Consider the following 53,160-nt stretch of genomic DNA (forward strand, 5'->3'; position numbering starts at 1 on the left):
CAAAGCAGGACAAACATAAAGACACTTAAATTTCACATTGGTACCAAAAAGGTTAACTGCCCTGTCTTCTTGGATTAGAAAAACTAAAGCTGAGCAATAAGTAGTTTTGCAGGCGTTTGAACATGCCTAAGCCTTTAAATCATAAAATACTTTCTAAAAATTCTGATTACAAAAGTAACATATACTTACAAAAATTCAAACAAAACAAAATAAAAAAGTAGAAAGTGAAAGGCCCCGGTAAAGCCCCTTTGGGTCCACCCCCCACCCCCCTTAAGAGAAACCATATTTAACAGTTTGGTGCATCTTTCCAAATCCTTTGTTCTATACATATATAAAACGCACACAACCTTCATTTAGCTCATTTGATACACAGTGTTTTGTCACTTGCATTTTAGATTTATAGCTTTGACATCTTTCATGTCAATGCACATAGGCTAGATGGCATGCTATCATTAGATACCCTTTTAACAATGACAAAAATCATCTTTCAAAAATCATCCACCCAAGTATGTATGTATAATTTTAAAATAGACAAAATCTACAATACAAAGACTAACATCTAAAAATAACCTCTATCCACCAGTGTGGAACAGTTCATTCCTTTTTCACACAAAACAAATTATGTGATTGGGGATATTAATATCCACGTTTACACAGAATGTTAAGCCTATTTGAAATTCACTTACACTTAAACGCCAAGTCAGTGCACAACAAATACACATTGTGATCAGTTACAATATGATGCCTCTTAGTCTAGGGTTTCAATTAATAGAAAAAAATAGGTTATAGAGCTAATATTATGAAAGGTCTAGAAATTCGCCGAAGCCGGTTTGGCTCAGTGGTAGAGCGTCGGTCTTCGGACTGAAGGGTCCCAGGTTTGATTCCGGTCCAGGGCATGTACCTTGGTTGTGGGCACATCCCCAGTGGGGGGTGTGCAGGAGGCAGCTGGTCGATGTTTCTCTCTCATCGACGTTTCTAGTTCTCTCTCTCCCTCCCTTCCTCTCTGTAAAAAAAATCAATAAAATATATTTTAAAAAAAAGTCTAGAAATTCAAATTTTAGATTGGCAATTACAACACTGCAGTTTTACATTTTTCTTCTTGGTAGCAAATGCTAAATGGAGTTCAATGCTGATTACTTAAATTTGGTTCACATCACATATTCAATCAGAGTAATAAGAATATAACACAGCTACTGCAGATTAAGACATAAAAATTTTTTGTTTGAAAGTAATGACTGTGTAGCACATAGGACATTTAACAACTGCTTCAGCACATTGTTTACAAGTGACCAGATGTCCACACGGAATAAACGCCATAGCAATATTTCTATCCATACAGATTTTGCAAAGCTTCTCCTCTTGCAGGAGCCTTAGTTGCTCTTCAACACTAATCTCTGCACAAAAAGAAAAGAAATGAGTTTATTATAGACTTTCTTAGTTGTTTAAATTCATTGAGACAATTTGAACTCCTACTATGTGCCAGGTACTAATCATGTGTTAGGAGATAGGATGACTCACACATGGTATCTGCTTGCTCTTAAGTAGCTCAAATGCTAGTAGGAGAGAAGAACATGATCGGAGACAATAAAAGTAAGCATAAAGGACAAAGTGATAAGTCCTATAATAAAGTTATCTACAAAGTGCTCGGGAACAAGATGAGAGAACAAGTTCTATTCAGACTAACTGGGGAAAGCTTCACGGGTTGGCAGCTGCTAGGAGGGGGGAGTGGAAAGTAGAGGAATGACATTTATCATGTCCAGCAATTGCCAGGGTTACACAAAAGAAGTAGTGTATAGAAAGGGCATGGCGCCTGGCCCATGTGGCTCAGTGGTTGAGTGTTGACCTATGAACCAGGAGGTCACGGTTCTCCTCTCTCATCATTGATGTTTCTCTTTCTCCCTCTTGGAGATCAAGAAAACTATATGTGTGTGTGTGTGTATATATATATATATATATATATATATATATATATATATATATATATGAATGAAACGGCATGGCTTATTCCAGAAATGGAAAATGGAGGGACGGATTTGAGGGGCACTTCTGAAGTGGGACAAGTAGGATTTGATGACTGCCTAGAGGTGAGGAATGAGGAAGAAAGAAGAAATATAGTTGATTTCAAGACTTCTTGTGTGGCTGACAAGACGATGGTGATGCCAATAGGAAATATAAAAGAAAGTACAGGTTTGGGATTTTCAAGATATTTTTGAGGTGTCTGTAGGGCATCTATATAAAATGTCTAGTAGGCCAATGTGGATTCAAATCTTGAGGTCAAAAGTCACATTAGAGATAGAAGTTTGGGTGTCATCAGCATATGGGTGGTATTGAAGTTTTTGCTTAATTCAGCCTTTCCCAAACCAGGTTTTGCAAAGTATTAACACATATGCCACAAAAATGTGTTTTGTGGTCTTATAACTACAATTAACAATAACAGCAGCTAACAGTAATACAGCAGTTATTACCATGAGCTAGGCACTATTCCAAATGTATTACATACTTTAACAATCTTTGTAATCACTGTATACCATGGTTTCCAAATCTGGTTTCACATGAGAATCACTTGAAGCATTTGTAACAATAGATTTCTAGGCTCCATTCACTGAATCTAAAATTTTGGGGGTTGAGCCTACTGGCATTTGGAAACCACTACTATCAAGTCCAGGGAAGTATAATATAGTTTTTGTCCTCTTTTAGAAATTCATAATGCATTTCCCTACCTAACAACAATGGGGAACACTATTATAAAATAAGTTTTTGAAATAGTGGTTTAATTTTATTCAACAGATACTGAACTCTTAAATAGGTTCTAGACACTAGAGATACAGCAATTTATTTTTATATATATATATATATATATATATATATATATATATATATATATATATATATATATATAGACAGACTCTGGGTCCCTGATCACTCACAGACAAGGAACCCAAGAAAGCATGAAATTATAGTACAGTGTAATGATAAAAGTAGTTACAATGTGTTATGAAGAACACAGGAAGGGTTTAAGTACATGTTTGAACACATAAAGAGAAGGCCTCCTGGAGGAAAGTATACCTAAAACCGAGTCCTAAAGGATGAGTAGGAATAAACTGGGGAGAGGGAGAGGCCTTGGGGGACAGGGGCAGAGGAAGAAGGGTGTTCTAGGTAGAAGAATGGCATAAGTAGGGTCCAAGGAAGAGACAGAACAGGGCCTACAAGTCCACAGGTAAGGCTTAGGAATAGAATTTGAAGAGGAAATAGCATGAAATAAGGCTATAGAAGTTTAGGAAGAGCCGGATTATGAAATATTTGGCAGTCCATGTAAAGGAGCTTGACCTTGATCCACAGGGAGCCAATGAAGGTTTTAACTTGGAGAGAGATATGTTGAGATTTATGCTTCAAAAAGGTTTCCCTAGGGCAGTGTTTCCCAAACTTTTGACATATGTGTACCCTTCTATAATTTTCGTAACGCTGAGTACCCCTCGTACTCATGAGAACGTAGAATTAGGCGCAGCTAAGCACGGTGCAGTGCATAGCCCCACCAAACTCCGGTGCAACGCGTACCCCCACCAAACTCTTCCCGTACCCCTGGGGGTATGCGTACCACACTTTGGGAAACACTACCCTAGGGGTATAAGGAAGGATTATTTAATCTACTTTTTCTTCAAAGGCAACTATCTGAGCATCATCAAAACTATAGGCTCAAAACAGGGTAATTTTAAAAAACTACATTTTTATTCATTTCAGAAAGAAAGGGAGAGGGAAAGATAGAAACATCAACAATGAGAGAGAACAATTTGATTGTCTGCCTCCCACAAAGCCCCTCCTGGGGATTGAGCCCACAATCTGGGCCTGTGACCTGATCTAAAATCTAATTGTTACCTCCTGGTTCATAGGTCAATGCTTAACCTCTGAGCACCACCGGCTGGGACAAAATAAAGGACTTTATATCATACTATGTAATTATTTTATTTTTTAAAATCTTAAAAAATATATATTTTTTATTGATTTCAGAGAGAGGAAGGGAGAAGACAGAGATAGAAACATCAATGATGAGAATCATTGATCGGCAGCCCCCTGCATGCCCCTACTGGGGATCAAGCCCGAGACCCTTCAGGCCTCAGGCCAAAGCTCTATCCACTGAGAGAAACCAGCTAGGGCTGATACTATTTTTAGAATACTACTTACTGGGGCTTTTTTGGTCATACAACCACTGGGATAAAAGCTAGTATTCAATCTAGGAGTTCCTAGGAAGCAACAGTGACACTGTAGTTTTCTAAAAAAAAAAAAACAAAACCAAAAACCATTTATACCTGTTTTACTTCAATTAGGCCCACCTGCTATTTTGTATAGAATTTAAAAATTCATTTTTAAATGACTGAAAACATTAATGAGAGAGAAACATCATTGATTGGCTGCCTCCTGCATGCCTCCTGCAGCTGATCGAGCCTGCAACCCAGACATGTGCCCTGACCAGGAATTGAACTAGAAACCTCTTGGTTCATGGGTCGACACTCAAACCACTGAGTCACACTGGCCAGGCTAGAATGAAAACATTTTATTTTATTTTATTTTATTTATTTATTTTAAAATATATTTTATTGATATTTTACAGAGAAGAGGAAGGGAGAGAGATAGAGAGCTAGAAATGTCGATGAGAGAAACATCGACCAGCTGCCTCTTGCACACCCCCTACCGGGAATGTGCCCGCAACCAATGTATATGCCCTTGACCGGAATCGAACCCGGGACCTTTCAGTCCAAAGACCAACGCTCTACCACTGAGCCAAACCGGTTTCGGCTAGAATGAAAACATTTTAGTGCCATTTTTCTTCATGAGCCTTTGAGAGGAGAAATAAGCAGCAACCCTAGCATGAGAAGATAGCCAGTATCAATAATCTGTCTCTCTATTTAGTGAGACTAAGGAGAGGTTAACCAATAAATTGCAACCCCTGCCCCTAGGAGCTGCCATTGCTTAGACCTTCCTTCCCTCACTATCCTAGCTTGTAGTCTCTGAGATAATAAGAACCCATTGACTCTCTTCCTATTACAACCTATAAAATCCTTCTGTTGCAGACCACTTGAGGCATAAAAACTAACACCTTACTCTCAAACTTAAATAGCTTGAGTTGTGGTTAAGATACAGAGAAAAACAACACAATCACTTGTATTTCTACTGCAGTACAAAGATAACAAAGTAAATGATTTATTTTACCATGGCTAAGGCAAGTAGAGCTATTACATATTTTAATAAATGCAACTTTAGGAAAAGAATCTTAGGCTTTCTGCTGGATCTTTTACATCAACTGATGTAATTTCAAAAATCATTAATGTTATACTGTTTTATGACTTGTAATTCTTTGAGTAATGTTTCAAAGACATCTGAAATGACAAAGATCACAAGGATCTTTAACATAAAAAATTAAGTAAATATTTAGGTTTATTTAGTACTACAAAAATTCTCATCTTTTGGGAGAAGTGGTCAAGAGCTCAGAGAACAATCCTATATAATAAAAGCCTAATATACAAATTGACCAAACCACCAGTGGGACAATTGATCGCTATTATGTGCAGTGACCACCAGGGGACAGACGCTCAATGCAGAAGCTGCCCCCCAGCCCACAGGCCCCAGGCTGGCCAAGGTGGATGCCAGTGGGACACCCCCATCGTGCCACAAATAGGCCAATTGCCGGCCAGCCCTAGGGACCTTACCCATGCACGACTTTTGCGCACTAGGCATCTAGTAATTATAATAAATGTATTCAGTCTGATACCTTTTCTTTAACCTTCAGTGCAGCTGGCAAGTACCAGAGTAGCAGTCATCCTTAAAGGAGGAACCTGTATTTTTTTTTAATCTAATGTACTTCTATTTTTTTAAATAAATCTTTATTGTTCATATTATTACAGATGTTCCTCTTTCCCCCCCTCCATTGCTCCCCTCCACCAGGTTCCCACCCCACCCTCCGCCCTTTCCCCACCTCCCATTGTCCTCATCCATAGGTGCACAGTTTATGTTCAGTTTCTTCTTATTTTTTTAATTTTTTTTTTTCGTGAAAGGAGTTATATGCTTCTCTTCTACATTATTTAATACACTTTCTATATATGATGCACAGTATTAAGGTGTCATTCATTCAAGCACTATTTAGTAATATGATCCCTTTATATGTTTATCTCATATGAAAAGTTGCAGAACACTCTAAACCCAGTTTCAACTTATTCTACACACAATGATAAAAATTAGCCTTTGTTGTTCTTTATCTAAAATAGAGCATAGTCGAAACTGGTTTGGCTCAGTGGTAGAGCATCGGTCTGTGGACTGAAGGGTCCCAGGTTCAATTCCGGTCAGGGGCATGTACATTGGTTGCGGGCACATCCCTGGTAGGGGGTGTGCAGGAGGCAGCTGGTCGATGTTTCTCTCTCATCGATGTTTCTAGCTATCTCTCTCCTTTCCTCTCTGTAAAATATCAGTAAAAAATAAATAAATAAAATAAAATAAAATAGAGCATAGCCTGGCCAGTGTGGCTCTTTGGTTGAGCATCGACCTATGAACCAGGAGGTCACGGTTAGATTCCTGGTCAGGGCACCTGTCCAGGTTATGGGCTCAATCCCCAATGAGGGGTGTGTAGGAGGTTACTAATCAATTATTCTTATCATTGATGTTTCCATCTTTCTCTCCATCTCCCTTCCTTTTCGCTCTAATAGCAATAAAAATATGTTAAAGAGGAAAATATATAATAAAGAGGAAAAGAAACCAGTAATTCTCTCTCAGCCATGTGAGGACACAGAGAAAAGGCAGCCATTTGTAAGCTTGGAAAAAGTCCTCATCAGGAACCATATCTGCCTGCACCTAGATCTTGGACTTCCCAGGCCCCAGAACTGTGATAAAGGTCTGTTGTCTATCTATAGTATTCTGTTATATCAATCCAAGCAGACTAACACATAGTACTAAGGTTATTTAAAAAATTATTATCTGTTAGATACTTATTGAAGAATTTATAGGTGAATGATATATAGGATGTCTGGGATTAACTATGAAATAATATAGCAAAAAAAACCACACTGGGGGAAGTAATGAAACAAGATTGGAAAAGTGTTGAAAACTACTGAAGCTGGTTGATGGGTACATCAGTGTTCATTATACTGTCCTCTCCACTTTGACTGTGTTTGACATTTAAAATGTATATATATATTTAAAAATATATATAAAATATATATATATATTTCGGCTATGCTCTATTTTATATAATTATTTATATATATATATATATATATATATATATATATATATATATTCAGACAGGAAGGGAGAGGGAGAGAAATATCAATGACAGATAATCATTGATTGGTGGCCTCCTATATACCCCACACTGGGGATTAAGCCTGAAACTAGGGCATGTGCCTTGACCGAGAATCGAATAGTGACCTCCTGGTTCAAAGGTTGATGCTTAATCACTGAGCCACATCAACAGGGCTCCTTGACATTGTTCATAATAAAAAGTAAAAAAATTGTTTATTCTGCCGAAACCGGTTTGGTTCAGTAGATAGAGCATCGGCCTGTGGACTGGAAGGTCTCGGGTTTGATTCCGGTCAAGGGCATGTACCTTGGTTGCGGGCACATCCCCAGTAGGGGGGGTGTGCAGGAGGCAGCTGATCGATGTTTCTCTCTCATCGATGTTTCTAACTCTCTATCCCTCTCTCTTCCCCTCTGTGAAAAATCAATAAAATATATTTTTTAAAAATTGTTTATTCTAAGGGGGAATGTGAGGAGGGAAATGAATGGGTCACAAAACCAAATAAAATACTACCCATAATGAAGTACTATTAGGTGTAACTTTTTAAAAACTAACCAAGCATACCTTTCTGCAATGAAGTCTGACTTGATTCATGTTGTGTACTGTCTTTCTGAGCGCTCACTAAATCTGCAACCAGAACTTCCAGTGATTTATAGTTGCTCCCAGATGTCTGAATTTTTTCCTCCATTTTTTGCTTAATGTCTCGGAAACTGAATCCCATTCGTATAGCTTCATGTATCATAGGACTTTGAAAGATGTTATCATCTGAAATAAAAATTGGTGAGCAAAAAGAACAGTTTAAACAATTATTTTCATTAACAGAACTCAACACAAAGTATAGTTAAAAAGAAAAATTTAAGGAAGAAAATATACCAAAAACAAACCAGCAAACCCAAACTACTCTAAGATATTTAGGCACTGATGGATCAATTTCAGAATTTTATAATAAATGAAAATGCAGTGAGTATTTTAGATCACTGTGAGGTGAGATTAGGTTGTTTAAAGACTTGATGAACCCTAACAAGTTTGGCTCAGTGGATGGAGCGTTGGCCTGTAGACTGAAGGGTCCTAGGTTCGATTCCGGTCAAGGGCATGTACCTTGGTTGTGGCACATCCCCAGTGGGGGGTGTGCAGGAGACAGCTGATTGATGTTTCTAACTCTCTATCCCTCTCCCTTCCTCTCTGTAAAAAGTCAATAAATAAATATATTTGTTAAAGAATTTATAAAATAGTGCCAGATAAAGTAAAACAGGTAAGGGCTAAGCGCTTAAAAAATCTGAACATTTTCCAAATCAGATATACACACCGACAACTACGTTAAGGCACTTAAAGAACAAATGTCTTTACTGTGTCCCTAGCAATTAATTTGAAAAAATAATGGGAAACGGGGAAGTCTATAACCTTTAAAGTATGAATTTCCTATTTCTTAGACTTAGTTTTTATAGCTAAAGGGCATGAACTAGGTAAAAACAAGGAAGCAAACAGAAATTCACTTTAACAGTACTCAGAATAGGAATACCAGTTATGTAAGAAAGTGCTAAAGAGAATATTAATACCCTCTGATTCATCAATTCCACTCTGGGGTATTAAAAATGATGCACATATCTACCGAAGACATACAAAAGATTATTCACAGCAGCATTATTTATAACAGCCCCAAACTGAAAACAACTCAAATATCCATCATCAGGTGAGAATGGCTAAGTACACTGTGGTATATTCAAATATCACACAGCAAAAAAGGACAAACTACTGCCATAGGCAACATGGATGAATCTCATAGACAGGAGTAAAACATCATGGTTTTTAAATATATATATTTTATTGATTTTTTTACAGAGAGGAAGGGAGAGACATAGTTAGAAACATCGATGAGAGAGAAACATTTATCAGCGGGCTCCTGCACATCCCCTCTCCCTCCACTGGGGATGTGCCCACAACCAAGGTTTGCTTTAAAGGACACCAACAAGAATGAAAAGACAATGCACAGAAAAGGAGAAAATATGTGCAAATCATGTATCTGATAAGGAACTTGCATATAAAAAGAATTAGAACATATATATCAAGAACTCTTGAAACCAAGATGGTGGCCTAGGTAAACACCTAAACTGATGCCTTGCACAACAATTTCAAAACTACAACTAAAAGACAAAACAGACATCATCCAGAACCATAGCAAAGTTGGCTGAGTGGCAACTGATTACATGGCTGGCTTTCTCAATTGGGAAGAAGACAAAAGCTCCCAATTGCTCTGAACTCCATTTCAGGTGAGACTCTGGGGACCCAGACTCATAAGGGGAGAAACTGGATGGTCTGGCAGCAGACTAAACTCGAGGGCGGCTTTCTCTCAGAGGTGCTTGCAGCAATTACTTAGGACACTGAGACCCAGGGGACTCTTAGATCAGGGCTGACAGGAAGCCATTTCTGTCTGCTCTGCCCTGCGATCCCACCCCACAAAGCCATTGCTGATTGATCCGCCCTGTAACTCCGCCCCATCCACGCTGAGTGCAGATGCTTTTGTATATGAATGGCCTGGTCCTCTGAATTCTAAACTTACCTAACAAACTTCAGCTGAGTCAGAGAGCCCCAGAACACCAAAAAAAAAAAAAAAAAAAAAAAAAAAAAAAAGGCCCAAAGCCCCACAGCAGCTTGCATTACTTCACAACTGAGCCTCATCTGGGCACTTCCAAAATCCAAAAAACAAGAAAAGGAATCTGCAGATCTCTCCATAGATCCTGCTGGGTGGCCCCAGGCAGAGGCTAAATTAGCACCTCCTTGGAGACGCAAGAGCCAGTGTACCCAGGGGTCAGAGTGGGACCATTCAGATTATAACTCCTCAGATCCATAAGGGACAAACTCAGGGGGAAGACTCAGTGAGCACCAAAGCCCCACTGAAGCAAGTCTTGCCTCATAAGGGTGTCTTCAGCACAGAAGTTCTCACAGCATAAACACAGCTGATCCTCACAGCCAATTGGCCTGAAGGTCAATTCCTCCCAGCAAGACCAACAACAATCAAGGCTTAACTACAACAAGACTGTGCACACAGCCCACAAAGGGGTGCACCAAGAGTGTCCACCTCAGGTAACTGTTGAGTCCAACCCACCGGGCCCTATAGGATACCTAGCACACAAAGCCACTCTATCAACTCAGGGAAGCAGCGAAAATGCAGAGACAAAGAAACAGGTCACAAATGACAGAAATGAAGGAAAACAAATGACTAGCTATAGTGTTCAAGACCACGGTTATAAGGTTTTTCAAGACTTTTCTAGAAAAGGCTGAAAAATTTAGCAAGACCCTCGAGGATATGAAAAAGGACCAGCTAGAAATTAAGCATACACTGACTGAAATAAAAAATAATATACAGAGATCCAACAGCAGACTAGAGGATTGCAAGAATCAAGTCAAATATTTGAAATACAAAGAAGCAAAAAATACCCAATTGAAAGAGAAAAAAGAAAAACGAATCCAAAAATATGAAGATAGTGTAAGGAGCCTCTGGGACAACTTCAAGCATACCAACATCAGAATTATGGTGGTGCCAGAATTAGAGAGAGAGAGCAAGATATTGAAAACCTATTTGAAGAAATAATGACAGAAAACTTCCCCCACCTGGTGAAAGAAATAGACTTACAAGTCTAGGAAGCGCACAGAATCCCAAACAAAAGGAATCCAAAGTGGACCACACCAAGACACATCATAATTAAAATGCCAAGAACAAAAGACAAAGAGAGAATCTTGAAAGCAGCCAGTTACCTACAAGGGAGCACACATACGATTGTCAGCTGATTTCTCAACAGAAAGTATGCAGGCCAGAAGGGAGTGGCAAGAAATATTCAAAGTGATGACTAGCAAGAACCTACAACCAAGATTACTATACCAAAGCTATCATTCAGATTGGAAGGTCGATAAAGAGCTTCATAGATAAGAAAAAGCTAAAGGAGTTCATCACCAGCAAACCAGTATTATATGAAATGCTGAAAGGTATTTTTTAAGAAGAGGAAGAAGAAAAAGGTAAAAATAAAAACTATGAACAGCAAACACAGACCTATCAACAAGTGAATCTAAAAAATCAAGTGAATAAAAAAATCTGATGAACAGAATAATCTGGTGAATATAACAGAATCAGGGGCATATAAAGGGAGTGGACTGACAATTCTCAGAGGGAAAGGGAAGTGGGGAGTATGGGAAGAGACTGGACAAAAATTGTACACCTATGGATGAGGACTGTGTGTGTGTGTGTGGGGGGGGAGTAAGGGCAGAGGGTTGGAATGGAAACCAGGTTGAAGGGAGCTATGGGGGAGGGGAGGGAGGAACAAATGTAATAATCTGAACAATAAAGATTTATTTAAAAACAAAAGAACTCTTACAATCCTATCCAATAAAGACAGAATATGCAAATTGACCGTCTCACCACCACAACGATGTTGATGCCCAGTCCCCTCAGCCCTGATGAAGATTACTATGAGAAGTGGACTGAGGTTTTCAGCAAGTGTAAGAAGCAAGCCTTGGCGGGATCAGGGAGAGCTGGCAGGCTCAGGGCCTCTGCTGCCTAGGGAGGCCCGTGGAGTTTGGTTCTAAAACCACAGGGACCCACTCCAGAGTGGGTTGGGGAGGAAGCAACACTGCCACCTGCCTAGTGCCAGGTCCCTGGTTAAGGAATTGGGTCTTAGTCGCAGCCATGGGGCCGGTGAGCACCTCTGGGATCACTGTCTGCCCCCAGATTGCCTGCAGATACCAATGTAGCGGGTGTGGGTTGAACATTTTAATGAAAATGGTCCTGGGGGACCCCGTTAGGAGGCACCGGTGCTCAGGAGGGGCTTGAAGCAGAGGGCCCCAGTTGGTGGGCTGACAGCAGGATGGACCAGAGGTGCCTCTAGTCGCTGTCACCCACCTATCGCTGGGCCACAGGCCCTCACTCTGGAACTCAGCTATAGGAAGCGCTGGCCCTGGGATGTTTTTCCTGTTATCTGGCTGGAAGTACAGGAAGCAGCTGAATTAGAGTCATGATTGTAATTTAATTTTTCCAAACTCAGAGCTATTTTATTCCCAAATACACCAGGGACCAGGAAACGTTCAAAGAGCTGGGCAACCATTCCCAAATCAGTTAGTCACAGGGTGTATACTATTGCTATGAATACAGTATCTCCTACTACTTACAACATATACGATGTAATGTATTAGGTGCCTTCCTATCACATGAAGTACGTATTCTCATGGAGTAATACTGGTAGATATGTTATACTTATGGTGGTATGTCATATCCAACCTATACTAATAAAAGGGCAATATGCTAATTAGACTGGATTAGGTAAAAATAAAATCTATGAACAGCAAATACATATCTATCAACAAGTGAATCTAAAAATCAAGTGAATAAAAAAATCTGATGAACAGAATGGACAAAGCCATGGTGGGGTAGTTGGGGGCGAGCAGGCTGGCAGGGGGGACCAGTTGGGGGTGAGTAGGCCGGCAAGGGGGGGGGAGTTTGGGGTGAGAAGGCCGGTGTGTGTGGGGGCAGTTGGGATGAGCAGGTTGGCAAGCAGAGTGGTTAGGAGCCAGCGGTCCAGGATTATAAGAGGGATGTTCAACCCTGTGGAATTGGGCCTAAACCAGCAGTCGGACATACCCTGAGGGGTCCCAGATTGGAGAGGGTACAGGCTGGGCTGAGGGACACCCCCTTCCCGTGCATGAATTTCACACAACAGGCCACTAGTTAAATAATAAGAACACAATTAACCCAACTATAAACTGTCAAAGGAGATGAACATTTTTTCCAAAGACATACAAATGGCCAATTGGCACATGAAAATTGCCCAACATCATTAGCAATCAGGGAAATACAAATCAAAACCTCGATAAGGGCCTGGCCAGTGTGGCTCAGTGGTTGAGTGTTTGCCCATGCACCAAGAGATTGTTGGTTGATTCCTGGTCAGGGTACATGCCCAATTTGTGGGCTCAACCCCCTGTAGGGGTGTGCAATAGGCAGCCGATCTGTTTCTCTCTCTCTCCCAATCCCTTCCTGTCTCTCTAAAACCAATAAAAACATTTTTAAAAGTTCCCCCCTAAAAAAAACCCGTGATGATACACTTTACACCTACTAGGATGGTTGTAATAAAAAGACAAAGAATAAATGTTAACAAGGATGTGGAAAAACAAACTGGAACCCTCATACACTGGTGGTGGGAATGTGAAATGGTGCAGCCACTTTGGAACACTGGCAGTTTACCGAAAATGCGAAACATAAGAGTTACCATATGACCCAGCAACTCTCCCTAAATATATACCCAAGAGAATTAAAATCATGCCCACAAAAAAAATTGTACATAAATGTTGATAGCAGTATCAGCTATATCTACCAACTGACAAATGAATAAATAAGATATATTGTCCATACAAAAACAGTTTTCCACCACAATAAATACACATATATGAGTACAACATAAGTGATCCTTGAGGCCATTATAATTCCATTTAATATGAAATGTCCAGAATAGGCAAATTCATAGAGACAGAGTAGATTAGTGGTTGTCTGGGGCTGGATGTGGGGGGCAGCAAGGGGAAGTGATTGCTAATGGGTATGGGGTTTATTGTTGGTTATGGTGATATTCTGTAATTAATAGTGATGGTTGCACAACCTTGTAAATACACTAAAAACCACCAAAATATATTTACTTTATAATGGTAAATATTTTTAAATAAATCATCTCAATTTATTAGGATGAACTTGGTGTTTTGGTTTAGGATTAAAAACCAAAACACCAAGTTCATCCTAATATATAAAAACCCTGGGTCTGTCACATCCACAATGACTGGAGGCTCAACCAACCGGAAATCAGTCCCTGCAGTCAGCCCTGAGTTGCCGTGGCGACCCAGCACTGACTGGAGGGCTGCCAGGTGTCTCAGCCTCAGCGCCTCAGCACTGCCTGCTGAGGGAGCTGCAATCAAGCCCAGACAGACTAGGAGAGAAAAACAGGGTCTGATCGCAGTCCCTGTAGCAGTCAGTATTGGGCCCATGTGGCAGAAGTCAGTCTTGCAGTCACTGGGCCTCTAGTTAATCATAAAAAGAATAGTATGCATTGTAAGGATGGTTATCAAGAAGTGTTACAGAATGTTTGTTTCTACATAATTTAAAAAATATAGGCTGGAATGAATGATTTCTTAAACTGTATTATTTAATTCCCATTACAAAACTTACATAAAAGTGGATCTCTTTCTCAAGCATATTTATAAATATAAATATTCTCTTGCCTTGAAATCCTTAAGATACTAAATAGGTGATGCTATGAGTATAGGGAGTGGGGAATCACCAGACATATTCTAAATTAAACTTTCTACTATTTTTGAAACATGATGCCTCAGTTGAGAATGAGATCTGTAGTGATGTAGAATTCAGAATATCTTGCTTATAGCCCTAGATCCACGAAAGATTTGTAATGTATCTGTAAACAGGTCACTTAACCTTTCTGACTCTTTCTCCTCATCTGAAATATGGGGATAACAATATTTTCCTTGCTTATCATATTACATTTCTGATTTTAAAGATGTCTATGATAAATAAATAACCTTTGTGATAAAAACTTTTACCTCTGTGAGGTAATATGAAACAAATTAACCATACTCCTCTGCGAAGATGGGAAAGGCACAAAGATAGCATGAAATACTTAGGTAAGTTAAGGTTAATTATGGTGAGGGCACATTAGTAAAGCACTGGATTCATGATCCTAGCTAACTAAAAAAGCCCCAGGGACAAAAATATATCTAACCCTTCCTTTTGTGATTTTAACAGAAGTGGTGATGGACAACCTATAGTTAGCTGCTCCTTCCAAACTTGGAAAGGTAACTGTCCAACCTCCACAGGAGTGTTCTGAAAACATAAATAGCCTACTGATATTTATAGGTACATTGTTACTTCTTAAGTTTATAGCAATCTCATCTCAAATAAATACACCTTGGTGAACCTGAAAAATATGTTTACCTTTTTACCCTATAAAGTTGGCAATGAAATTGAAAGTATATTTATTATAATAAGCATATTTACCAATTCTTTTAGTTAGTGATGGTGTTTTTTCAGAAGTTCTTCCCTAAAATAGAAATATGAATTATAAGTTAAAATTCTTCTTGGTAGAAGGCAATAACCTCAATTTGAAAAGTTACATTAATCATGAACTTAACCTGTTAACCGGGGAGTTCCCTTTTTAATTACGCAACATACAACGGGCGCATACTCTTTCACTAGGATTTGCCAGTATGTCACACCCAGCGGACATAATTTTTTTTAAAATATATTTTATTGATTTTGTACAGAGAGGAAGGGAGAGAGATAGAGAGTTAGAAACATCGATGAGAGAGTCATCGATCAGCTGCCTCTTGCACACCCCCTACTAGGGATATGCCTGCAACCAAGGTACATGCCCTTGATCAGAATCGAACCTGGGACCCGTCAGTCCCCAAGCTAACGCTCTATCCATTGAGCCAAACCGGTTTCGGCAGCGGACGTAATTTTATATTATTATTTTTTTTTATTTATACTTAATTAAAAGAAATGAAATATATATTTTTTTCGTTTATTTATATATAAAGCACAAAGGAAAATACAAAATTACAAACAAATAGAAAAGAATACCAACAAAAAAATGGAAACATCGAATTAAAAATTTATAAATTTTACAAACAATTATAAAGATTACAGCCGAAGCCATTTGGCTCAGCGGTAGAGCGTCGGTCTGCAGACTGAAAGGTCCCAGGTTCGATTCCGGCCAAGGGCATGTACATTGGTTGCGGGCACATCCCCGGTAGGGGGTGTGCAAGAGGCAGCTGGTCGATGTTTCTCTCTCATCGATGTTTCTAGCTCTCTATCTCTCTCCCTTCCTCTCTGTAAGAAAATCAATATATTAAAAAAAAAGTTTACAAAAAATATATACCATCCCTCTCAGGGCGCAACATATATTTCAAGGACGTATTCATATGTCCTACCCGTTCCCGATAGTGCTTATGTTTGATGTATTTATAGGTCCCGCTCGGTTAACAGGTTAAAATTGGCTTTATTCCAATTCAACATATGAATATTCACAAGAGGCATAGCCTGATGAAGCTAGAAGGAAGTTAAAAGATCATCTAACCCAAGCCATTCACTTTACAGACAAGAAGCTGGCAATCAGGAAGATTCAACTTGATTGAGGCAATATAGCTCACGGCAAAACAATAATGGCAATTCTGGTCTTCCATTCTACTCCAGGCCTCTTTTCACATGGTACTAATTGATACCTTGGCCCCCCTAGGTGACAATATCAATTTAGATATCTTTTGGAGATTTTATTGTCTGTGGAAAGTTTAAAACTATGAGTACAAAACACAGTACAAATTTCAAAAGATTGAGAGATGCAAGTATTTCAGTTCAAGACCATTTTTGCCTATAGTGATATTAAATTCAGTTAATCATAATCCCCTTTTCACAAATTTGCTTCAGATTAAGAATAACAGAGAGCCTGGCCAGTGTGGCTCAGTAGCTGAATGTTGACCTATGAACCAAGAGGTCATGGTTCGATTCCTGGTCAGGACACATGCCTGGGTTTCAGGCTCAATCCTCAGGAGTGCAGGAGGCAGCCGATCAATGATTCTCTCTGATCACTGATGCTTCTATCTATCTTTCTCTCTCCCTTCCACTCTGAAATCAACAAAAATATTTAACAAAAAGAAAAACACTTTTCAAGATCTCTCCTTTAAAGTTCACCATACATTAATTTAAAGCACTACACTGCAAATTTTACACCAAGAATCATTGCAAAACAAAGTATATAATACCTGAAAATATATATTCTACAATATTTGACTTACCACAGACTCCTCGAGTGAATGAGTTAAATGAATGTTGTTTATATATTCTTGTCCCTTCTCTTCTAACAGATATTTACACCTAAACAAGAAGGTTAAACTTTAGTAACTGAAAAATTAGTAAAGGGTATGATATAATATCCACCATCTTAATTCCATTAACTTGCTTTTCAGTATTTCTAAGGAGCCACAAAACAAAATGTTACTTGCCCTGCTGGCATGGCTCAATGTTTGAGCATCAACCAATGAACCAGGAGGTCACAGTCAGGTAAATGCCAGAGTTGTAGGCTCAATCCCCAGTGTGGGACATGCAGGAGGCAGCTTATCAATGATTCACTCTCATCACTGACATTTCCATCTCTTTCCCTCCCTTCCCCTACCTCTTTGAAATCAATAAAAAAAAAAAAATTAAATCAATTTGAAAACTTACAACTTTTAAGCAAATTATTAAATTATCACTTTAACATTTTTTCTAAGTTTTAAATAGTTAATCTTAACAAATGTTATTTAGAGGATTAACCAATTGTGCATTCCAAAAGAATTCTTTAGGCTTTCAACATTCCCTGTTAAAGCTTTTTAAGGTTAAGATTTATTTTCAAATGATTACTCTCAAGTTGTACTATTTTGTAGATAAAAAAAACGCATACCACTTCTGTATATGTTATTTTATTTTAAAGAGGCAAATGGGGAAAAATGAATGAATTTAAAAAATAAAGAGACAAAAATGGCAGACACATTTAGAGTATGTCATCATCACTCTAAGATGCCATTGACTGTACAAAGCATGATTGCTTTATGTACCATTGTTGCTAATTAACTTATGGCCCACCACCAGATGTATGGCCCACCACCAGATGTATCCAATTTCAATGATTGGAAAATGTACACAATTTTGTATCTTAAAATCAGTGAGAAACAATAATGTTTGCTAAAGGGTGTGATGAGTTCTTTAGGAATCTCCTTGGCAATGGGTTCCCTTGTGCCCAGTGTAAAAGAGCCTACTTCCAACAGCTAAAGTATACATTCCTCCTATGCATACTTTATGTTTAGAAATGGAACCATCTGAATGTCATAAATATAATATACAAGCAATACTGTTTTCATCACCAGAGAAGTCTTTGGTGTTTTTCTCCTATAAAGTAGGTGACCCCATTTTTAGAAACCAGGTGTAAATTTCAAGCCATGGGAAGGCAAAAATAGTTGAGGTGAAAAGTTATTCAAGTCTTCCCACTGCATACTGTCCAATTTGGCTTTTACTTAATAAATATTGAAATACCTTACCCTGGATACCACTTAGCATGTTCTTCCCAAGGGTCTTCATTGGGCTTCCAATTAGTTAGCCCTCCTCCACATTGAAAGCACTTTACTTTATCACCTTCACCTAAGAAAACACACAAGTGAAAATACATGTATTTTGTACAATCAGAAGCTTACACAAAAATACCCTGGCCCCATGTGGGAGGCAACCAATCAATGAGCTACCTGGCCGGGGTAGCTCAGTTGGTTAGAGCATCATCCCGATACACAAAGGTTGCGGGTTTGATCCCCGGTCAGGGCACATACAGGTATCAACCATTGAATACATAAATAAGTGGAACAACACATTGATGTTTCTCTCTCTCTCCCCCCCTCTCTAAAATGAATTTAAAAAAAAACATTTTAACACCATGAAATTAAGCATTTCTAAATTTACATAAAAATCTCAGAGCTTAAAAGAAGACATTCAAATTCACATCTAAGTAACAGATATGACCATTTAAGAGGAAATACACATTAAATTCACTAATTCAACTTGAGGTATTTTACAGATTACAAAAGTAAAATAGCCCAATTTTTATATAGAAAATTAAAATTGTTATTCTTTTTTTTTTTATCCTCATCGAGGAGCAAAGATATTTTTTCCATGGATTTTCAGAGTGGAAGAGAGCGTGAGGGAGGGATGGGGGGAGGGAGGTAAAGAGGGGTGGGGGGAGAAAGACACGTTGATTGGTTGCCTCCCACATGGGGCCAGGGATCAGACCTGTAACCCAGGTTCATGCCCTTTGACAAGGAATCAAAACCTTGACCCACTGGTGCAAAGACTGATGCTCTAATCATTGAGCACACCAGCCAGGGCTAGTACATTCTTTTTTAAACATGACATTTGAGGCCATCAATACTATACCTTTTCAAACTGTGAAACTTTAATAATAAAGTTTAATGTATAATGAAGTTAGAAGATAAGTTTCTCTAAGGTTGTAGCTACATGACAATAACTTTCAAGATTGCTATGTGAGATTATATAAATAAAATATTGAAATACTTGGTATTTTCGCACTATTCAATCCTAAAGTATTATAAATGGATCAGATACATAACGGTGTAAATTTTTCTGAAAATCCCTTGAAGCCATCACACTAATGGCTCTTCCTGACATGTCTAAGGTAGTCCATTTGAAATAATAAAGTATCATACAGGGCAGCTTTCAAATATAATCTCTGTACAAAAGGCAGATACTAATTTTAATATCAATTTTACTATCAGCCAAACTAAACTCTCTAATATTAGCTCTTCTTGAGAGGTTCAGAGAAAATGTATATAATATATATATATTGAGCACATAGAGTACGCATTCAATAAATTAGTTTTATGCATAATGTATTAGTATTGCTATCAGACCCATTGTTTTATCAGGGATACCTATAATCTTTTACATGTCATCCTTCTCCAAAAAACAATTACACGAATATAAACATGACTCATAATACAGTAGTCTTTCACATAAATTCAGTGGTTGCATTACATATTCAACGTAAGGGTTAACAGAATAATGTCATAATCATGCCAGACCATACCTAAATATTTACCAGTTCAAGGGGCTAAAGAAATCTATTTACTTTTTAGAAGCCCTGGGATAGTTGGGAAGTTATCTATTAGCCTGGTTTTATAGTAAAGTTTACCTAAAGCATAAAATCCAGCTCTTGCAAGCTGCTCCTTGTTAACAGAGTACATCCACGTCCCAAAAGTAATGATCCGTGCTTCATAATCTGCCATGGATGGGTTTCTTGGAGAATTTGTTGAATTTGGGAAATTCCTATCAGAACCCAGGACATCAGATTCATTTCGAATATTAACATTCCGTCCCAAAACAAAGAAGCAATTGGGAAAGTGTCGCCTGTGTTCTGACCATGCACGATCACAAGGTTCCCAATTTTTCAGTTTTCCACCACAACAAAAGCACTGCACTTGGTCATCAACACCTGTATAGTAGAGCCCAGCACTAGCTAACTCTCTTGGGGTTAAGTGGGCATAGTCTGGCCAGTTCTGAAATGACTTTAATCGAGCTTCTTCACTACACATGGCAGGGTTCCTCGGGTATACAGTGTCGGACATATCTACAACCTGTCCAGTTCTCAAAAGATAGTCTGCATGAGTCTCAGATGACCTGTCTAAAGCAAAATGATTTCTGTCTCCCAGGTAGTTTTCAGCTTTGTACTGACAATTCTGGATGCCAGAATTGGTAGGTTGCGCGGTATTATTTTCAAAATAATAGCCATTGATAAATCTGCAATTTGGGGATACTTTCCTGTGTCTTCCAACTGCTGAGTCTCCATACTGCCATCTATCTACTGCTGCGTGACAACTAAAGCACTGCACGGTGTCTCCTTCACCAGTATATAGAAAACCAGCTCGTGCTAGCGTTGATGCTGAAACAGGACTACTACTTGGAAAATTAGCAAAAGTTTTTATTCTATTAAACTCTTCTACAAATTCTTCATCCTTATCGATGGCTGCAGGTACACAAGTTTTAGATCCTCCAAAACAGTTAAAAGTCATCTTCTCTTGAAAATAGGACTTGTCCACCTTTTCTAAAAAGAGAACATTACATTAGGAAATCACTTTTGATATTAGGAACTAACAAATTATCCACTTATAAAATTACACAAGCTCTAAAAACCATTCTAATTCTAAATACTAGAGTTCTACATTACCACATGTTTTAAGTCATAAAGTAAAATCTAGCATTTTTGTTTTCTCTTTTAGAGGAAATACTTAAGCAAGTAGAACAAAACTATTCATTTTTAAGTGCTTATTTTCACACAAATATAGAAACTGTGATGCAGAATATATTAAAATTAACCATGTGAAATCATTAATTAGGGAAAACATGAAAGCATAAAATATGCAGATTCTTAAAGTCTATGCATAATTGTTATAATGGATTATTATATATTCGAGGCATCAAAGTTCAGTTTCTACAATTTAAAAAAAAGAATGTTCAGAATGCTAATGAATTAATTTTAATATTTTTTTTGCTTAACAAAAGAGAAAGTATTCACAATAATGATTCCAATGGGTTCTTTAAGTACATCAAGTTTCTGATTTTCATGCATAAACGAGGGCATTTTTCATTGAAATTGGATCATTTTAGATGTATATACTACTGCCCTCTAGAGGGTGGCTCAGGAGGAATACTAAGTACAGTATGTGTAGTTCCTTTTGCTGTCAACTTCCCATGGTCAAGGAAGTTTAAATATAAGAAGTACCACTGCAGCTCTAACTGGTTTGGCTCAGTGGGTAGAGCGTCGGCCTGTGGACTCAAGGGCCTCAGGTTCGATTCTGGTCAAGGGCATGTACCTTGGTTACGGGCACATACCCAGTAGGGAATGTGCAGGAGTGTGACAGATGTTTCGCTCTCATTGATGTTTCTAACTCTCTATCCCTCTCCCTTCCTCTCAGTAAAAAAATCAATAAAACACATTAAAAAAAGAAGTACCATTGCAGCCTCATTACATCTGCCAAATCATAAGTGTGTAATCTTTAACCCAGGTTAAAAAAACAAAAACAAAAACAAGAGGAACTAGTTGGATTATGAGAAGGATGGTCAGTTACTTATCCTCAAAACCTAGATACTTTTTGAAACTGAAAGCTGATGCTACTAACAATTACCTTGGGACAATAGGCTGAAATTGGAGTTGCCTCAGGCAAATCTGATTTTCCAGAATTTCACACAGTTCCGAACACTACTCTATGCTTTCAATGCAAAATAAAAGAACAGTCACAATGTCTCTGTCTCTACTTCATAAGTGCATTAATTGATTTCTTAGGAAGAATAACCAGCTCTTTTGACATTATGTCGGCACAGTATGACTTGGAACATCATCCCTCTTAATATTCAACAAGGCTTCTGTCTTGTGGGCTGGCAATGGACATCAGTCCTTCTTGACTATGTCAGTTTACAATGGTATTAATCCACATATACCTCAAAAGCTGAGTTATAGCTGCATACAATTTTTGGAAGAATCTCCATGACTTTTAAAAAATATATATTTTATTGATTTTTTACAAAGAGGAAGGGAGAGGGATAGAAGGTTAGAAACATCAATGAGAGAATCATCCATCAGCTGCCTCTTGCACACCCCCTACTGGGGATGTGCCCGCAACCAAGGTACATGCCCTTGACCAGAATCGAACCTGGGACCTTTCAGTCTGCAGGCTGACGCTCTATCCACTGAGCCAAACCGGTTTCGGCTCCATGGCTTTTGATTGTTTCTCAGATATCTGAAAATATTCTGATACCAGTTTCAAGGTCCTTTGTTCAATCAGCATAAACTGGATGTCAAAAATCAAGATTCAAAGAAACCAAGGCTAGCTGATAGGCTAATGAGATAAATTAACAAGGATATGTGTAAAGTTTTACAATCTGACTTGAAAAATATGCTGTACAACTAAAGGAAGATGGAAACTTGATTTGGAAAGAAGTCACGTTAAGGCAAAGCAGAATAAAATCTAGGGATTTTAGTTAATTACAAATTCATTATGAGCCAACATTACATGGCTGATAAAAAACTTAAAGCAACTTCAGGCTGCATTAATGTCCAGATGTGCAACATCCAGAGCCAATTCAGCTATACTCTGAATATTATTTTAAATTCTGAACAAATTTTAGAAGGGACATTACACACATTAACAAAGTGTAATGGCCCTAAAGAGCAATCAGGATGATGAAAATGGTGTCCTATGAGAAATAGTTGTAAGAGCTAAGTGTGTTTATCACAAAGGAAAAAAAATTGTGAGGAGAGGGATATGGAGGATAGAATAACTGCCTTTAGATATTTAAGATGCTTTCACATAGAAGAGGGATCCAGATTCTGTGAAACGTGAGGGCAGAATTAAAATCAAGAAATTAACTAGGCCTAGGGGGTTTGGCTTTGTAGATAAGAGTATCGGCCTATGAACTGAAGGGTCCCAGATTCAATTCTGGTCAAGGGCATAAGCCCAGGTTGTGTGCTTGATCCCCAGTAGGGCGCGTGCAGGAGGCAGCCAATCAATGATTCTCTCTCATCATTGATGTTTCTCTCTCTCTCTCCCTCTACTTTCCTCTCTGAAATCAATAAAAATATTTTAAAAAAAGAAACATAACTACTATAGATTTTAAAACCAATACAAGGATGAGCGGTTACAATAATTAATAGCAGTACAAAATGGGTTGTAATGCCTTGTGGAATATGAGTTCCTTACATCATTGGAAGGTATTTCAACATTTGACTATGAGAGAGTACTACGTAAACATTTCTAAGTCCTAATTACCCTGAAGAATTAATGCTCAATATAACCCATATAAAATTACTTTCTCTAAGATGTTTTATTTCTCAGATCAATCAAAATAGAAGTGTAAAATCAATGATTCATTGTCATTTCACAATAGTGTACATTTTGTGTGGTTTAAGCAACCACCTTATTTCAGATGTTATATAGAACTCCACCATTCAATATTATTAGCAGGAAAATCTATATTTGAAGCTTTCAAGTGGAGACCTCATTGTCCCAGGGGTCATTTCTGTGCTACTAGTTTAGATTTCACTTTTTTAAAAAGCAGATATTTTTTGTCCTGGCCGGTTTGGCTCAGTGGATAGAGCGTTGGCCTGCGGACCCAAGGGTCCCAGGTTTGATTCTGGTCAAGGGCACATACTGTTGCAGGCTCAATCCCCAGTGGGAGGCATGCAGAAGGCAGCCAATTAATGATTCTCTTTCATCACTGATGTTTCTATCTAACTCTCCCTCTCCCTTCCTCGCTGAAATCAATAAAATATTTTTCTAAAAAAGCAGATATTTATTGAGAAGCACTCAACACTACATATACAATATCAGAGTGAGAGCTTCTGGAGAAGGGTGAGAAAATGAAATTACCAGAGAGGTTAAAAGTGAAAGGTAGAATGATGACTGACAAAAGACAGAAAACTTTGCTTTGGAAGAAGACTCCAAAAGAAAGGGAGAATTTTTTTTTAAAGCATTTAAGTGAAATGAAGATGTGGAAGAGGATATTTAGAAAATAAGTATACACAGAGCACAGGAACTGTAAATACAGAATGAAATAGGTATTGGAGAAGGGTGATAAAATGCTTTTTGAGTATAAAAAGGTCTGAATGCATTAAAGTATGCTAAGCCCGGCCAGTATGGCTCAGTGGTTGAGTGTTGAACCATGCACAAAGAAGTCTACTGGTTTGATTCCCAGTCAGGGCACGTGCCTGGTTTCAGGCTATATTCCCCAGCAGAAGGCATGCTGATTGATGTTGATGCATTGATGTTTCTCTCCCTTTCCTTTCTATGAAAATCAATAAAAACATATTTTAAAAAAGATTCACTGCTAGTTAAAAAAAGTTGAGATAATTTAAGGTTTCTTTGTAAAAGTATATTCGGTCTTTGTACTGGGTAAGCAGAAAGGTAAAAAGGCACAGAAAAAAATCTTCAGGGGAACAGTGCTTGAAAAAATGGCATTATGGAAGCAAACACTGGCAAAAAAGACTCAGCAAGTAGAGGTACATGGTTATATGGGGGGTATGAAAGACTTTAAGATGTGAGATGTGTTTAAAATATACATACACACACAGTATATGTATATATAGCCTAGTCAACTAGGTAAAGATAGCCACTGGCAGGTGCCGAAGAGAAGAGGCTGACTGCCAATTTATGATAATGTGGGAATATGGACTTTTGAAGGAGAGAGAAAAATGCACACAAAAGACCCACCTACTTGGTATTTGCATATATTACAAAAGTTTCTATTCCCTGGGTTTTTATTATTAAATATACAAAATAAAAGTGATTTTAATGGGGGAGAGGAATATAAAATAGGAGGTACATCAGACTGATGCTATATGAAAATATATACTCATAGACAAGACCTAGAAGGCAATTAAATTACAAAATTAAAAACAATTATGTCGTCCAGCTGTCAAGGGTGTGGTGAAAATGGGCATGCTCACTCATGCTGAAAAAAATGTAAATTGTAGAACCTTTTGGGAAAGTAATTTGGCAATGCTTATAATGCTTATCAGAATCTATATCTAGGAATCTACTTTAAGAAATGATCTGAAATGTGAGAAAGATATACATGAAGATGCTTGTCATGGCTTTATTTATAACTAGAGACCCAGTGCACAAAATTCATGCACGGGGTGTGTGTGTGTGTGTGTGTGTGTGTGTGTGTGTGTGTGTGTGGAGGGGTGTCCCTCAGCCCAGCCTGCACCCTCACCAAACTGGGGCCCCTCTCACAATCTAGGACTGCTGACTCCCAACCATTCACTCGCCTGCTTGCCTGATTTCCCCTAACCGTTTCTGCCTGCCAGCCTGATCACCCCCTAACCACTCCCCTGCCAGCCTGATCGATGCCTAACTGCTGCCCTATTGGCCCGATTACCCCTAATTGCCCTCCTCTGCTGGCCTGTTTGTCCGAAACTGCCCTCCCCTGCAGGCTGGTCACCCCCAACTGCCCTCCCCTACAAGTTGGTTCCCCCCAACTGCCCTCCTTTGCAGGCCTGGTCCTTCCCAGCTGCCCTCCCTGATAGCCTGATCTGCTAGCCCTCTTGTGTGTTGGAGTGATGGTCAATTTGCATATTACCTCTTTATTATATAGGATAGTGAAAGGTGGAAGCAAACTAAATAACTGCAGGCATGATTAGATAAATAAGATATGTAGTCATTAAAAATGTTGCTTGTGAAAATTTTTAATAACATGAAAAAGTATTCATGAATGGGATTAAGTACAAAAAGAAAACCCTATATAATAAAAGGCTAATATACAAATTGACTGAATAGCAGAAAGTCCAGTTGCTCAACACAGGAGCTGCCCCCTGGTGGTCAGTGAGCTCCCACAGGGGGAGCACTGCTCAGCCAGAAGCCGGGCTCATAGCTGGCGAGTGCACTGGTGGTGGTGGGAGACTCTCCTGCCTCTGTGGCAGTGCTAAGGATGTCCAACTGCCAACTTAGGCCCACTCCCCATGAAGCTGTCAGTTGGACATCCCCTGAGGGCTCCTGGATTGTGAGAAGGTGCAGGGCGGGTTGAGAGACCCCCCCGCCCCCCGCTGAGTGCACAAATTTTGTGTACAGGGCCTCTAGTTTTTAATAAGTGGGTAGAATGTGTTAAGGTGGCAGGATTAAAGGTGATTTTTTTCTCCAAAGTGACTTTAACCCTTTGCACTCCACTGTCCCCTCTCAGGGGACATCGGAATTCTAGCATATCACTCGGATGTCCCCTCTCAGGGGACATTGCAGTTTACGGGGAATTGAGTTAATTCAACGCACGTTTCCGCCGTTAGCGTCGAGTAGCTGGTAGCCAATGTCCAGAATGGTTCAGAGTGCAAAGGGTTAATAATATTTTCACTTAATGTTTCTCAGAATGGTACCTTTGACCTGGGCCAGAAGACCAGCTGTGTGGGAGGTGGATGAGCAAGGAGGTGGATGGCCTAGTTGCTTAATCCTACTCCACAGGAGCCCTGCAGCCACCAAAGCAGAGGGAGGGAGGGAAGAAGGGAGTTGTGTTTCCATCTGCCACCAATGAGCCCTGTGAAGCTCTGGGGAGCTCAGCATTGAAATCCAAGTCACCAGTGCAGGTGCATTTGGTGAGCTGTAGGCTCCTGGGTTGCATCCACCTAGCGCTCATGAGGGATAGCCCCCCGCTCAGCATGACCGTCACTGCAGGGAAAGATGTGAGATGTGTTTAACAAGATTTCCTGGTGGGAAAGAGCAGGTATGGCTCTGAATTTCATCCGTTTTTGCTAGAAGGAGCAAAATTTAGACACGTTGAGGAGTTTTGTGGATTACTACATGTTCATAAGATACGTAATGTTGACATTTTATTAGGCTATGCAGACCTCCAGGGAAACTTATTACCTATAAATAATACTGATAAATACAGCCAACCCACTGCTTACGATTTTAATACAAAAGAAGGAAGAAACAAATAGTACCTTTGGTACAAACACTCTAATGAAGTAAAATGTTTTAACCAATGCACTGTGTCCTGTCTACAACAGAAAAAAGCAACATCCAGCCAGTCACAGGTATGCCCCAAGACTTCAAACCTATCTTTAATTACAGATGTGGATATTCACCCAGAAACACATTGTAGGGTAAGTTCACCTTTAAAAACCACTCTGAACTCTCCCTAGGATCCTATAGCTGGGATAGTTTCAGCCTAAAATACCCCATGGCTTAGAGAAGGTCCCAGGGATCTCTTTATATCCTTGCTTATTCCAGGGGGTCTGTTTCATGGCACAGGTCTATTGGCTATTAATGATGAAGTTTCAGAAGTTAATGATATAGAAGTTACAGGAAGAGTTTTGATCAAGTAATAGACATGATGATTGCAAACAGCTGCATTCTCATCATAGCAGCAATATAAACCAGGAGAATAATGTTAACAGTAAGATTTCTGGCAGTTTTCACCCAACCTACTGATAATAGTCTTCTAGGCTATACACAGCAGATTGAACCAAACACCGAGCCAAAGGATGAAGACACTGATGAAGATGACATTATTATTGAAGATAATGGCGTGCCACAGAAGATTCTTTCCTAAAGCTGTTTTCTACCGAAGACCTTGGAATGGTTAACACAAATAGAACAAACTCAGTTATGAGTCTGGACAGAACAGTTTTATTCCTTCTAATTAAGTGAGTTTAGTACCCCTAACAAGTGGCATAAACAGAAGAGAATTTGAAAAACATGTTGCAGATCAAAAACCCTTAGAATATGGAACAATCATTACATCAGGGAACCATCCTTCGAATGTTTTCTGGGTGAGGATGTCACAGGACATGTACATTTGGCTGGTTTAAGAGCTTTTAAACCTCTGATCCAATGACCTGGAATAGGCATGAGAACAATAATGTTGCAAGTTAAAATATTATAAAAATAGAAACAGAAAGTAGATTAGTGGTTGCCTAAGGCTGGGGGAAGAGAGGAAATGGGGAGCAACCACAAATGGTTATTTTCTTTTTAAAGTAATGAAAATATTCTAAATTAGATTGTAGTGATGGTTGCACGACTCCATGAATATACTAAAAACCACTGAACTGTACACTTTCAAATTATATGAATTAATAGTTTGCTAATTGTTAGTATACACTTTGATGGAGCAGAGGTCATCGTAAATCTAAAACAAAGAGATCTTTGCTAATGAAGTTATGTGCTTTTGATATGAAAAAAATAGATGTTATAGTACATGTTCAGAACTATGTAAGATTACCAAATCATTTCTGTTTGAAGTGGTTAAATATTTAACCTGTTGCAAAGATTCTAGTTAAGTTTTCCTTTAACTACATTCTTTAAATTCTGTGAAATCTTATTCTCTCTTTTGGTACTTTGAGAATCTCAGTTTTTGTGTTTCCAGAATTTTATTTCTTAATGTTGTTCTTCTGTTGCTAATTGTTACAAATCATTTTCTGAAATGCATTTTTTAACTTCTAAGAAATCAAACTAAATGGCTTTTAAATATATATTGTTGATTTCAGAGAGAAAGGGAAAGGGAGAGACATCACTGACGAGAATCATTGATCAGTTACCTCCTGCAAGCCCCCTACTGAGTATTGAGCAGCAAACTGTCAACCACTGAGCCATGTCGGCTGGGCTCAACTGGCTTCCTAAAGTTTCTTCATATTATGAAGCACTGAAGCTATGTTCCTGAATTAGGAAATTCTGTAGCTTATATATTTATAAACGAATTCCACATGTGTATACTTTATGATTTCAAAATGCACTTAATTCCATTGTCCCTGGTAATAAAGGAGACTCTCCTTTAACTAATAATTATCCTCATTCCCAATCTCATTGGAAAGCATTCTTTTTGTTTTGAGTGCATGTTTATACATATATGTAGGTGTGCTTTTGAACTCTTCTAATTATTTAAGTAATGTGAATTGTTTATATACAAAATGAAGCTAGATTAAGAAATTTTTACACAAGACAAATGTGCACTTTTTTATACAAAGATTTTGGATTTTCTTCAGTGAGATTATTCTAGGAACATCATCTAGACTTTAGGAAAAAGATGTATTGACCAATGACAGGTAAGAGTTTATAAATATTATTTTCATTAGGCTATTTCCCACACATCTACCTAAATCAAGTAAGAGTAAGGCTGCCGAAATTCATTACTGGCCTGATTTCTTTGATATTTATCATTGTAAAATGTACGTGAGCACTATGTGTGTATTTAGAAATTAAGAATATTATAAAGCACATTAACTCATTATTTACAGATAATTCCCTCCAAAGTTATTTATTTTATGGTACAGGTAGTGTGGATGCCTTTATAACAGTTGTATGTATGTTATTAAATCAATGCAGAATCAAATGATGGTTTTGAAGGATTAACTTCTCTAAGTGGAAAAAAAAACCAAAAAAACAAAACAAACAAACAAAAAAAAAAAAACCACACACACACACATAAAAACACCCCCACACACATAAATTATCTCTTAAAGAAAATTCTTATTTTCTGGCCAGTGTGACTCGGTTGGATCATTGTCATGTATTATACTATCATGATAACTGAAACATTATCTATTGTAATTATGTAATTAACTAAAGGCACCTGTTTAAAACTCAGAAAACAGTTATTTTTAGAATCTCAAATATGGCATTTTTGGTGGTTCTCCCACTCAAAGCCCCAGGACAATGACTATTCTTCGTTCCCCTATGTATCCTCTATATAATTTGCTGATAACTCAAGTATACTGGATTTAATAATTTCAGAAGGTATGCATGTGTGTGTGTGTGTGTGTGTGTGTGTGTGTATGTGTATGTATGTTGTTAGAATGAAGTTCCTTTTTGACAGGAAATTTATCACAATTGTATTCCCAATGTCTAATGCAATGCATGGCACATAGTAGTGCTCAATAAATATTAGGCAAAAGAATAATTGTTGAGTCCAGCCAGTGTGGCTCAGCAGTTTGATTTCTGGTGGAGGCACATGCCGGGGATTGCAAGCTTGACCCCCAATAGGGGGCATGTGGAAGGCAGCTGGTCCATGATTCTCTCTCATCTTTGAAGTTTCTTTCTCTCTCCCTTCCTCTCTCTGAAAATCAATAAAAACATATTTAAAAAAAAAAAAATAACTGAGAGAAACCAAGATGGCGGCATAGGTTAGGCACCAAATGCAGCCTAAGACAACAAATTTGAATTTAGAACTGGAAAACATGGGAGGCATTGCCCTGAAGCACCGGACGGCTAGCTGAGAGGAGGCTCTGGCATCTGGGAAGGAGAGAGAAGGCACGCTGAACCTCAGGAACTGTGAAGGTACAGAGAACTATGCGAAGGAAAATGCGCTGGATTACTCCCGATGTGCGGAGAGGAAGGGCTGGACAGAGATTGCTGCTGGCTTACTCCTGGTGCTCGGAGAGGGTGGGCCTGGCTAAGTTTGCTACTGGCTTACTCCCGGCGAGCGGAGAGGGCAGACAGCTAACGTGCGGCTGGCTTTCTTGTTAGAGAGGAAAACAGAACTGCCCTATTGCTCTGATAGACGGCCACAGACAGGGAGAGGCCAGACTGTCAGGCAGCGGCGGGCAGAGATCTCTTGGAGGTGTGTGAAGCCAGCGGCCATTACTGCGGGACTTGGGGAGGAGCCAACAGGAAAACAAAGCTTGTATGCACCAACCTGAGACTCTGTCCCATCCAAGCTGAGCACAGAAGCTCTCCCAGAGGCTGGCTTTCTCTAAGGAGGGACTGGCCGGAATCCAAAGCTTGTCTGCGCCTTTACCAAAGAGGTGCACGCACTTGCAACCAATCTTCCGAAACTCTCCAAGAGCAGAACTTTGCTAAGGCGAGACTGACAGGGAACGAAAGATTGTCTGTGCCACTCTGAGACCCCGCACTATCCAAGCAGAGTACAGAAGTCGTCCTAGCTGAGACACTGCTTATCCTCACAGCCAATTGGCTTGGAGATCAATGCTTCCCAGTGATACCAATAATAAGCAAGGCTTAACAACAAGACTGCACACACAGCCCACAAAGGGCTACACCAAGACTGTCCACTGCAGGTAACTGGGAAGGCTGTGCTACTGGGCTCTTCCAGAACACCTAGCACACAAAACTATTCCATCAAATCAGGGAAACAACTAAAATGCAGACAAGAAGAAGGATACAAAGGAAGGAGATGGAGGAAAAGAAAAGATTGGACATTGAGTTCAAAACTACTGTTATAAGGTTATTCAAGAATATCCTAAAAAAGGCCGATAAAATATATGAGACCTATGAGGATATGAAAAGGGAGCAACGAGAAATAATAAGGGATGAACTAGAAATGAAGAATACATTGTCTGAAATAAAAAAATATTACACAGAGTCCTAAAAACAGACTGGAAGATCGCAAGAATCAAGACAAAGATTTAGAACACAAAGAGCCAGAGGACACTCCTCCACAGAAGCAAGAAAAGAGAATCCAGAAAGTTGAAGTTAGTGTAAGAAACCTCTAGGACAATTTCAAGCGAACCAACATTAGAATTAAGGGGATCCCAGAAGAAGAGAGAGAGCAAGATACTGAAAGAATACTGGAAGAAATAGTGACAGAAAACTTCCCCCACCTGGGGAAAGAAAAAGACTTACAAGTCCAGGAAGCCCGCAGAACCCCAAACAAAAGGAATCCAAGGAGGACCACACCAAGACACATCATAATTAAAATTCCAAGAGCAAAAGACAAAGAGAGAATATTAAAAGCAGCAAGAGAAAAGCAGGCAGTGACCTATAAAGGAGCACCCATAAGATTGTCAGCTGATTTCTCAACAGAAACCATGCAGGCCAGACGGGAATGGCAAGAAATATTCAAGGTGATGAATAGCAAGAACCTACAGCCAAAAATAATCTACCCAGCAAAGCTATCACTCAGAATTGAAGGCCAGATAAAGAGCTTCACAAATAAAAAAAAGCTAAAGGAGTTCATCAACACCAAACCAGAATTACATGAATTGCTGAAGGGGGTTCTTTAGGAAGAGGAAGAAGATAAAGATAAAAATTATGAACAACAAATACGTAACTATCAACAAGTGAATCTAAAAACCAAGGGAATTAAAAAATCTGATGAACAATATTAACTGGTGAATATAATAGAATCAGAGGTATGGAAGGGGAGTGAACTGACGATTCTTGGGGAAAAGGGGAGAGGGGGGTGCGGGAAGAGACTGAACAAAAACTGTGCACCTATGGATGAGGACAATGGGGGCTGGGGAAAGGACAGAGGGTGGGGTGGGAACCTGGTGGAGGGGAGCAATTGGGGGGGGGGAGGAACACATTTGTAATAATCTGAACAATAAAGATTTATTTAAAGGGGGGGGGGAGAGAATAACAGTTGAACCACCTCCATTAGGCTACTGCTATTATTATTCCACATTCCAACCACCACCTCCCTCGGACTCTTGAAATCACTTTGAGTATTAAAAATTGTTAGTGTGCCATTGTGCCTTGGAAATGTGACCAAAATAGGAAATATATGCATACCATGTAAACAGGATAATTCTTCAGTGTTAAAAACAACAACAACAAAAAAACTCATACTAAAATCACATTTCAAAAAAAATACAGGATTCATACAATTTTTCATAGTAACACTATAAAAACTTAATGTGCTAACAAAAAAACCCCACACCATATTAATATAAAACTTACCTTAAGATTCTCTCTTTGCTCAAATATTACAAGTTTTTCTTATCAGTAGCTTTTTCCTCTATAGAGGACCCAACATAGAGATCTTATCAAATAAGCAGTATTCTCCCTGACCCAATGTAGGTCAAATCCTCTTTTAATTATCTTAAAATATTAGCCAGTTAGTTCTCTGTTTAGAAATAGCATTATGATTTACAATGTTGTAGTACCTAGGACATATATTGGTGCAAATCTATCATAGCATAAAAAAGATGAACTTTTAAAATGATATGGCCAGTAATAATATGAACAATAAAGATTGATTTAAAAAATATATAAATAAATAATTAAATAAATAAAATGATATGGCCAAAACAAAAATGGAATATAATTTTTCAAATTCAGCTTTCATATTATCATATGATATTTACATAAAAATTCAACATTTAAGTAAATTGTTCATTTATACTATACTGAGATTATTCATATTGTGAAACATATTTTCTTTTAAAAAATATTTTTATTGACTTCAGAGAGAAAGGGAGAGGGAGAGAGAAACATTAATGATGAGAGAAGCATTGATTGGCTACCTCCTGAATGCCCCACTGGGGATCAAGCCTGCAACCTGGGCATGTGCCCTTGACCAGAACTGAACCTGGAATCCTTCAGTCGGTAGGCTGATGCTCTAGCCACTGAGCCAAACTGGCTAGGGCAAGCATATTTTCTTTTAACTTTAAGTTAAATGGCCGAAAAAACGTTTTTGAGGTAATTACATTCAATCAAATCAAAAGTTCTTTCCCTAAACTTAACCACTGGAGCCATTCAAATAACTGAATGGCACTAATGAGCACTTAGCCTATAAGCTCAGTCGGCAACATTAGCTTACTAACACTGCTGTGTACAATGTATGCTTGATCATGAAGTCTATTTCTGTAAATACCTGAAAGGGAATACTGAGAACCAACAAAAAGAATATCAATTATATGTTCTACACTTAATTTAGAAAGTCATAGTAATACGTGAATTTGAGCACAGAACTCAAATCTTTGACAAATTATTCATAATAACTCCTCAGGAACAGCTCCCTCAGGATAAACACATAGTAAGGCATTCCCGCATCTATTCTTCAACAAATTATAGAACTGTGTTCCTCTGAAAGAATGTTTTCATGAAGATACACAGCTTTTGGGCTCAAGAATTCCCTCAAGAGCATAAAAAGAGCTCAAGACCACTATCATTCCCTTCATGTCACTGAAAATTGTTCAAACTTAGGATAATTTATAGTGCTCATAATTCAGTAATCTTTTGGTTTGTGCTAGAGACAAACCATGTAGATCTATGGCATAGATCAACACTATTTATGCCTTAACCTATGGACAAAGACAGTAGGGTGGTGAGGGCCTGGGGTGGGGAGCAAGGGTAGAAAAAGGGAGACATATGTGATACTTTCAACATTAAAGAATTTTTATAAAATACTATTTATGCTTATTCAGATCTCAGATGAAAACCTTTGCTAAAATCAGAGCAGGCAGGAAAAAAAAAAATCTCAAGATGGATACCAACCCAATCTTGAATACAACTGTCTTCCTTTTTAAAAGACAGGGGTCAGAAAAATCCTACTACCCAGGCTATGAACATTTTAGAATATTTATCTTTTAAGAACCTTTGCTGTGTGCATGCACGTATGCACATTATAAATATTTCTAAAGTGGATTTATTGTACAGGGTGTTTTATAGCTTTTTTTTTTTTTACTTAAAAATATAAACATCTTTCCACATCCATTTTTATCTGGATTAGAATCATTACTTTAAATGGATGTATGAATGTATCATAACCTCACCAAATCCATATTTCTGATCATTAATTTTAGATGTATATTGTTTCAAAAAGATAATACCCACATGATCAAACAATTCAAGAGGCACAAAAGTTATATACATTCTACCCGTGTACCTTAAACCTCTGGTTCTCTTCCTAGAAGCAATCACTCTTACCAGATTTCTGTGTACTCCTCCAGAGATGGTCTATGAATATAAATGCACGTATGAGCATTTTAAAAAACAAGATGTTAACATATTCTATGGACAGGTATGCAACTTCATTGCTAGACATTTAGGAAGCTAGCAATATTTCACTACTATACTTCTGTATACTATTGTATAAAAACTATGTAACTTTTTACTATTACAAAAAGGTCCCAGCTTCATTTCCCAGGCAGGGCACATGCCTAGGTTTTGGGTTCGTGCAAGAGGCAACAGACTGATGTTTTTCTCTCATATTGATGTTTCTCTCTTTCTCTCCCCGCACCCAAATTAATTAAAATGTCCTCTGATGAGAATTTTTTAAAATGTTGGCATGAATGTCCTATCTAAACCTGCTAAGTCATTGTTTTTTAACACTAATATTAAATTGTCTCAAACAGGACTGTGTCGTATCACCACCTCCTTTTAAATCAAGAAAAAGCTTGAAAAAAGGGGTAGTTCAGTGAGGTAACAGAAAATATTAGGCTCCTTGACCATACAAGGGTTGAAAAATTAGCTGGAACCCCAGAAAGGTAAATCCACAGCAATATATGCTGAGAGGACTGGGTTTTGAGGTCAACAAAATTATTACAGGAATACTAAGTATAAAAGTTCAAACAATGTATGTATAGCGCAAGCCAGTGTGGTTGTTGAGTGTCATCCTGTGCATTGCAAGGTTGTCTATTAGATTCCTGTCAGGGCACATGCCCAGGTTGTGAGCTCAAACCCCAGAAGGGGGTGTGCAGGAAGCAGCAGATCGATGTTCTGCTCTCACATGGATGTTTCTCGCTCTCCCTTTCTCTCTAAAAATCAATCAAAAATATTTTTTTAAAGTTCAAAAAACATATAAATATTTAGATGTACCAGGGGATGCACAGTGGCACCAGCTTTGCCCAGTTTAGGAAATCAGCCTTCACTCAGTTTACCCTATGTCTAACCATCTGAGTTCAAGCTAAACCCAGTGTATACAGGTAAGAAGAGGGGTAGCAGAACTTGCCATTCCAAAATATGCCTTTTTAAAACATTATTTTAAACTGGTTACTTTTTTTAAGAAATAAAAGACGGTTTGGCCATGGTGGCTCAGTAGTTCAACATCGACCTATATGAACCAGGAGCTCATGGTTTGATTCCTGATCAGGGCACATGCCCAGATTGCAGGCTCGATCCCCAATCAGACAGGAGGCATCTGGTCAATGATTCTCATCACTGATGTTTCCATCTCTCTCTCCGTCTCTGAAATCAATAAAGATTTATATATATATAAATATATATATAAAGTTATATATATAAATATATATATAAAGTTTTGTTTAGAAAAAACCTTTGACCCTCCCTCCCCCTTATTGGCCTGAAGGAATTCAGATAGAAAAACCTGCTTAGGGGCATGAGTGGGGTGGGGGTGGGGGATTGGAATGGGAGGTTGAGGACAAATATGTGATACCTTAATCAATAAAGAAATAATAAAAAAAGAAAAAACAACCTGCTTAAAGGAAAGGAGCTATCACTTTAACATAATATAATCTAAGTGTGACATAGAGAAACTTGGAAAGTCTGGGGACTTCCCATTGTTTCTGGGTGGCAAGGCAAGAATTTATTATATGTTTGTTCTTTCCCATTTACCTGTGAATTGCCTCCTTTCCCTTTGAAGTCTCAGACCCCCACCTCCCTCTCCTTAGTCCAAAATGGCATATAAGCCTCAACTGCCCAATTTGTCCTGTGGTCCCATATTCTCACAGAGCCCCCATATGTACACAGGTAATAAATCTGGTTATTTTCTCTTGTTAATCTGTCTCATGTCGATTTGATTATTAAACCAGCCAGAAGAACTCAAAAGGGTAGAGGAAAATTATTTTTCCTCCTCCACACAGGTACACCACACTTTTCACCATGGCCCATATCCTTGGAAACACATTATAAAAGCAGATCATGCTAAGTGACTCACAAGTATTCTTTTTTTTCTTTTTTAATTTTTTTATTAAGGTATTATATGCATACATATCTTACCATTTCACATGTATTCTTAACAAAGATTGGATACCAATCATAGCAACATCAAATTCCAGGCCTAGCCACTTTGGCTCAGTAGATAAAGCATTGGCCTGCGGACTAAAGGGCCACAGCTTTGATCCCTGGCCCCTGTTGGGGCATGTGCAGGAGGCAACCAATGATTTGTCTCTCCCACATCAATGTTTCTCTCTGTGTCTCCTCCTCTTCCTTCCACTCTCTCTAAAAATCAATGCAAAGAATATCCTTGGGTGAGGTTTAACAACAAACAAAAAAAATCCCAAAAGGTATCAAATACCAGTTACAACTATATCAGAATTAAAAATAATAAAAGTCCATGACAAATCCTACAAAATGGACATAAATGTTTTTATCATACAAAGGACAACCTACTATTAAGTTATACACAGAGAAGATAAAACATGTCATTCTTTTTTAAAAAAAATGTTTTTATTGATTGTTGAGAGCAACAGAGACAGAGAAGGGGGGACGGGAGAGAGGGAGAGGGAGGGAGAGGGAGGGAGAGAGGAGAGGGGGGGGGAACATCGATTGGCTGCCAACTGCATGCCCCTAATGGGGATCAAAGCTGCCAACCTGGTCACATACCCTGACCAGGAATCAAACTGGGGACCTCTCAGGACATGGGACGATGCTCAACCAGCTGAGCCACAACAGCCAGGGCATAAAAATGTAACTGTTAAGTTTGACCTTCAATTCTTTTTTTTCTTTTTTAATTGATTTTTTTAAGAGAAAGGAAGGGGGAGGGGGGAGGGGGGGAGAGGGGGAGGGGAGGGAGAGGGGGAGGGGAGGGGGAGGGGAGGAGGGAGAGAAAGAGGGGGAAGAGGGAGGGAGGGAGGGAGGGGGGAGAGAGAGAGAGAGGGAGGGAGGGAGGGAGGGAGGGAGGGAGGGGGGGAGGGAGGGAGGGAGGGAGGGAGAGAGAGAGAGAGAGAGAGAGAGAGAGAGAGAGAGAGAGGAGCAAAACATAGATTGGCTGCTTCCTGCAGGCCCCTTACCTAGGATTGAGCCTCCTGACTGGGAATCAATTTGCAGCTTCTCAGTGCATAGGACACTCAACCAACTGAGCCACACCAAGGCTGGCCTCAAATTCTTTTCTTTTTTTTAAAATATATTTTATTGATTTTTTACAGAGAGGAAGGGAGAGGGAATAGAGAGTTAGAAGTGCATGCCCTTGACTGGAACCGAACCCGGGACCCTTTAGTCCACAGGCTGATGCTCTATCCACTGAGCCAAACTGGTCACGGCAGGCCTCAAATTCTTATAGTAGATACAATAACTAGTCAACAACAATAGAAAGGCCTTTCTTTTAGATTATCTGGAGGGGCCTGGAAGTTTACATTTTCCCTTTTTCCTTTAATATATTTCTTTGTAACAAGTAGGAGCATTCAGTCAACAATTTTTCGCCAGGCACCTACTTTCTACATCAGCCACTGTCAGTCAATACAGCTTAAGGTGTGTTAGTTTGGTAATCTCAGCCTAAAAACTATTTTCCTACAGTGACCTCAACATTTCTCACCTTAGCTTCTCAATTTACTCAAAACTACCAAATTGGTTAATTTTGATCAATGCAATACCATCAAGATTTTTGTTTAAGAAAAATTAGCATTCAAAAAACAAATATAAATTCATAGTTGTCTTTGTGACTAAAGGGGGAAGGGGATATTTAAAAGTTACCAAAACTCTAATCATATCTGAGACCTTTATAAATTTCAGAGTAGATTTGCCACATATATTACATTTCCAAAATTCTAATAGTGTAAAAAATAACCACATAATTTGGCTACAGATAATTTGACCTGGTCAGTGTGGCTCAGTTGCTGGAGCGTTCTCTTGTGCACCCAAGGGTTGCCGGTTTGATTCCTGGTCAGGGCCCATACCTAGGTTACGGGTTTGATCCCCAGTGGGGGCATATGTGGGCAGCAACTGATTGATGTTTCTCTCTCTCCCTTCCCCTCACTCTAAAACCAGTAAAATATATCCTTGAGTGAGGATAACAAAAAAAAAGAAAGATATGTTTAAGAGATCTTCATCTTTTGAAATACAGATGCAATGAAAAAAAAAAGCCTGAGTAATGACTGGAATCAGAAGAATCTGGATTCAAATCCTACTTCTGCAACTTAATAGCTATTTGTATCTTGGGCAAGTTATTGAACTCTTATGAGCTTCTACAAATTTTCTCTCCTCTATGCTAGAATAATTCCAGAATATCAAACTCAGAAGCCCATTTTTCCCCTCTTCAAGCTATTATATACCCATCCTACAAAATTAAACTAAATAGGTCAGCTTCTAATATAGTAATGATACATGTTGGAGGTGATACACAGACACCTCCAACAAGTTTTTTAAAAATATATTTCTTTATTGATTTCAGAGAGGAAGAGAGAGGGGAGAGATAGAAATACCAACGATGAGAGAGAATCATTGATTGGCTGCCTCATGCACAGGCCCTACTGGGGACTGAGCCTGCGACCCAGGCACGTGCCCTTGACTGGAATCGAACCCAGGACCCTTCAGTCCTTGCTCGATCCCCAGTAGGGGGTGTGCAAGAGGCAGCTGATCGATGACTCTCTCTCATCGATGTTTCTAACTCTCTATCTCCCTTCCTCTCTGTACAAAATCAGTAAAAATATATTAAAAAAAAAATATTTAAGCTTTTGATTTTTAGAGAGAGAGAGGAACATCAGCAGCCTCCTGCACATCCCCTACTGGAGATCAAGCCTGCAACCAGGGTCCATGCCCTCACCAGAATCGAACTGGTGACCTCTTGGTTCCTGGATCTGCACTTAACCACTGAACCACACTGGCCAGGCAATTACAGTAATTCTTATGTACTGAAATGGGCTTGCCTAACCTTTAGTCACCATTACTTTGCCTAGTTGAAGTAATCTAATGTACTAAGCAATAGAATTACAGATATAGTACAAGGGGCACTGGACTAGGACCACGCTCTCCTAATAATCAAATATATAATCTTGGAAAATTCACTTTTTCTTCTTTGAGTCTTAATCTATTCATAAAAACAAAAGAACTGAACTACTAATCACAAGGGACCTTTCCAGTCTTAATTTTTAATTGATTCTTATTTATAAAGATTCTACATTCATATTGTTTTCATTGTGTCAAATTCGATATACTGAATATTAGTTTGGTACATTATTTGATAATCAAAAGCTTAGCATATTCTATATAATAAAAAGCTAATATGCAAATCAACTGAACAGTGGCATGACCAACAAAAGGACTGGTTGCTGTGACATGCACTGACCACCAGGGGGAAGACACAACACAGAAGCTCCCTCCTGGTGGTCAGTGCACTCCCACATGGGGAGCACAGCTCAGCCAGAAGACAGGCTCACACTGGCCAGTGCAGCGGTGGTGGCGGGAGCCATTAGTCAGACATCTCCCAAGGGCTCCCAGACTAAGAGAAGGCGCAGGCCAGGCTGAGGGATTTCCCCAGCTGAGTGCATGAATGTCATGCATTGGGCCTCTAGTTTTCATATAATTTTATTAACCAATGTTACCCAATAAAAAAAAACAAAAAAAACCCCACACACACAAAAAAAACACCTTAGCACATTTTGTTAAAATATTTTAAGACTAGTAACATAATTTTTACCATATTACATTAGGAACAGTAAAAGAAAACCAAAGAAGAAATGCGAGCATGTTTTGCCAGTTGGGCAGACATAAACCACACTGGATTTTAAAATACAACCCATTGATAATAAACAAAAAAAGACTCCCAAACCACTGATACATAAATACATATATGTATATAAATATGTATACACACATTGATATATAATTTTTTATTGATATACATATAATTGTGAACTTTAAAACTTTTTTAAATTATAAAATCAATATTTGTTAATTGTAAGAAATTCAAACAGTATATTAGGCCACATGTGCAAAGTGCAAAGTAAAAAGTGTCCCACCTCTCTCCATCCTCCATAAGTAACTGTTAATATTTTTATGTATCATTCAATTAGTTACCTAAGCATATGTTTATGTATATAAATCTTTTTAACCTAAAATTTTGCCACTTCTTGAATGATAAAAGAAAATGTCTCAAGCACAGGCTTCATAAGCATGTTAAAAACACTGAAAGTAGTACCAGAGTTGTATGGATCAAAGTGGTATCTGCTTCAAAAATGTGCTTTGAACTGAATACATTTAAATTTTCTTGCTTGAAGCAGTCGCGCAGAAAAAGCTTTTAGCAAGAAGCCAGACAACCTGAGTTCTAATTTGAGTAGTCTGAGTACCCTTAGGCAAGCCATGAAATCTTTCTGTGTCTTAGTTACAGCTTTTGTAAACGGCTGGACTAAGATCCCTTCCAACTCTAAAATTTTATAATTCTAAGATGGCCGTCTGTAACGGTGTTCTCCGGAACTGGTTGAAACAAATATTAAGTAAAAAGAGAAGAAACACTATAGCGACCTCCGGTCTTACCAAAGTAAATTTCTATGCGTCATTATCAAGGTATAATTGTGATAGAACTAGTGACATAATTATATTTGAAAGCAAAGTAGCAGATTTTTTAAATCGGATAGGTTTTTTACAAAGCTTTGATTGACGTCTTCCTTTTTCTTTCTTTTTTTGGGGGAGGAGGAGGAAGAGGGCTGTGGCTTAGTTTCAGTAATAACCACCCTCTCCGCCCGAAAAGAATTAAGGGTATTTTGGAGTTAAAATCATGAAACGGAAACTGATTTTCGTTTTACTTACAGAATATGCTGGGGAGATGACTAAAGCAGCAAAGATTGGAAAGAATTACTAGCTCATTTCCTCTCCCGGAAGCTTTTGGCTCCCCATTCTTTGGGTTTCACACTCCCTCACCGCACACATTCCATCCCTTCCCTAACGTTCCACAGGCATCAGATGGGGGGGATGGGAGGGTCCCTTTGATCCCTGAAAAAGTTCCTTGACTCGATTTACCTTAGAGGTCATGGGGTTCAGGTTGGCACCCACCCGCCCACGCCCTCCTCCGACGGATCTGAAAACCTGGGCCAAGAACCCTGGCCTGGCCACCCTTGCCTGGCAAGGGCGGCCTTCCCGCCTTCCCCCCTACCGCAGGGCCCAGCAGGGGGAGGGGAGGGAGGGAAGAAAGGGGAGGGGGAGGGGAGGAGAGCGAGGAGAAAGCCCGCGCGCGCCGTACCTACCGCGCCAGGAGAGCCAGCCCGATCGCCCGCGGTGCCCGGCGCGGTCCCGAGGGGTGGGTCCTGGAGGAGGGGTGGCCCAAGCCCCAATCTGGAAATGCCAACTCTTACACGGCGGCCGGCCCGGCCTAAAAGGAAACGGAAGTCCCTTCGTCTCCCTCACCAGCACCCACCAGCCCGCCCAACCCACGGAGGATTACCGAGGGCCTCAAAGGAAGGCTAAGAGGCACCGAGCGAAGTCCATCTGGCTCACTGCCCCTGCCCGGCCCCCGGGCCCCGCAGTCTCCTACCCGCCGCCCCCGCCGGGAAGCCAGCTTCCCGCCCTAATAGAGCCCCGCCTTCTCCCCCCTTCGCCATTTTCGAACTTACCCCTAGGGTCCGGGCGACCCTCGCGGAGCGCGGAGCCCACCCGGGGCGCCGCGGAGGTCCCGCCACTTCTCCGGGCGGGAAGGGGGCTGCTGGGACAAACGAAGCCCTTCCCCCCATCCCCCAAGTTGGAAACCAGACCCCAAGGGAGCAAGCGCGCATGCGCTGTGCGCACGCGCAGTCCCCGCCCCCCAGCTCAGGCATTTCCTCTGTTAGCTGCGAGGTGTGTTTTTCCCACGGTTTTTTGCATGCAGGGTTCTAGGGTTGGGAAACAGGAAAATAGAGATTAAAGGATAAAAACAGAAGAGAGGGAACATATTGAATTCTAACTATAGACCAGGCTCTGTGGTAGCCATATAACGTGTACTTCCTTGTAATTTTGACAACTCTATGAGATAGGCACTCTCTTATTAAACCCAGTTTACACAGGAAATTGAGCCCAGAGAGGATAACTCCCCCACTAGGACTCAGCTAATAAACGAAGGAACTGAGATAACAATACGACCTGTGTTCCAGGAGGGAAGGATGAAAAGAAAAAGAAAGGAAGACAGTAAGGCAGGAGGGGATTGGAAGATGAAGTGGAAAATGAATAGAGAGCAAAGAACACAGGAGGGAAACAAGAAATCTCTGTACATTAAATATTGATTCTATCTTAGGTTTATTTCAAATGTGCTGTAGGATTGTCAGACCAAAGATAAATTTTATTTCAGAAACTTGGGCTCCCCCACAGGCTAGTGTAGTAAGATGAGAGATTTTTAACAAGAGGGTTTCATTTCAAAGGGAAGATCATAAGTATCACCTGCATCCTCAAAGGATGCTGCCCTTCATTGAAAAGGGAACTTGACGGGAGTAAAGACTTACTGTACTTTTGGTTCCTTGGCATTTGCTTAGATAGTATCACCTCTGATCCTCTCTCGCTGTCATAGCTCTGGGAATCTCATGTTGACTTATATAATAATAATAATTGCAAGAAAATATTTGTGTCATTTAATTCTTACAGCAACTTTATAAAATATGTAACTATCATTCTCATTTTACCGATGAAGATACTGAGGTTTAGAGAGGTTAGGTAGCTGCAAAAGTCATCTTGCTAGTATGTGTAGGAGCTGAAACAATGATTCAAACCTAGTTCTATTTGATTACAGGCCTGTCTGATCAATACTCTGTCTCCTAACTGGTCTCTCTATCCCTAACCGGTACCTCACAATCCAGTCTGCACAAGGCCAACTGAGTTAAAACATTCAGTATGGCCTCCAGGATAATGGTAAAACTACTGGCTTCATGTTCACTCTCTCCTTGAACTCTCATGACAGTTGAATTTCTGTTTTTGGTTTTGTTAGCATCTTTTAAGAATTGGTTAAATGTATATAACATAATTTGCCATTTTAACCATTTTTTTAAGTGGCATTATACACATTCCTACCCATCTCTAGAACTTTTACATCTTACTTGGCACTTGAATTTGTAACTTTGTTATGGAGCACAGTGCTTTTTGCCTTACAGGGTTGCTACTGTGTACATGCCTTATCTCACCTGTGTTGTAAGTTATTTGTAGCAAGATGTATATCTACTCAATTTAGTAATTCCTTCAAAACCCTTGGAATCATCTTTTTAAAAAATTAATCCTCATCCAAAGATATTTTCCCATTGATTTTTAGAGAGATTGGAAGGGAGGGGGAGAAACACACACACATACACACACACACACAGAGAGAGAGAGAGAAAGAGAGAGAGAGAGAGAGAGAGAGAGAGAGAGAGAGAGAGAGAGAGAGAGAGAGAGAGAGAGAGAGACTGGTGTGAGAGTGACACATTGATTGATTGCCTCCTGCACACGGCCTGACTGAGGCTGGGGATCAAGCCTGCAACCGAGGTACATGCCCTTGACCAGAATCAAACCCATGACCCTTCAGTCTGCAGGCCAACACTCTAACCACTAAGCAACTGGCTAGGGCTGGAATCGTCTTTAATTGCACTCTCTCCTATCCCATATCCAATCCATAAGCAAATACTGTCATCTCAATTTTCAAAATATAGACAGAATATCACCAATTCTCATCAACACCACTATGCCCCTAGCTTACTCTCTCTTGCACTGTAAAAGCTTCCTTATCAATTTCCTCGCTTACATCCTTGCCCCTCTCCAGTCTATTCACACAGAAGCCAGAGTTATCCCAAGTCAGATCATTGTCAATTATCTGCTCAAATCCCTTCAATGACTCCCCATTTCACTCAAAGTAAAGGCCATAGATTTATAATCACCTACAAAGGCTGTTATAGCCAGCCACCAAGATGATCTTCAGTAATCTTTATCCTTGCTTTTCATACCCTTGGGTAGTCCTCTTCTACAATAAGCCAGAGCTGACCTGTGTAACTAGTAGAATGCAGTGGAAGTGATGTCATGTGACTTAAAATGCTAGGTCATAAAAGGCATTATGGGTTTTGCCTTGCTTTCTTGGATTGGTTGCTCTGGGGACAGCTAGATTTCATGTCATGAGTAACTCAAACAACATGTGAAGAGGACCACACAGGGAAAAACTGGGTCCTCTCCTTCTCCACCTTTCCTTCTCCCCCAACCACAACAAACACAACTTGCCAACCATGTGAGTGAGCCACCTTGGAAGAGAATTCTTTAGACCCAGACTTCAGATAACTGCAACCTCTGGAGATTCAGAGCTGGAACCAACCAGCCAAGCCACTTTTAAATCCTGTGTATTGTTTTAAATTTTAGGGCAATTTATTACCTAGAAGTAGATAACTGAAACAAAGATCCTACATAATAGGCATCCTTCTTATCTTTTATTTATTTGTTTGTTTATTTATTTGGTAATCCTCACCTGAGGGGATATATATATATATATATATATATATATATTTAATATCACTTTCTTTTTCTTTTCTTTTAAAAAAATATATTTTATTGATATTTTACAAAGAGGAGGAAGGGAGAGAGATAGAGAGCTAGAAACATCGATGAGAGAGAAATATCGACCAGCTGCCTCTTGCACACCCCCTATTGGGGATGTGCCCACAACCAATGTACATGCCCCTGACTGGAATCGAACCTGGGACCTTTCAATCCGCAGACTGACACTCTACCACTGAGCCAAACCAGTTTCGGCTTTTCTTTTTTTTCTGAGGATATTTTTTCTATTGATATTTAGAGATAGTGGAAGGGAGATAGGAGAAGAGAGAGAAGAGAGGAACATCAATTGGTTGCCTCCCACATGCACCCTGACTGGGATTGAGGATCGAACCTGCAACCTAGGTACATGCCTCCCACTTTTTTTTTTTTTTTTTTTTTGGTACATACCCTTGATCAAGAATTGAACCTTCAGCCCTTCAGCGAGTGGGCCAATGCTCCAATCACTGAGCCAGAACCCTTCTTACCTTTATATCCTCATTTCCTACTACTCCTTCCCTTCTTTCCTTTAGCTTCTCTGCTTCAGGACCTTTTTATTTGTTGTTTACTTTGACTGGAACACTTCCTCCAGATATCTCCTTCACCTCCTTCAAATCTTTGCTAAATTGTCACCCTCTCAACAAGGCCTGCCAATGATCATCATATTTAAAATTACAACTTATCATCCTGTCACTCCCAGTCATTCTTCTGTTGGCATCTATCATTTTTTAAAACACTGTATGGTTTTCATGTTTGTTATTGTAAGGATTGAGGCGCAGGAAACTAACCACCAAGACATTTTAAGGTAAAGTTTATTCCCCAGTAATGAGCGGGACTCATTACGGAGGTAGAGAAATCAGAATTGAAGGAGTGGGGAGGGGAGAGCGGACCCAGTCTGGCTCCTCCAGATGGACATGGAGGAAAAAGCAATATGTGGCTGGTCTGGGGGTCTTTTTAAGGGGAGGAACAGAAGAGGGTTGGACCCAGGGCGGAACAGGAAGGGGTGGGATCCAGGACACTTTGGCACACGCTGATTGGTGGTTCAATGTCTTGGGAATGTCTCTGTGACAGGTGCCAATAATGTCATAACTCCGCCCACCAGTTGGGAGGAGAGAGTATCTCACAGTTACGTTTCTTTATTTTTTGTATTTCCTCTCTCTCGAATCTGCCAGAACACTAGTATAAGCTCCAAGAGGGCAGGGATCTTTGTTTTATGCAATGATCTAATCTAACTGCTTAGAATAATATCTGGCACAGTGTAGGCCATCAAAATATATTTATTGAATGAGTGAATAAAAATTACATAAACATGCTAGACCCTCAGTAAATAAATACATGTTGGGCATATTGTTAATTGTAAGATGTGGACAGCAAAGGCATGTATACTTGAGATGTCTAGGTTTTATGGGCCCAGCATTTTTCACTCGAGGATATTTTTCCATTGATTTTTAGAGAGAGTGGAAGAGAGAGGGAAAGACAGAGAGAAATATTGATGTGAGAGGAACACATTGATTGGTTGCCTCCTGCATGAGCTCGACCAGGGCCCAGGCCAGGGAGGAGCTTGCAACTGAGGTATGTGCCCTTGATAGGAATCAAACCTGGGACCCTATAGTCCACAGGCTGACACTCTATCCACTGAGTCAAAGTTGCTTGTCTAGGTTTTGTATGTAGGAATACATAGAGGCATAAAGTTAGAAGAACACAATCTATGGAGAGGTTACACTTACCTTTACGAGGATTTATTATTTTTTGTTGGGGGGGTAATTATTTTTGGTTGAGAAGAAACATCTGGAGAGGGAATGAACGGAGATATATTAACTTGAACCATATAGAAATATCAATATTCCATCATTGCCAAATGTCTCAAGCAGCAATTTATTTAAAAAAAAATTTTTTTTGGCCCTAACTGGTTTCGCTCAGTGGAAAGAGCGATGGCCTATGGGCTGAAGGATCCCAGGTTTGATTCCAGTCAAGGGCATGTACCTTGGTTGTGTGCACATCCCCAGTAGGGGGTGTGCAGGTGGTGGCTGATTGATATTTCTAACTCTCTATCCCTCTCCCTTCCTCTCTGTAAAAAATCAATAAAATATATTTTTAAAAATTTTGTTAATCCTCATCTGATGATATTTTTCCATTGATTTTAGAGAAAGAGGAAGGGAGGAGGAAAGTGGGAGAAAAAGAGAGAGAGAGAGAGAGAGAGAGAGAGAGAGAGAGAGAGAGAGAGAGAGATATCTATGTGAGACAGGTTAATTGGTTACTTCCTGCACACGCCCCAGGGTGCAGGATCCAGCCTGCAACCAAAGTACAGCAGGTACCAGAAATGAACCCAGGATTCCGGGCTGAGGCTCTATCCACTGAGAAAACCTGGCAAAGGCCCCAGCAGCACTTTACTGTGGGTCAATCTAATAGGAGAAAGGAAAATTCATGACATAAAGACTCAGAGGGCCCTGGCTAGTTTGGCTCAGTGGATAGAGTGTCAGCCTTTGGATTGAAGGGTCCCAGGTTCCATTCAAATCAGGGGCACATGCCAGGGTTGCAGGCTCAATCCCCAATTGGGGGCTTGCAGGAGGTGGCTGATCAATGATTCTCTCTCACTAGTGATGTTTCTCTCTCCGTCTCCCTCTCCTTCCTCTCTGAAATCAATAAAAAAATATATATATATTTAAGAAAAAGACTCACAGGAAATGAGAAAGAAATTAGATCAAGCCTGAGTAGTGGCATTAGCCTTGAACAGAAAAAAGGCTCAGAGGCCAAAGGGCATGCAATGTAGATAAGTAGAAATTTTGAGGGCGGTCACCACACCTCAATGGCAACTGGGTTCTTTGGAAAGTAAACTGTTGTTATCTGCTGAGCAGACAGCAAAGTTTTAGCCTTAGAACACTTTTTTACAAAAGCAATGATAAGTAAAAGCACAAATAAATAAAATAAAGAGCAGAGTTGCTTTCAGTGAAGGAAGGTGGGGTGACTTCAGACCTTGCCCTTGAAGCCATTAGTTTCATGTACCTTCTGGCAGGAAGGGGTGCACACCTGCATAGGATTACTCTTGACTTATCACCAGGGCACAACCTTTGAGATAATTAATGTTTAATAGTGTGTATTGGCACACTTGCCGCACCCTCTCCTGACTTTTACTTGGGTGCCTTGATTGCTAACTCACTAACTCCTTGCTGCCAGAAAGACTGAAACGATATTTCCTCTCTTTAAGCAGCCGGAAAGTTGCCTGACTTTATTTTTTACTGGCAAAACTAGCACCTCCAACCAGCCCTCCCTTTCCCATCTCTGCCTTTTTCTTCCATGGACCCAGATATACAGAAGAGCCTTTTTGTTTGTTTGTTTGGAGTGGAGACAGAAGAGCTCACTTTTGTCTCGAGCTAATGGAATATTTCATCTGGTCTTTCTATATCTAATCCATTCGTATGGTTATACACAATCTATTCAGTCTGCAAAAATCCAGCACTCCAACAACAATGTCAAGTCAGGATGTTGTCATGGCATGTCTGGAGTAGAGTGGAGTTGAAAGCTACTGGAGTTGAGCTAGCATTGGAGGAGTCATTCCCAAGGATTGTACTGGGATTTGTGTTTAGAGAGGAAGACTGAACCAAAAGCCATAGATGTCAATGATGTGAGGAAGTGCTCTAAATATAGATTGATAATAGTTAGCATTTACTGACTGTTTATCCTATGCCAGACACTGTACTGCCTTAAGTGCTTAGCACACTTTATCTCTCACAATCCTCTCAGTAATCCTGTGAGGTAAGTGTGCATTTTATTTTTAACTTGACTCAGAATCTAGAATAGTGCCTGTCATATGGTAGTTATTCAAGCCAGATCTAACCCTGCAATGGCTTCTTATTTTGTGGAAGAAAGCACAGGGTGCTATCGGAGAGGGTGGATTAGAACAAGTTCCACCAGGACTTCAGTATTTTTTAAAAATTTTTATTCACAGATAATTTTTCTAAGTCTTTTTTTTTTTTTTAAATCCTTACCCAAGGATGTTTTTCCATTGATTTTTAGAGAGAGTGGAAGAGAGGGAGAAAGACAAAGAGAAACATCAAAGTGAGAGAAACTCATTGATTGGTTGCCTCCTACATGCATACTGATCAGGGCCCAGGGAGGAGCCTGCAAATGAGGTAAGTGCCCTTGACCTGAATTAAACCTGGGACCCTTCAGTTTGCAGGCCATTGCTCTATCCATTGAGTCAAACTGGCTAGGGCAGGACTTCAGTCTTAAAGGACAACCAAGCAAATGGTTGCAGTAGGAGCAAGGCATTCTAACCAGACATGTGCTAACTCATGGAAGTAAAAGAAAACAGCATGCATTTGAGGAATGGAAGTTAATGCCTTATGGCTGAGTGTAGCTGCTAACATTTATTGGGGAGATATATATATATATATATATATATATATATATATATATATATATATATATATATATTTTATATGGCTGATATGTTAAGTGTCCAACCGGATAACCAGCTGCTATGACATGCACTGACCACCAGGGGGCAGATGCTCAATGTAGGAGCTGCCATGATGCACACTGGCCATTTACAAAGAAATGGCACTGTGGACTTAGAACCCACAAAGCAACACTTGGCTTCCCCCAAGTGGGACACAGGCCCTACCACCACTGTGAAGAAACAGTCCACCAAATTACAGCTGATGCTGCTGAGATCCCAAGGCACAAAATGCAGCCCATAGCCCAGTCCAGTCCAGAAACGGTTGCTGTGGGTGCCGAGTAATGACATCACATAGTAATGCCTGGCTTCCTCTTTCTAGCGATTAGCCTCCTTGGAGTTTCTTCAGCCCAGGTGCAATCATTTTACACTTTAACCAATTGCCTATGAAGCTTTTTCCCATGCCTCATCTCATTTGATCTTCACAGAAGTCCTGGAGTAAATAGATAGGAGACTCAGTGGAATCCTATTTTCTCTTCATTAGCCAGAAAACAGAGATTTAGAAAATTTAGAAACTTGACCCGACTGAAAAGAAGAAATTGTGGACCTAGCCGAAACCTGTTTGTCTCAGTGGATAGAGCGTCAGCCTGCGGACTGAAAGGTCCCGGGTTTGATTCCAGTCAAGGGTATGTACCTGGGTTGTATGTACCAGTAGGAGGTGTGCAAGAGGCAGCTGATTGATGATTCTCTCTCATTGATGTTTCTAACTCTCTATCCCTCTCCTTTCCTCTCTGTAAGAAATCAATAAAATATATTTTTTTTTTAAAAGAAAAGAAAAGAAAAAAAAAGAAACGCTGGACCTTGAAAATGACTTCATGTTTCCTCACTGCTCAGAATATAGTCCAACACTGCTGCAGTTAAATAGTTTACCCTTTGTTCTCCTTGTGTGATCTATAATAATAATCTGCTTCATGTTGATGTTTACTGCTATGTTGCTGACAATTACCTGAAAGAGAAGTTGGGGTGCTTCACTAGGCTGGAAAAAGTTTAACTAAATCAGAAAGCAGGTCTAATTAAGCAAGTTTGTTCTCTATATATAAAAGGCTAACTTGACTAGTGCATGCATGATACATATAGAGCTCTCGTTGGTGCCAATCACATGTGTTTCAATCTGTCATTGTTGATCATGAATTTGGTTGACACTCTATTATAGAGAAAGGGCAAATAGTGATATTAAAGTATTCTATCGATAATTAATTTCCTTTTAATGTGCATGGATTCATGCATGGGGCCACTAGTGTTTTAATGTTCATACTGTGTTAAATGTATTTCACTGATGATCACATTTAATCATTTGCAACCCCAGGAATAAGAAAACTGGGAACAGAAGGATCTAAGACAGTGGTAGAGTAGGTGGATGTTCAAAACAATGATTATAAGGATGCTCAAGGAATTTAGTAAGAATTTCAACTAAACCATAAAGAAAACACAGTCAGAAATGAAGAATACAGGATATCCAAGATAGTGGCAAAGTAGGTGGAGGGTACACTCATCACCTCCCAGGACAGAACTGGAATTATAACAAATACAACAATCAACCTGAATAACCAACTGAAGACCAGCTGAATGATGTCTTATAACCAAGGATTTACAAAAGAAGCCACATGGAGACCGCTAGGAAGGGCAGATACACAAAATGGCTGACCCCACAGCCACAGACAGTGGCTGAGATTCTGGTGGGATATCTCAGCTGCAAAGGTTCCCCCTGAGTAGCATGAGGTGTCAACTCCATGCTGGGCTTCCCAGCTCAGAGCATCAGAATCAGCAGGGATTCTGTCCACCAGGGAGAGACAGGAGTCTGCAAGAGAAACATGAGCCCTCTTCGAAGGTCAATGCACAAAATTTCATTCACAGCCATTCATCCTGGGCTCTGGCAGGGGAAGGGAGGAGCAGACTAGAGACCTGTAAGGAGAGACTGGGGTTTGTGGCTCTGGGAAAAGAGCTGAAGGGACAATCACCAGGATCCCTGTGCTGAGTACTCCTCCCATATCTCAGATGCCATCTTTCTTGGGTGGAGTACCTCCCCTCCTTATGGCATCATCCTGGAGGAATGCATTAGTCCTATCCTCTGGAATACCTGTCACCTTCCACTGTGCAGATCACACCCTGCTGAGGAATCAGCTGCCTGGGCCCAGGTGGCAGGCTCAGTGGGGTGACTTTGACTGAGTTGTGTGGCTTAGGGTCAGGGTTCATTTCCCCCACTTTCCTGTGAACCTGACCAGCACTGCACCCTCATAGGCGATCCACTAGCCCCACCAACTGGGCTTCTAGTGGCCCCACCCTCCTGGTTTGTTTATTTAATTTATGGGAAATGCCCACCATATAATCTAATTGGCAGAGTCAGTTCTCCTCTGTTTTAAAAAGTCTGGACTTGTTTCTCAATTCAAATAAAATGTGTGCCCAGCTGGTGTGGCTCAGTGGTTCAGCGTCAACCTATGATCCAGGAGGTCATGGTTCAATTCTGGTCAGGGCACATACCGGAGTTATGGGCTCAATCCCCAGTGTAGGGTACGCAGGAGGCAGCTGATCAATGATCCTCTCTCATCTTTGATGTTTCTATCTCTCTCCCTTCCTCTCTGAAATCAATAAAAACATATTTTTAAAAAAACACCTTAAAATGTGTTAATGCATTCTTTGTAAAAACTATCTCATTTCTGAATTCTAATTCTAAGATAGTTGAGTCAGAGACTCTTGCTATAAATTTGTTATTTCTTACCAAAATCTCATTGCTTTGTTGCATGGACCTGTCTCTCAGAAGCAGAGAAAGACAGAAGAGTTTGATTAGTGGAGGTTTCTTCATCATCAGTAGTTTTTGTCTCTCCCCCACCACAACATGTTATTATAGAAAAATTTAAATAAATGGAGAAGTTAACAGTTATATACAAATATCCTAGGCACCTAGGTTCTGCAATTAGTATTTTGCAATGTTTACTTTTTTTTTTTACCCATCTATCCATTTCCCTATCCATCCATTAACCCATCTTATATTTTTATGCATTTCAAGGAAAGCTTCAAACATTAGTACACTTTACTCCTAAATATTTTAACATGCATATTATTTGCTCTTATTTTCTTGAGGTAGTCAATCTTCATTCCCACACAAAAGCAACCACTGTTATTTTTTTCACTGTAAATTCAGGTTCCCGGTTCTATAATTTTACACAAAAGAGTATGTACTCTTTAAACACTGATACGTTGATTTATCCCTTTGCTTGGGTTACCAGAGGTT

The 53,160-nt window shown here is 39.6% G+C and overlaps 1 protein-coding gene and 1 pseudogene across 3 annotated transcripts; one reads left to right on the top strand and one right to left on the bottom strand.

Moving 5' to 3' along the window:
- Positions 1-1,039: 1,039 nt before the first annotated feature.
- LOC118722006 (X-linked inhibitor of apoptosis) lies at positions 1,040-42,741 on the bottom strand. 3 transcript variants are annotated; one of them, XM_036443329.2, is made up of 8 exons: positions 42,580-42,741; positions 42,214-42,338; positions 20,053-20,961; positions 18,395-18,494; positions 17,117-17,195; positions 15,321-15,363; positions 7,847-8,047; positions 1,040-1,394 (listed from the first exon to the last, which is right to left on the bottom strand). In XM_036443329.2, the coding sequence occupies exons 3-8, from the start codon at positions 20,927-20,929 to the stop codon at positions 1,201-1,203; spliced, it is 1,494 nt and encodes a 497-aa protein (XP_036299222.1). In that variant the 5' UTR covers positions 20,930-20,961; positions 42,214-42,338; positions 42,580-42,741; the 3' UTR covers positions 1,040-1,200. The 3 variants fall into 3 exon arrangements, with proteins under 3 accessions (XP_036299222.1, XP_036299228.1, XP_045439504.1); XM_036443335.2 differs by lacking the exons at positions 42,214-42,338; positions 42,580-42,741 and adding an exon at positions 41,780-41,986; XM_045583548.1 differs by lacking the exons at positions 42,214-42,338; positions 42,580-42,741 and adding an exon at positions 34,965-35,041.
- Positions 24,873-28,212, top strand: LOC118721962 (annotated as a pseudogene).
- Positions 42,742-53,160: the final 10,419 nt, after the last annotated feature.

The sequence above is a fragment of the Pipistrellus kuhlii genome, unplaced genomic scaffold (genome assembly GCF_014108245.1).
Source record: "Pipistrellus kuhlii isolate mPipKuh1 unplaced genomic scaffold, mPipKuh1.p scaffold_m20_p_19, whole genome shotgun sequence".
Taxonomy (NCBI): domain Eukaryota; kingdom Metazoa; phylum Chordata; class Mammalia; order Chiroptera; family Vespertilionidae; genus Pipistrellus; species Pipistrellus kuhlii.

Excerpts from the sequence above, each read along its gene's own strand:
- LOC118722006 (XM_036443329.2), bottom strand. The coding sequence starts at position 20,929 with ATGACTTTTAACTGTTTTGGAGGATCTAAAACTTGTGTACCTGCAGCC. Across the intron at positions 17,196-18,394 it reads CATGCTAAGTGGTATCCAGG|GTGTAAATATCTGTTAGAAG; the intron begins GTAAGGTATTTC and ends CTTCTTGTTTAG. Across the intron at positions 1,395-7,846 it reads TCAGACTTCATTGCAGAAAG|AGATTAGTGTTGAAGAGCAA; the intron begins GTATGCTTGGTT and ends CTTTTTGTGCAG.